Consider the following 72,089-nt stretch of genomic DNA (forward strand, 5'->3'; position numbering starts at 1 on the left):
GTGACAGTGTGAAAAATTAAATATACGAAAAAGGGTACAATTTTGCACAGCAGCACCGTTTAAAAGACCCTCATATCCTGCTGTGGAGGGCCTTTTCTTTTCTTTCTTTTTTTTTTCTCCCCCCCCCCCCCCCCCCCCCAGAAATACACAGCAATTACCAGCATTGTTACTGCCTTATACCCTCTGAGACTCTAAACTTGGTGTCTTTCTTTGAAGGGGGGGGGGGGGGGGGGGGTTAGTGTGGGAGTTTGGAGAGATGCCAGGGTGTCTTTACAACCTGTGCAGTGTAGGTCAGGCAAATCTAAATGAGGCACTCTAGACCACATGTTTGGTAGCAAAAGGGGTAGTGTTACTAATGCACCTTTAAATTTAAGGTGCATTAAACGCTAATGTGCCTATACATTTCTATGGGCGCGTTAGCATTTGTTTATACGCGTTAGAAATGCTAATGTGCCCATAGCATGCATACCTTAGTAAAGATAGGCAAAAGTCAGCTGGTAAATTGAGGGTACCATGAGCAATACAAACTGTTCTTTCTGGCACCTGAGGTCAGAGGTTATTTTCAGGTCAGACTCGGGCTAAATAGATGCTTTCCTTAGTACTGTTTTGTATAGTATTAATGTTTTGACTGTACTACTGCCGAGGCTTCTTCCTTAAGTATTGCATACTGTAGCAGAGAGTGGTGGACTTCACCCAGGATTTGTTTATGCTGATTTCATTATGAATAGTAACATCACTTCAGCTTTACTGTATCAAGACTCCCCAAAAAAAAATCATTACGCTGAGATACATGTTCATCCTCTGGGACTAGAGTTTCAGCCTCACCTCTGTAGCGTCATGCCTGTGAAAAGTGATACAGACTGAAGGAGGATTAATTTCCTGAGGTGCAGATTGTAGAGTTTGAGCAGTTGGATTCCCTTCACTGCCTTCCCCTTCCTCCAAGGACACTGGGATTTGAGCTGTCATATAGAGGGTATATAGGAGGCCTGTACCAATGTTGCTGACTGCTGTGTATTTGAAAATATATATAACCTGCACCAGCTACATTTCTGGGTGAGGAACAAACATTCATCTCAATAACAAAATGCAGAAAATCATAAAACTACTCATTCCCACCTTGCCTGGGATGGAAGACATTTTGTCAGTTGGAGTTTGCAAATCATTCTCCAACAAGATAAAAAGGAGATGATGCTTCTAATAGCAATGCATTATTACCAAGTAGGACATCTTGAGTGTTGAGAAGATCTTTACGCATCGAGACATGCAGAGACCAAGAATGTGGCAGAATGATGCACAAACTGGCCCAATGCCACCAGCTTGCTTAACAAGAATTTTCAAGCACATCTTGATAAGTTACCTGTATATTTTACACCCTATGAACTTAAAATGGCTTTCTTTGTCACAAGACCCAAGTATTTAAGAGCATCAGTAGTAGCTCAAGGTGTGTTACATTCAGCTACACTGGGTATTTCCCTGTCAGGCGCAAAGTTTGGAGAGTCAAGTGACTTGGCCAAGATCACACGAAGAGCAGCAGTGGGATTTGAACTGGCCACCTCTCGATGTCAAAGCTGGTGCTGTAACCACTAGGCCACTCCACTCCATATCCTCGTGTGTTTCTTACAGTTGAGTCTCTCTTTATCTAGATGAGATTTTCTTTCAAGTTAATGTCCTTGATGCTTAAGGATCTGCAGTTCTGGTGACAATTGTAAGAGACAGATCGTATCTAGCATAAAGTTAATTTACAGATCAGTTTCATTACCTGTCAAGGCAAGCAGAAAATTAACCCAATTAGAGACATTACTGCAAGAGTCTAACCATCTCCCTTAACTGCTTCTCTCAGGCTGGGCTGCAGCAAGCCTTTTTAAGCTGCCCAAGGTAGGAAAGGCAGAGATCCAAGCACCAGTGTAGTATCTTCACTTGATCAGTACCAGGTTACTGATTGTGATTAATTGCACTTGATCAGTAACCTGCTGTCTTGCACAGCAGCTGTGTGAATGCTGAGCTGCTTGGTACAAAACCTGACCTGAATTATCAGAAAAGGGTATAATCCACCACACTAGGCTTGCACTTTGATGTTTAACTGCATATGAGGTGGTGGTATAGCAGGGGTTGTCAGTCCGGTCCTCGTCACCAGTTAGGTTTTCAGGATACCCACAATGAATATGCAAAAAAGATTTGCATACCAAGGAGGCAATGTGTGCAAATTTATCTTGTGCATATTCATGAAAACCTGACTGGTGACATGTCCCGAGGACTGGGTTGACAACCTGAAAACCTGACTGGCTAAGAGCGTCACAAAGACTGGGTTGAGAATCCCTGTAGTATAGTAAACTTCTGCAACTGACTTTAAATCCCAGTTTAGCTCAAGGCCATCTCTCTTTAAATCCCATTGGTCAACTCTCTCTCTAAAATATTAAGTGGGAGTAGATCAACCACCCCTAAAAATTAAAGTAGCTTTGTATATGTGCCTGTCAGATGAGCCACTGTGATATTTTGTTATAGATGACTGTGGGATTATCAATGCTGCCTCCTGATGAAGCCTTGTCTTCATCTACTGGAAAGAAAAGTATTTGATTCTTTGTGTTTCACTGACAAAATTATTTTTTTGTGATTTGTCTTTTTACAATGCCATGATGGAAATTGATGTTGTTCATAGTCCCTTCATTTACATAATTTTTTAATAGTTGTGTGGTTATACATCTAGATCTCTCTCATACAAGTGGCAGTCAACCACCCTCAAGAATGGACTAGGAGACATATAGCATAAGAAGTGCCCAGTGTTGTATGGCATTTTGTCCTATTAATATAAATATCAAACTGATATTGGTGTGCTGAGGGCACGTGTAGTACTGCTAGGACACAGCGTATGTTATATATTCAGGGCTGACCTCAAGCAGGAGCAATAGGGGTGGCCACACAGGGCCCTGCGCTGATCTGAGTCAGCTTTGCAGATGGTTGCTGACCAAACAAGAATAGCAATACTGGGTCAGACCAATGGTCGGTGTAGCCCAGTATCCTGGCCAATCCAGGTCACAAGTACCTGGCAGAAACCCAAAGAGTAGAAACATTCCATGCTACCAATCCCAGGGCAAGCAGTGGCTTCCCCCATGTCCATGCCAATAACAGACTATGGACTTTTCCTCCAGAAACTTGTTCAAACCTTTTTTTAAACCCAGATAACGCTAAGTGCCGTTACTACATCCTCCTGCAAAGAGTTCCAGAACTTAACTATTTGGTTGAGTGAAAAAATTTCCTCCTATTTGTTTTGAAATCGAGTGCTCCCTAATCATTGTACTTTTTGCAAGAGTAAAAATCGATTCACTTCTACTTGTTCTACACCATTCAGGATTTTGTAGACCTCAGTCATATCTCTTCCAAGCTGAAGAGCCCTAACAGCTTTTCCTCATGGCAAGAGTTCCATCCCCTTTATCATTTTGGTTGCTCTTCTTTGAACTTTTTCAAATTCCACTATATCTTTGTTGAGATATGGTGACCAGAACTGAACACCATGCTGAAGGTGAGGTCACACTATGGAATGATAGAGAGGCATTATAATATTCTTAGTCTCATATTATTCCTAACACTGTGCATCACTTTGCATTTGCCCACATTAAATTTCATCTGTCATTCGGATGCCCAGTCTTCCATTTTCCTAAGATCTTCCTGCAATTTTTCACAGTCTGCATGTGTTTTAACAATCTTGGAGAGTTTTGTGTCATCTGGAAATGTAATCACATCATTCACTGTTCTGTTTTCCAGATCAATTAGAAATGTGATAAGCACCAGCCCCAGTACAGATCCCTCCCACCCCCTTGATAATCATGCTTCTCCCACTGCACCACAGGCCCTTAAATCTCCTCCCTCTTACTCCTCTTCACTCTTTTGTTTTAGGCTTCTCAAAGGGACCAGGCACCATTTTATTGCTGTTGCAGTCTGAAGTAACCCAGACTTCTAAGTTACTAAGATTACAATAGTAGTTAGTGATTAAAGAAGTCTGTCTAAATAAAGATCCTGACACCTTATTTGAAATCTTAAGTCCCAGGTGGGGTCCAACAAGTTTGTCCACTCGGGGTCCTGCAAGTGCCAAGGCCGGCCCTGGCTGTATTTAAGCTGTGGAGATAAGAATCAATAAAGTGAGACAGACACAGAAACTGTTCAGGTAGACTGGGGCCTGGTGTGATTTTTATTATTTTTGCCTCAGTTTTAATAGACCTTCACATGATCACAGAAGGGAAAGGTATATAAAAGTACAAAGAAAGCATAATTGTTTGTGCCATTACTGCTGGACATTTTATCTTGAAAAACACACACCATGATCTGTTCCAGTTTTTCAGGAAATTGTGAAACTGATCAGACATTGCATGTCTCAGAGGAACTGGGCAGCTACATTCGTGCTGTTAGCGCTTTTGAGATAGGATCCAATAATCTACTGACTGAAAAAGTAAGCTGCTTCTTCCTTTTCTTTCTCTATGGTATCCTCATCCTTCTCTATTCTCGGCTTAGTAGCAGGTGGATCAGAGCGAAATACCAACCTCCTTCCAGTCTGGAAACACAAGAAAGGTTATTGTAGAACCAACACAGAATGGTATATGTGTACCTGTGCAAAGCATGGCCACAGCTGTTGCTCTGTAATAGAGAGTAAAATGAGCAGAACAGCCTGTCCTGATAACACACAGCTGCCATGGGAGGAGGGGGGGGGGGGGGGGGGCTTGATATTTGACAGGGGGATTTTAAGCCATGCCCTACCCATGCACCAGATCTGCCCACTCTTATCTCCTGTCTCCACCTGATAGATCTCCACTGTGGCACCAACAAAGCCACCCTCCCCCTCAAGCAGTGGGAGATGCCTTAATAAAACCAAGTCCTGCTGCTGTGGGATCAGTCTCACATAAAGTGCTGTGAGATTTTACAGCTGTTTTGCAAGACTGGTCAGCAGCAGGACTTGAGGTCTTATTAATGCATCTCCTACTGCAGATGGAGGGGGGGAGGCTGCTTTGTGGGAGATCGGAAGATGAGCCACAATACAGGAGCCTTGGTGGGTCTGATACCATCTGAGACTTTGCAGTGGGATCCTGAGAGTGTGATGCCGCCCCATAGATGAGGGAGGAGAAGCAGAGTTTCTAGAGCCCAAAGACATTTTCAAGTGTTTGTTTTGTGATGTTTTAAGCAGGGAAGATTAAACTCTACACCTGAGCCCATCTTAAATTTTTTACAAGCCATATCAAATTCCAATATGGCTATCGGACCAAATTAAGAAACCACATATACTCCAACAAGTCTGATTGTAAAAAAACTTCAGCAGTGACCGTGCTTAACTATTGATCGAAGCTGCTGTCTAAAACCATCACCAGTCCAAAAAACCTCCTCCTTCCTTATTTATTCTTTATATTATTGTTCTTTGTATATCCCTTTAATTTTTTTCAACCGTTTTTCAATTTGTTAATAATGAAATTATGGTGATTTAATTTTATAATGCTGTAAACTGCTCAGCTAATACTTGACAGACCCTCCTCCATTTCAAAAGCTATTGCTTCTTCAGGAGCTGCCAGCAAATAAATATTGCTAAGTTTTCACCTTCATCTGTATTCCCTGAGCTTGATAAGAAATTGTTCTGAAATGAATGTTAAATTCCCAAAAGATATTTAATGACTAAGCTGAAAATTTTGCCCCGGTACCTTTGCTTTTTCTGAATCCCTGTCCCACAGATCTAGAAACACAGTGTGAGGGCAGATAAAAGATTAAGGCCATTTTTTATTTTCCCTTCCTCTTCCCCACAATCTCCCACTGTTATCTGTGAAAGGGATTGTGGTGGAGGGTTGGTTTGTTTATTTATTCCACATTTTCCCACGTATTTGCAAGCTCAATTTGGCTTACATAGTACCGTAATGGCGTCAGCCAGTTCCAGTATAAACAAATACAAGGTGATATTGTGGTAGAATGAGGTTCATGTATGGTAAATATATTGGGGAACATAGGAAGAGGAAGTTAGGTATGTCCATTATGGTCTTTGGTTAGCTATGGGCCCCAGTCATCTTTCTGACAGTCACTGATAGGAGAAGACCAGGCTGTCTTGTGTCTCACTCAGAAGCCAGGCAATGGGTGGGATGTCCTCCTCTCCCCTCCCCTCCCCCACTGCTATGATCACTGCCCTTCATGAGCCGAAGGGACTTGAGCCCGGGTTTCTGGACAGCAGTTGTGTACAGTCACCGTTTTCTTTGCATCCGCCTGGGCTCTTTCCATGGCACGACGCAGTCTCTCCTCTTGATGTATCTTTTGCTGTCTCATTTTCTCTTCCCTTAACCTGGTTATAAAATGAAATCACAAATGAAAAGAAGACTGTACCTTGTCTGAAAGTGCAGTTATTATTATTTTAAAGAACTTTTCACTTCACAAAAGCAGTTCAACATGACTCTTCCTTCCACTGCTGCACTGGCCTGGCTCTTAATGATTAAGATGTGGATTTCACTTTTTTTGTTGTAAATTCTGCTGTGAAACCTAGTGACTGACCCATATAGCTTCTATAATGTTTGCTATGTACAGCACATCTATCGATAACCAGTATATCACCATGCATTAATATCCTGCTGCTGCATAAAACTTTGTGAATTAGGAAAACCCTCAGCAATTTTTATCACCAATAATACTGCTTATCACTGGGATAAGCAGTATAAAATGTTTTGTACATTTTTGGGATCTTGCCGGGTATCTGTGACCTGGATTGGCCACTGTTGGAAACAGGATGCTGGGCTCGATGGACCTTTGGTCTTTCCTAGTATGGCAATACTTATGTACTAACAATACAGCCTTTAAAAGAGCTGTTACCAAACAGGTGAAACTCACTGTCATCTTTCATCGTGTTCTCCTTCTATATTCACCACCAAAATGTGCATCAATCAAAAATCCAAAACTTATAACTAACAAAAACATGCAGCATACCGGTATTTAAATTCAAGTTCAGTCTCCAAATTTAACGTTTCATAATTATTCTTATCTGGAGTCGATTGCAAGAGTCTGGTCCTGGAGGCTCAAATTTTCAATGATCAAGTTTATTCATTATTCAAACTATAAAGACCCCCCCCCCCCCCCCCCCCCCTCCTTTTAGGAAATTTAATTCCGGAGCCCTGACGTGGTCTGGCATTCAATGTCTGGGTATAACAATAGCAGCTGAATATCAGGCCCATTATTTTCACTTGTGTTACAGATGTAACAGAGAAGTTTGATTGTGATTTCATTACATAATGTACCTTCTACATATTAAAGAGAGTTTGAAACCAAAGTTTTGCAGGTGTCTCTCTTTGTAATTCTAGGATTAAACCACTGAAAAATCCTTACTTTCAAAATTAACCAACAGGGAACCTCAAAGCTCCTCATAGGGAAAATACTAGAAGTATTGTAGCATCCACTATTATAGTCAGGAGTACTCTATCATTGGTCCCAGTGAGGAGAAAAAAAAACACACGCAAAAACTCATATAAATGAGAAAAACGAGTGGCATAAAAGCTTTGTGTAATCAGCGATCACGATTGCCTTTTGGTGTTGAGGTCCTGTATGGATTCTATTTGGTGCCCTTCCTGAGGCAGCTTTCAACCGGGCAAAACAAGGCGCACTTGTTGAAGGGTGACACAGGATGGAGTCATGAATTTTCGCTGAAACAACCAGATTATCTCTCCGGGCAAAACTATCAACAGCCCACTTCCGCTGGCCACTACAGCCTAGAGTTAAGTACCATGAGACCATTAAATGATAATATTTTTTGATTCATGGTCTTTAATCTGTTTATTGAGGACTTTTTGTTCCTGAGTATATTATTCTTGGGCTGGGGTTGGAAGTTTTAAGTGGCACTGCAGGTTGGAGGCGTGATATAAGTTTGTGTACACGGAGGGATTTTTAAGCTATCATACGTTGATCTGTGTATAGCTTTTCCGGGTTTTTCCCGGTTTTTTAGTTTTGAGGGTAAGGTGTCTCACTTTGTTAATTAAGATTATTAGTGCAGGAGACGGAGAATTTTTATGCCACTCGTTTTTCTCTTTTATATATGAGTTTTTGCGTGTGTTTTTTTTTTCCTCTTTTTCTCCTCACTGGGACCACTGATAGTACTCTACTCCTGACTATAATAGTGGATGCTACAATACTTCTAGTATTTTCCCTATGAGGAGCTTTGAGGTTCCCTGTTGGTTAATTTTGAAAGTAAGGATTTTTCAGTGGTTTAATCCTAGAATTACAAAGAGAGACACCTGCAAAACTTTGGTTTCAAACTCTCTTTAATACATAGAATTTACATTGAATTACTTTGAATATCCCTGTTAAAATTACGTGGAGGGGCATAATCAAACGGAAACGCCTATCTCCATGGGTGTTTATCTCCGAGAACGGGTCCGTGAAGGGGCGGGCCGAACCGCATTTTCGAAAAAATGGACGTTTTTGAGTTGGGCATTTGTTTTATTTAGCGATAATGGAAACTAAAAACGCCCAGCTCAAAAACGTCCTAATCTAAGCCATTTGGTTGTGGGTGGGGCCACGATTCATAGTACACTCGCCCCCCCTGATATGCCAGGACACCAACTGGGCACCCTAGGTCAGTGCGGTGGACTTCAGAAAAAGCTCCCACATGCATAGCTCCCTTACCACGGGTGCTGAGCTCCCAACCCCCCTCCCTCAAAACCCACTACCCACAAATGTACAATACTACCATAGCTCTTAGGGGTGAAGGGGGCACCTACATGTGGGTACAGTGGGTTTGGAGGCCTCCCATTTACCAGCACAAGTGTTACAGGTAGGGGGGATGGGCCTGGGTCCACCTGGCTGAAGTGCACTGCGGTACCCACTAAAAGTGCTCCAGGGACCTGCATACATGCAGGTCTCTAGGACTTGTTACTGCTGTATAACATTGGCACACCAGTTTACACCTGAAGACTAATCTCTCCGAAAACGTCCTTTATTGGAATAAGCACGCTTACTCACAGTTAACTGCAGATCAGAGGTTGTGCCCCACCACTGGCAACGAGTCTCCCTGGTAGTGAGATTAGCAGGTCAGAGCTGGCAGAATGCTGTACAATGCCCTCTTTCAGCCACATTCAAGGTAAGAACTAAGTTCTCCAACGTGGCTAACACATGGAAGGAATCTAAAATTGGCTAACAAAAATGGCCACTACCTCATGGACTACCGGAAACACAACAGGGCATACTCTGACCCAGTAGGCAGGGGGAAAAGCACCATGGGAGAAGAGCCTACCACCTACCAACATCGTGAGACTGTAACACAAGCTAATGAAATCACGGAGCCCAATACCCTACACCCACCACAATGCAATGCTGTTGTGATCCTGTAGTGCACCCGAATGCTAAGTAGTAGTAGTAGTAGCCACATCTGACCCAGGGAAAGGCTGTGAGAGGATCGAACATATTCTGCTGTCATGGAGGTGGGTACGGCATTTGAGGGTGGCATACAGGCTGGAAAAAAAGTTAGTAAAGTGGGTTTGTTTTGGTGGGAGGGGGTTAGTGACCACTGGTGGAGTCCGAGGAGGTCATCCTCGATTCCCTCCAGTGGTCATCTGGTCAATTGGGGCACTTTTTTGGGACTTGTTCGTGAAAAAAAAGGGTCCAAAAAAAGTGACCCAAAATCGCGGTAAAAACACCTTTTTTTTTTTTTTTTTTATTATCAGCTAAAGACACCCATCTCTCCACGCCCCAGTCCCGCCTCCGACACGCCCCCGTCAACTTTATTCGTTTCCGCGAGGGAGGGAAGTTGGAAACGCCCAAAATCAGCTTTCGATTATACCGATTTGGGCGCCTTTGCCAAAAAAACGCCCATCTCCCGATTTGGGTCGCAATATAGGCGTTTTTCTCTTTCGATTATAAGCAGGATAATGTACCTACATTTTATACAGAATGACTCACAGAACCGCAGCTGAAGGGTTGGGTTCTTTTCTGCCACACACATTCTTACCTTACTCTTCGCTCTTTGTCCTTAAGTTTCTCTGCTACTTCTAACTTCTTTGACGGAATCGTCTCAATCTTATCCAACAGGTCTTCCATCTGGGTCTCAATGTACATCAGCATTTGCAGGGTGGTTAATTTGGCTTGGTCGTCCCCAAGGCAGGATTGATACACGTCTTTTACCTTTCTATGCAAAGCCTTCAACATACTGTCCTATAGAAAAGGGACAACTTATGAGCAGTTACATTAGTTTGGAGAAAGTCCTGTCATCATAAAATCCATGAAAGACACAGAAGCCTATGCTGACAGCTGTGACCATTTTCATTTTGTAATATTTGATGCATGGTTTTAAGCTGTTTCCAAAACGCACTTCACCCTCACCATCGCCCATGTGAAGTGCAGATGGTCACAAAACGGTTTAATTTGTAGATAAAAAGGAAGTGGAAATGGGGGTGGGGCCAGAGCCAGAAGTGAACTGTGGGGGCAGGGCTAGGGCCAGAAGATATGAAAGAGCGATATAAATACTTCCGTGATATAAATGCACAAGAGGCGAGTCTCCTTCAATTGAAAGGAAGGTCTGGAATGAGAGAACATAGAATGAAGGTGAAAGGGGGCAGACTCGGAAGTAACCTGACAAAATACTTCTTCACAGAAAGGGTGGTGAATTCATGGAACGGACACCCAGGGGAAGTGGTGAAGAAGAAAACTGTATCTGAATTCAAGAAAGCTTGGGACAAATATATAGGATCTCTAAGGGAGAGGGTGGGATAGTTAATGGCAGAGATGGGCAGACTGGATAGGCCATATAGTCTTTATCTGCCTTCATTTTTCTCTCTGTTTCTATGTTACTGTGCTTGTAATATATTTATTTCACTGACTATAACATTACTCTGTATTTGTTTCATCACCGGAGGTAGATACTGCCTCACGGTATTATGTAAGCCGCATTGAGCCTGCAAATAGGTGGGAAAATGTGGGGTACAAATGTAACAAATAAATAAATATTTGGAAAATTCATACATTTAATAAAAGAATATCAACAGTAACACAAATTTTCATCATTTTGGCCAAGTATCAGACTAATCAGTGTTTTTCTCAACATTTATACCAATCATAACCATAACTGGTTGGTGACTCAGCTGTTTGGAGAGGATAAAGTGGAACAGTGATGGGATCGGGGTGTAGAGCAGGGTATAATGGAGCAAGTTAAAATTCTTGGAGTAAGAGGCCACACCTAGGTCAGCAGTAAAGAACACTTTTGAACACAGAATGGCTCTGGTGCAGCTATACCAGCTGAATTTCCCCCCACCCCCACCCTATGACAGTAAGTACACTGAATATACTCCAGGAATTGGGTGCCAAAAAATATCTAAATAATAGAACATATTAAACAGAACACTATTGGCAGTATTCTTAAAAAGATATACAGGTATTTTAACACTTGGCTCCTAGCACCCCATCTTCCTTTTGGCCATGTGAATTGTGGTGTTCAGTGACGCTAACAGAAATTTGGGGATTAAAAATGATTTGCCTATCAATGTTTATGGTAGGTTGCCAAATAACCATGAGGCTTCAGATCTACTGTCCTTTATTTTATTCTTCTGCATTAGCTGTAACTTACGATACTTTGAAACCCTTTGCTCAGTGTGCAGAAGCTGCTAAGAAAGCAAATAGAATGTTAGGAATTATTAGGAAAGGAATGGAAAACAAAACTGAGGATGTTATAATGCCTTTGTATCAGTCCATGGTGCAACTGCACCTCGAATATTGTGTTCAATTCTGGTCACCGCATCTCAAAAAAAATATATAGTGGAGTTAGCAAAGGAACAGAGAAGGGCGATGAAAATAAAGAGGATGGGATGACTTCCCTATGAAGAAAGGCTGAAGCGTCTAGGGCTCTTCAGGTTGGAGAAAAAACGGCTGAGGGGAGATATGATAGAGGTCTATAAAATAATGAGTGGAGTGGAATGGGTAGATGTGAATCGCTTCTTTACTCTTTCCAAAAATACTAGGACTAGGGAACATGCAATGAAGCTACAAAGTAGTACATTTAAAATGAATTGGAGAAAATATTTCTTCACTCGATGTGTAATTACACTCTGGAATTTGTTGCTAGAGAATGTAGTAAAAGCAGTTAGCTTAGCGGGGTTTAAAAATAAAAAGTCCATAAGCCATTATTAAAGTAGATTTGGGAAAAATTCACTGCTTATTTCTAGGATAAATAAAATTTGGGATCTTGCCAGGTGCTTGTAACCTGGATTGGCCACTGTTGGAAACAGGTTTGATGGACAGTACTTATGTTCTTATAATGGAGCTGAGGACTAGGGAAGCCAGTGTTCAAATCCCACTGCCTCTCCTTGGACAAGACATTTAACCCTCCATTACCCCAGGTACAAACCGACTGTAAGCTGTCCAGAGACAGGTAAATACCTACTGTAACTGAATGTAACGTGCATTGAGCTGCAACTGAAAAAAGTGTGAGCTAAATCTGAATCCAAAATACACCACCAGGCATATCATGAAGTAATACAATACCCTACAAAATAATACAATTCTACCATAACATTACCAACTTCCAGGAGTTGTATCCTATGAAGGAAAAAGGTAGCACCTTAAACACTGCAGTGAACACTAGATTAATACACCTACTGTAAAACTAAATAAGCCAGATTAGTACAAATTGATCCTACAGCACTATTCACCCCCAGTGGAATACCTGGTCTCTTTCACAAATGCAGAACACAGACATAAGTAATGCCACACTGGGAAAAGCCCAAGGGTCCATCGAGCCCAGCATCCTGTCCACGACAGCAGCCAATCCAGGCCAAGGGCACCTGGCAAGCTTCCCAAACGTACAAACATTCTATACATGTTATTCCTGGAATTGTGGATTTTTCCCAAGTCCATTTAGTAGTGGTTTATGGACTTGTCCTTTAGGAAACCATCTAATCCCTTTTTAAACTCTGCAAAACCTAACCGCCTTCACCACGTTCTCCGGCAACGAATTCCAGAGTTTAATTATGCGTTGGGTGAAGAAACATTTTCTCCGATTTGATTTAAATTTACTTCACTGTAGTTTCATCGCATGCCCCCTAGTCCTAGTATTTTTGGAAAGCATGAACAGATGCTTCACATCCACCTGTTCCACTCCACTCATTATTTTATATACCTCTATCATGTCTCCCCTCAGCCGTCTCTTATCTAATTTGAAAAGCCCTAGCCTCCTTAGTCTTTCTTCATAGGGAAGTCGTCCCATCCCCGCTATCATTTTAGTCGCCCTTTGCTGCACCTTTTCCAATTCCACTATATCTTTCTTGAGATGCGGCGACCAGAATTGAACACAATACTCAAGGTGTGGTCGCACCATGGAGCGATATAACGGCATTATAACATCCTCACACCTGTTTTCCATACCTTTCCTAATAATACCCAACATTCTATTCACTTTCCAAGCCGCAGCAGCACACTGAACAGAAGGTTTCAGTGTATTATCAACGACGACACCCAGATCCCTTTCTTGGTCCGTAACTCCTAACGTGGAACCTTGCATGACGTAGCTATAATTTGGGTTCTTTTTTCCCCACATGCATCACCTTGCACTTGCTCACATTAAATGTCATCTGCCATCTAGCCGCCCAGTCTCCCAGTCTCGTAAGTCCTGCTGTAATTTTTCACAATCCTGTCGCGAGTTAACGACTTTGAATAACTTTGTTTCATCAGCAAATTTAATTACCTCGTTAGTTACTCCCATCTCTAAATCATTCACTAAGTAATGAATAAGTAAATAAAAACAGAAATGCATAAAAAGCCAGATGCTGAATACTGTACAAAGCCAGAGAAACAGGAACAATGATGCATGACCCCCTCCCCAATACTGTACAAAATATAATGAAGCAGATACAAATTTCAAAAACTAACATATTCCAAACACTATATTCAAAACTGAATAAACTAAAATTTGAAAATAAGGTGGTTATTTTTATTGCGTTCAAAGGCCAAAACTTCCTTCCTTGGGTCAGGTTACCATAACCGCAGTAAACTATCCCAATGTGAAGGTGGTTTTGGCCTCTAGTTAGAAGTTGTATTTAGTCCAACAAAAAGGCATCACTGCATTTTCTGTTCTTTTTATTTATTAACCTTTAAGGTGGATTAACACAGCAGCCACGTTATTTCATCCTAATTCTTTTTACCACCTTTGCTTGGCCGTTTAAATTTTCTCTGTTTGTTCTCCTCCACTACATCCATCTCCAACATTGTTATTTTCAGCTTGCTTTCATTTTTTTCTGCTTATCCATTCAGATTTTATTCATTCTTCTTATTATTTTTCAATCTCCCTCTTTTTAAATTGTCTACCTAAAGCTTTCCAACTCCTTCCCTCATCCTAGCCCTCCCATTCTCCTTCCCCAGTCTTTCACAACTTTCCTCCTCCCCCCCCCCCCCCCCCCCACTCCCCTGTGTATGTGAGCTCCTTGTGAACAGTTAACCCTCCATTGCCCCAGGTACAAAAATAGTACCTGCATAGAAACTACTTTGTTACCGCAGAAAGGTACTTTCATCAAATCCCATCTCCTGTCTCTCTCTGCCATCCAGTATCTCCTCTCTGTCTCTCTTTCCCACCACCCATCATTGCCCAATCTTTCTATTTCTCACCCTGGCATGCAGCATTACCTGTGTGTCTCTCTTACCCACTCACCAACCATTGAGCACTGCCCCGTCTTTCTATCTCCCCATGCAGCATTGCCCTGCCCCAGCCCGCCATGCCATCCAGCCTTGCTCCTGCCTCTGCCTCTTCCCAGCCCAGGCGGCTGAGGGGAGATACGATAGAGGTCTGTAAAATAATTAGTGGAGTTGAACGGGTAGAAGCATCTGTTTACGCTTTCCAAAAATACTAGGACTATGGGGCATGCGATGAAGCTACAACGTAGTAAATTTAAAACGAATCTGAGAAACATTTTCTTCACTCAACGTGTAATTAAACTCTGGAATTCGTTGCCAAAGAATGTGGTAAAGGCGGTTAGCTTAGCGGAGTTTAAAAAAGGTTTTGGCAGCTTCCTAAAGGAAAAGTCCATAGACCATTATTAAATGGACTTGGGGAAAATCCACTATTTCTGGGATAAGCAGTATAAAATGTTTTGTACTTTTTTGGGATCTTGCCACGTATTTGTGACCTGGATTGGCCACTGTTGGAAACAGGATGCTGGGCTTGATGGACCTTTGGTCTTTCCCAGTATGGCAATACTTATGTACTTATCCAGCATTACCTCTCTCTCTCTATCCCCCCACCCCACAACCATCCATTATTTACCTGTCTTTCTCCCCCTCCCAAACATGATTCCTCTGTCTCTCCCCCCACCCCTGCATTGCCTGAGCCTCTCTCCCATGCCCAGCCCAGCACTGCATCGGGCATTTTCTCTCTTGCGTTCTCTCTTACCCTGCTGTCCTTCATTCAGTATCTTTTGTCCCTTCCTGTCACCACCTCTGTCAGGCCCGCAGCAATTAAAAGCAAAGACGCGTGGGACCAGCTCTGTACATATGTTGCTGCTGCTTCCACTGCCGGTCTTACCTCTACTGTCCTCTAATGCAACTTCCTCTCTCAGAGGTGGATAGAGGCGGGACTGACAGCGCACACATACAGCCGGTCCCAACTACCGGCTCAGCAAGGTGGCAATGGGAGGGAAGAAAAGAAGCTAAATGATGGACAGTGGGTAAGAGTGAGAAGCAGGCTATTGTGGATTGAGGAGGAGGGGAGCTGAGAGAAAATACTTGGCAGGCGAGAAGATGGGGCAATGATGTCACTTCCTGAGGCTTAAGACATGCTGAACGCTGTTCCACCCTGTTCCAGCACAAATTAAGCCCAGGGTCACAGGAAAAACACAGCAGAAGTCACCTGGAGGATGTAGCCTTAAGCCAATAAGCAGTAAAAATGTAGTTTATTTGCAAAAGTTCAAAGACCTTTATTCATGGAAGTGCCTGCATCGGGGATCCACAGATTGTTAAAGAAAAACAGGGAAACGTAAGGCCGGCTTGATACAGAATTGTCTGGCAGTTCTGTCATGAATTGCACCGGCTCAAGCTGCTGAAAAGCTGGATTTCTGTGGATAAGGTTCTTCGATCTTTTGTGAATAACCTATATTATTGTTTCATGGTTGAAGATGATCTCCTTAAAGCCACCTCCTCTGTGTTTTTCCTGATTTGCTCCTTTTTTTGGAGAAGTGAATATGGTCAATCATTCCAAGCCAGCTAGTTTATCGACCCATTACCTGGTCCTCCTCCGATTTCTGTTCAAAAGAAAAGACTTGAGACTTGAGCTGTAGTTCAGCTGATTTTTCCTCCTCCGTAGCGATACATGCCTTCATGCAACTGGTAAGCTCACGCAGCTGCTTGATCTCTTTCTCCCTGGACCAGAGAGCAGACCTGTATCAGAACTCAGCAGCAGCCGCCAGACAGCTGTGAGCAAATCAATGCTCTGCACATCTGCCGGGGAAAGAAGCTACAATCCAGGATATAGGACTCTACTGAATGCTGGAAAATTTAGCTACTCTTTCAATGCATGTTTCAAGTCTACTATCAAAATTAATTGCATGTAAGCTGCCTCGACTGTGCTCGAAAGAGACATTATATCAAATGAACAACAAATGATAATCAGATTGGCTTTACTGTGCATTGAGTTCTTTCCTCTTTCATTCTGGCAACTGAACAAGGTTCATGTAGTTTATACAGAGTTTCCCCTGGAGCCGTCACCAGCGTGCAATACGTTTTGCCTCTGCATAGTGTTCCAGTGCACCAGCACCAGTGCAATACTGGCTACACTGTTGCAGGCTTTTGAGTAAAACTTACATTTTTTCTTTTGTGAAAACAAAGTTGTGTTTGATCTCTTCTAGGGACTCCTCTATGTCCTGAGAATTCTGGATCAATGAAAGGTTCTGTTCCTCCAGCTCGGTGAAAATTTTCAGCAGCTGCTTTGGATCAGTGAAATACAGAGCAGAGTCCTGGGGAAAGGACAGGTTACCTACAGTATGTCATATTTTTTTTGTTAGCTTGCGTTAATGCATTGGTAACTATTTTGTTACCATCCTTATATGGTACAGATTTTAGAACATACGTGGAAAGGGGTCTTCATGCATCCAAGTCAGAACATGTAGAATTTCCATAGTATTTTACAAGATGTGCAGGTCTGTGCACGTCTTTCTTCACATGCAATTTTGAAAAGATGCTCTCATGTATTTGTGTGTGTGTGTGACTGTATGGGGGGGGGGGGGGGGGGTTCCATGGTTCCCCCTCCCCCATGTGCAGCTTTTCACAATCACTGCTCTCGCATAGTCCCACACCCACCCTCCAACCAAAAATATTATTAAAATCAGCAATGTGTAAGCTAATACACGCAAACAAGCAAAATGATTTACTGTGTTTCTGCGGTAGCTTGTTCGCATGCACTAACCACGGGTTAAGGGCTTAAAGCCATTTAGTAAAAATGATTCAGTTATGCCAACAACAAACCAAAAAGGTGGAATTTTAACCAGTGTAAATTCATTCAATCATTGAATTCTTCATAAAATCTTTGGGAGTCATCTCACTTGTGTGGTCTAATGCCTGCTTCTTGATGGAGAAAGCAAATTTGCTTACCCTTGATGAGGGTTCTCAGTATACAGGATAAATCAGATCGATAACCCCACCTCAGTAACGCTTTCAGGGGCAGATGATCAGAGGTAAATGCTGGTGCTACAGACCATTAGCACTGGATTAGTACCTGCATCTACCTGCGCTTTATGATCAGCTGCCCGTAGCACCAGAATGAAAGAGTACGCTACAGATCAACGCAAGTAGCATGCTGGTGCCCCCATGATTAATGGTAGTGCACACTGAATAATGGCACTCTACAGCTCAAAATCCTACGCCAGCTTGGAAGGAAAAGAAGCAGGACAGCAGCCGGACAGCAGGATGCAGCTCTCCACCCGGGCTGTGTTTAACCAGGGTTCCAGTGGACCCCCCACACCCCAATCCTTATGGCCGTGGTGATTGTGACGCCCCAAGCCCCCCCCCCCAGACACCAACACAGGAGGACTGGAGGTCCAGTAGATCTCCATGCCCCCTAATACCCCCCCAACAGAAGAAAGTGCTGGAGGTGATGTAGCAGCAACCAAGTGCGATCCCCACTCTGAAACCCTGCTACTTTGACTGAAGGAGGGATGCAATCCTAGTCCCTAATCTGACGAGCACTGCCTCCAAAATGCCAGCTCCTGAACCTGGCCAGTGCATCCTGGGATCTGCTGGGCGTGGCTTCCATTCCATATAAGGGCTGAGTGTCGCTATTTTGGAGGGTGTGCTCATTGAAGGAGGGACTAGGATTGCATCCCTCCTCCATCCAAGATAGCAGGGGTTTAGGGCGGGGGATTGTAGTCAGTCACCGCCAGTCGCCGCTAGACCAGCAGGGTATAGGCTGGAGGTCTGGTGACCTCCAGCACTGTTCTGTACTGGGGGGGGGGGGGGGGGCTGAAGATCCACTGGACCTCCAGCCCCCCCCCCCCCCGTGTTGGTGTCTGGGGTGGGGGCTTAGACGGGTTGTGGTCACCGGAGGGTGTGGAGGGGTGTGGAATGTTTGACGGGTCCAGGCTTTTGTCAGCCCGGACCTGTCAAACAAGTGCAGGAGCGCTCAGGCACGATCCTCCCGCACTTCACCCCTATGATCAGAACTAACAGCTTGCTTAAATTTGCATGCTATTAGCTCTGATCATAGGGCTTCTGATCATCTGCCCATCAGTGCTCAAGATCGTTTGCTATGTGTTCTGAGAGAGCAGAGGAGCAGTAAATTCCATATTTGTTAAAAAGCCAGTGCTGTCTGCAAGATGTCACCCACTTGTGTCTGATTTATTCTGTTGTCTACAAAGAACCCCCAGTACAAACAAGGAACTCTGATTTTTGACTTAGCAGCAACTTGGTCAAACTATGGAAATGATCTTCTGAGCTCTTCTCTTTTTCATTAACAGTCTTAGGATCAAACTCTTGTTTAAATCATGAAATTCCATCCCCCTTCCTTTTTTTCTAATTATTTCATAATAATTTTAGCCCACCCCCAAAATGGTAAAATTGGCATTAAACATACAGGAAACCAAATGCCATCCTCTCCCCACCCATTTGAGAATCAGTGCCATGACTCGAAGCTACTGTTAACTGTATTATGACGTAATCATAGAAAAGTACTTTGGGAATACGTGCAACGGGTCCATATTTGATACCTCAGGCTTTGTGCATCCTCTTAAGGCACAGCACACAGCCCCTCTACTGAAACCTTTCCACACAATATGAAGAGATGCAATATTTCAAAAACCACCACCCCCACCCCAAAAACAAAAACTGCAGCTATTCCAAGTCCTTCATCTTTCCTGAGAGTTGAATGTGAAGTCTGTCTGCTAAAAGACAGCATAAGAAAAAAGGGAAATGTGTCTTAATCAATCAGTTACTAATTCACTGAAAAGGGAAAGGAAAGAGCAGGGGAACATTACCTCGTCCTCTTCCTGTAACACCTGCTGCACACTCTGCACTGGTACCAGATGCTGGGAAGCTTCACTCCTGTTATGATTTAAAGAAATACATGCATTGGTATACTGAGTGAAGAACACTGCCTACAAGACTGCCCTTCAGCCACTTCAGGAAGCAAAACCCCATGCCTCCAGTAGGGAAGAAGAGAGAACAGACCATATCCAGGCTTTGCTTTTATCATTAACAGGATCTGGATTATTGCTATAGGCATCACTGTCACATATTTGAAAAAAATGCACACATGATCAAAAGTGAACATTCCGGCTCATGCATTACAGAGGCAACTTTACAACGTGTTTTTAGCACATATGTGTAACGATACCATCTTATTTCCTTTTCTGTGTTTTATTTTATTCTATTTCTGTTGATTACCTTTAAAAGTGGACTACCACATCTCTCTAGCACATATGTGGAAATATACCCATAAGACGGCTCTTATGAAATAGCACCTGGCATAAAAGCAAGCATGACGGCATGAATATGCAAACCTTTACTGCAGACATTGCTGAGGGAGTGGTCTGGGTGGAGATGGGAATTGTACATGTTGATTGTAATGCCCTCTCAGAAGTGTACCTGGGTTTGGAGGGGGGCACGACCTAACAGGAGTCCCCAGGACAGCTCAGATGGTCTCTTATGGCCTATATATGGCACCATGTGCCTCCAGCTAGGTTAAGAGGGTTTTTATGGGTAGGCTAGCACCAACCCCCAAGTCTTCTCTCTGACATAATTTTCCAGCTTCCACATAGGCGAGAAGCATTAGAAAGAGAGCTTGGGTTGGCGTGAATCGCTGCCCAATACTGCCACCGCTACCAACTGCAGCCGCCGACTGCTACAGGAGAAAAGGTGAGGGAAAAACAGACAAGCTAAATTCCAGTTTGTGTACCTAGATACCCTGGGAAAGTTAATGGAACCTGCATACTAAATCTACTTTAACTTGGCCACACATTGTTAACTGTCTCAATTATAGTGAGTCCTTGGATTTGATGTGTGTTTCTTGTGGCAGTTTCCTAACTTTCATCACAAATTTTAATCAGATTATTACATAGAGGGGCATTTTCGAACGGGGACGACCATCTCTAAGGGTGCCCAACTCTAAGGACGGTGCCGCGAAGGGGCGGGGCAACGCATATTATCAAAACAAGATGGACGTCTATCTTTCGTTTCGATAATACGGTCGGGGACGCCCAAATCTTGACATTTAGGTCGACCTTAGAGATGGTCGTCCTCGGTTTTCGGCGATAATGGAAACCAAAGATGTCTATCTAAAAAATGTCCAAATCCAAGCCCGTTGGTCATGGTAGGAGCCAGCATTTGTAGTGCACTGGTCCCACTCACATGCCAGGACACCAACTGGGCACCCTAGGGGGCACTGCAGTGGACTTCAGAAATTGCTCCCAGGTGCATAGCTCCCTTACCTTGGGTGCTGACCCCCCCCCCCCACCCCACCCCACCCCAGGTCCACCTGCCTGAAGTACACTGCACCCACCACAACTGCTCTAGGTACCTGTATACTACTGCGATGGACCCGAGTATGGCATTTGAGACTGGCATAGAGGCTGGCAAAAAAAAGTATTTTTAAACTTGTTTTTTATGGTGGGAGGGGGTTAGTGACCACTGGGGGAGTAAGGGGAGGTCATCCCCGATTCCCTCCGGTGGTCATCTGGTCAGTTGGGGCACCTGTTTGAGGCTTGGTCGTGAAAAAAAATGGACCAAGTAAAGTCAGCCAAGTGCTCATCAGGGACGCCCTTCTTTTTTCTATTCTCGGCCGAGGACGACCATCTCCTAATCATGCCCCAGTCCCGCCTTCGCTACCCTGCCGACACGCCCCCGTGAACTTTGGTCATCCCCGCGACGGAGAGCAGTCGAGGGTGTCAAAAAAATCAGCTTTCAATTATGCCGATTTGGACGACCTTGCGAGAAGGACACCCATCTCCCAATTTGTGTCGAAAGATGGGCGTCCTTCTCTTTCGAAAATAAGCATGATAGTGAAACTTGTGTGACATTCGGATTGTGTCCATCTAGTATGATCTCATTACTTTGCCATTACAGGGATTGTTATAAGTGTGGGCCAGGTGGAAGTCTATTATAAAGGAGTTTAGGCCTACAGATCAGATGCAGTGAAGGGATGTGATCACCACCAGCAGAGTGTGTGTGTGTTGGTGGGGGGTGGAGGGGTTGCTTTTAAAATTGTTGTTTTTGAATGCATGTTATCTGTGGCTAATTTCATTATCTTTGAAATATATTGTTGACCTTTTGCCAACTTCTGTCTTCAAAAAAAATATTCAACTATAAAGGTAACACAGTGATTAAAAATGTAATTATTGAACTTTAAAAACAATCTTAATACTTGTTTGGAGTGGAGGAGTAGCCAGTGGTTAGGGTGGCAGGCTTTGAGCCTGGTGAACTGGGTTCAATTCCCACTACAGCTCCTTCAGACTCTGGGCAAGTCAGTTAACCCTCCATTGCCCCGACAACAAAAACAAGTACTTGTATATAATATGTAAACCACTTTGATTGTAACCATAGAAAGGCAGTTTATCATCCCATCCCTTTCCTTTAAATTATTTAAATATATATCCTTAAAAAACTGATGGTGTGCCTTGACAATTTTTGCACGTTCAAAAGCTTCACTCCTCTTCTATCTTCTCAGTCTGTCAACCATGTTCTCTCCCCGCATTCCCTCCTTTGCCAAAAAAACAAGCAGAAATAATTCTAACTTGACATGCTAATGAGTCCTTCTGAAAATCAGAACTCTTATCAATTCTGCAGCCCTTCCCAAAGTGTCCACTTCTATTCAGAATTATGTCTGCTCTTCCATTCCAGCTCAATCTCTCATTAATGGTCACTTGCTACCAATCGTAAAGATCTTAGGTGTTACCTTTGACCACAAATTTTAACTTTAAAACTCAAAACTGACTACTGACTCAGTAGTACACTCTTCCTTCTCTTTACACAGAATTCAAACTCTTAAATTCTTACTCTCCCATTCCCTAATTTGGGTCATCGGTTACTTCTCATTTGGATTACAGCAACACTCTGCATTGCAGCCCAACTTTTCTGCTTAAATGTCTTCAACTCATTCAATCCACAGTTGAACTTCTTTATAAAGCACGTTTCAATCATGTTCCTCCACTTCTCATCTCTGAACACTGCCTTCAGATTCTGCACATATTACATTTAAGATTCTCACCACAGTTTACAAAGGTCTCACTCTCGGTGCTTGATTATAACTCTAATTCTTTGCTCATCTCAACGGGCTCTTCTGTCTCTTCTTCCACCTTCCCATCTCGATCTTGATGTTTCTCGTGACACCAGCTTCTGCTATGCTGGACCAAAACTCAAATTCTTTGCCATTAGAGCTCAGACTTGAACCATCCTTTGTGAAGTTTAAAAAAACAAATGAAAACCTGGCTTTTTCACCTCACTCCTAAATCGCCCCCTCCCTTTCCTCCACCTGCTCTTCACCTCATGCTTATTCCCTTCCTATCCCTTCTTCTCCAGCCTGCCTATCCTTCCTAGAATTTCTTCATCTTTTACAATTTTGTTGTCAACTGCTTAGCCTCTGGAACATCAAACCTCTGTAAATAACATAATAACATAGTAACCTAGTAGATGACGGCAGAAAAAGACCTGCACGGTCCATCCAGTCTGCCCAACAATATAACTCATATGTGCTACTTTTTGTGTATACCTTACCTTGATCTGTATCTGTCTTTCTCAGGGCACAGACCGTAGAAGTCTGCCCAGCACTAGCCCCGCCTCCCAACCACCAGCCCCGCCTCCCACCACCGGCTCTGCCATCCAATCTCGGCTAAGCTCCTGAGGATCCATTCCTTCTAAACAGGATTCCTTTATGTTTATCCCACACGTGTTTGAATTCCGTTACCATTTTCATCTCCACCACCTCCCGCGGGAGGGCATTCCAAGCATCCACCACTCTCTCCGTGAAAAAATACTTCCTGACATTTTTCTTGAGTCTGCCCCCCTTCGATCTCATTTCATGTCCTCTAGTTCTACTGCCTTCCCATCTCCGGAAAAGGTTCGTTTGCGGATTAATACCTTTCAAATATTTGAACGTCTGTATCATATCACCCCTGTTTCTCCTTCCCTCCAGGCAGGGGCGTATCTGGACTCCGGCGGTAGGGGGGGCCAGAGCCAGAGGGAGGGGGCACATTTTAGCCCCCCCCCCCCGCCGCCGAGCCCCCACCGCCACCAATGACTCTCTCCACCCCCCTCCCGCCGCCAACCCTCCCCCGCTGCCGTTCTTACTTTTGCTGGCGGGGGACCCCAACCCCCGCCAGCCGAGGTCTGCTTCCACCTGCCGCTGCCGTAAAAACTTCTTCTTCAGCCGGCGGGGGACCCCAAACCCCCGCCAGCCGCCCCGCGGTGTTTAAAATTCATCTTCGGCCTCCGTGGCCGTGCTGCTGTGATAGGCGCTGTTGAAATCCACTTCGGAGTCTGACGTCGTTGTACGTTGTACGTGCTGCGACGTCAGACTCCGAAGTGGATTTCAACAGCGCCTATCACAGCAGCACGGCCACGGAGGCCGAAGATGAATTTTAAACACCGCGGGGCGGCTGGCGGGGGTTTGGGGTCCCCCGCCGGCTGAAGAAGAAGTTTTTACGGCAGCAGCAGGTGGAAGCAGACCTCGGCTGGCGGGGGTTGGGGTCCCCCGCCAGCAAAAGTAAGAACGGCAGTGGGGGAGGGTTGATGGCGGTAGGGGGGCCCAGGCCCCTGAGGCCCCACGCAGATACGCCCCTGCCTCCAGGGTATACATGTTCAGGTCCATGGGTGTAGTTTGGGGGGGGCGAGCCCCCCAAACACAGGGCCAGAGAGCCGGCACAACGCTGCTCCCTCCCTCCCGAGTCCTCGTGTGCCCGTCTCTCCTGTCCGCGTGGGCACTCACTGACCTGAAGTCTGCCTTCTCCGTCTCCCTCCTGCAGCACCGGCGATTCAGTCAGCCTTCTGGCAGCGTCGGGGCCTCTCTCGCCTCATGTGCATCCCGCCTACTGTATTGCAACTTCCTGTTTTCGCTCCGGAGGCTGGGAGGGGCGGAGCTTGGACCAGTGGGCGGAGCAATGGATAACTTAAAGGCGGGACTGGAGGAGTTAGAGGGGTGATTTGGGGGGGGGGGTGTTGATGGGGTAGGTTCGTAGAAGAGTTCAGAATCAAGGCTGAAGAAGGTACTCTGAGGTAGGGGAACTGTTATAGGAAGTGGGTTTCTGGAGCCCGGAGGTAATTTTAAATAAGGACCAGCACTTTTTAGTTTGATTTAGGAGTTACCAAGCTGGGGAAATGGTGGAAGTCAGCCAAGGGGAGGACTGGGAGATCCCATGTCTCACTCATTAGGAATGTGTCTAGGGCTCAATTTGTAGACAAGGGGAATTGTAGAAGTGGAGGAGGGGCAGGTGGACAGGCCAGTGGTAGGAGCAACAGGAAAAGAGGGTTGAATTAGGAATCAGGGTGTCTGTTCTGTGCCCTAGGATAATCCTTTCTTCCCTACAAGCTGGTTGGAAGGGGGGTGGGGGCTGGAACACAATGCCCCTGCTCCTCTGGAGTCTGAAAAGAAGTGAAGGAAGGAACTGTGTACCAGGCTCCCCCAAGCCACCATTATAAGAGGCAAGTCTCAGTGCAGAAAAAGCCAAGTTTTCCCACCTGTGGGGGAGCAGCCTAGTAGTTAGACCACCAGGTTGACAACCAAAAAAGCCTGGTTCAAATCTCACTGCTGCTCCTTGTGGTCTTGGGTAAGTAGCTTAACCTTCCTTTGTCTCAGGTGAAAATAACTGCTGAGATAATTGGTGTGTGTGTGCACTATATGCTATTCTATAAAACTGACCTGGCATAAGCAAGTGTACAGGTGCCTTTATCAAACAGGTGCCCAATTGTGGTGCCCAGTTATCCCTCTTAGATTATAAACCCTGCAGTGACAGGGAAATAGCTAGTGTACATGACTATAGCTCACCTTGAATTATTACTGAAAAAAGCATGAGGTAATATCCAAATAATATCCCCCCAAAAAAGCCAGCTCTTGCTCCCTTCCTTCCTTCCTCCATATTAGCATAATTTGCATATACATATATGCAAATGAATATGCTAATATGCCCCGCCCCTTCCTTTGCCCCCCCAAATGAAACAGTCAAAATACACCTATGTTCAGGTCAGCAAGTCTCTCCTCATATGTCTTGTAATGCAAATCCCATACCATTCTCGTAGCTTTTCTTTGCACCGCTTCAATTCTTTTTACATCCTTAGCAAGATACGGCCTCCAAAGTTGAACGCAATACTTCAGGTGGGGCCTCACCAACGACTTATACAGGGGCATCAACACCCCCCCTTTCTTCTGCTGGTCACACCTCTCTCTATACAGCCTAGCAACCTTCTAGCTACGGCCACCGCCTTGTCACACTGTTTCGTCGCCTTCAGATCCTCAGATACTATCTCCCCAAGATCCCTCTCCCCATCTGTACCTATCAGACTCTCACCGCCTAACACATAGGTCTCCCGCAGATTTCTACTCCCTAAGTGCATCACTTTGCATTTCTTTGCATTGAATTTTAATTGCCAAACCTTAGACCATTCTTCTAGCTTCCTCGGATTCTTTTTCATGTTTTCCACTCCCTCCCGGGTGTCCACTCTGTTACAGATCTTAGTATCATCCGCAAATAGGCAAACTTTACCTTCTAACCCTTCGGCAATGTCACTCACAAATATAATGAACAGAATTGGCCCCAGCACCAATCCTTGAGGCACTCCACTACTCACCTTTCCCTCATCCAAGCGAATTCCATTAACCACCACCTTCTGGCGTCTGTCCGTCATCCAGTTCCTAATCCAGTTCACCACTTCGGGTCCTATCTTCAGCCCATCCAGTTTATTTAAGAGCCTCCTGTGGGGAACCGTGTCAAAAGCTTTGCTGAAATCTAAGTAGATTACATCTATAGCTCGTCCCTGATTCAATTCTCCGGTCACCCAATCAAAGAACTCAATGAGATTCGTTTGGCACGATTTCCCTTTGGTAAAACCATTTTGTCTCGGATCTTGCAACTTATTGGCTTCTAGGAAATTCACTATCCTTTCCTTCGGCATCACTTCCATTACTTTTCCAATAACCGAAGTGAGGCTTACCGGCCTGTAGTTTCCAACTTCTTCCCTATCACAACTTTTGTGAAGAGGGATCACATCCGCCGTTCTCCAATCCCTCAGAACCTCTCCCATCTGCAAGGATTTATAAAAAGTGAATTAACAAACGGTCTCAGTGTTTCTAGCGGGCTCCATGAAGTCATTTAAGCCTCTCAGCTGGTGCAAAAGCAACATGAAGACTGTTTAGCTTTCAAAATCTGTACCTTGGTCCATAAAATTATCTATGGCGAAGCCCCGGGATACATGACAGACCTCATAGACCTCTCAACCAGAAACGCAGTCAGATCTACACGAACATTCTTAAATCTCCACTACCCAAATTGCAAAGGACTCAAATATAAATCAAGCTATGCATCCAGCTTCTCCTACATACTACTACTACTACTACTACTACTTAACATTTCTAGAGCGCTACTAGGGTTAAGCAGCGCTGTACAATTTAACAAAGAGAGACAGTCCCTGCTCAAAGACCTTACAATCTAATAGACAAGTGAACGACCGTTGTAAGCTCTTTGAGCAGGGTCCGATAGGGGCAGTCAAATTGGGGCAGTCTGGATTCACTGAACGGTAAGGATTAGGTGCCGAACGCAGCATTGAAGAGGTGGGCTTTAAGCAAAGACTTGAAGACGGGCAGGGAGGGGGCTTGGCGTAAGGGCTCAGGAAGGTTGTTCCAAGCACAGGTTGAGGCGAGGCAGAATGAGCGGAGCCTGGAGTTAGCGGTGGTGGAGAAGGATACTGAGAGGAGGGATTTATCCTGTGAACGGAGGTTACGGGCGGGAACGTAAGGGGAGGTGAGGGTAGAAAGATAGTGAGGGGCAGCAGACTGAGTGCATTTGTAGGTAAGAAGGAGAAGCTTGAATTGAATGCGGTATCTGATCGGAAGCCAGTGAAGTGACTTGAGGAGAGGGGTGATATGAGTATATCGGTTCTAGCGGAATATGAGACGTGCAGCAGAGTTCTGAACAGATTGAAGGGGGGATAGATGGCTAAGTGGGAGGCCGGTGAGGAGTAAGTTGCAATAGTCCAGGCGAGAGGTAATGAGAGCATGGACGAGAGTTCGGGTGGTGTGTTCAGAGAGGAAAGGGCGAATTTTGCTGATGTTAAAGAGGAAGAAGCGACAGGTCTTGGCTATCTGCTGGATATGCGCATAAGTGCAGAATTGTGGAATGCATTACCAAAAGCTGTGAAAACAACATATGACCATCCTAATTTCTAGAAATCACTAAAGACCTACCTGTTCGAAAAGGCGTACCCCTCTGACCCAACTTAAGTGCCTGAACCCCTGCAACACAACGTAACCAAACCTCGTAACAAACACTATATATATCTGTCTTTCTCTACTATTCCTAATTGCGTCTGTAACTATGAACCTGTTAGACTATAACATCACTATGTATTTGTTTCTCAACCGGAGTTGGCAAACGCCTTCACGGTACTATGTAAGCCCCATTGAGCCTGCAAATAGGTGGGAAAATGTGGGATACAAATGTAACAAATAAAAATAAATAAATAAATAAATAAATAAAAAACCATGTGAATTATCATTGTATAATTGGACATGTGTGGAAGTTCTGGGAGCACCTAGACCAGCTCTCCTTAAAATAGGTGTATCTTGGACATTTCCATACATAAATAGCGGCTTTCTAAAATCGCCATTTCCAAGTGCAAATACTACTAAGTACCACGTGGAAATAATGCGCAAAGCTTCTCAAATGAGCTGCTTTGTCACTTACATTTTTTTGCCAGGTGCAATTTTGGAAGTGCTTCGTTTTGTGGAGCTGGAAGCGGAGTCCCATCGATGCAAGTGCTGACTTGAACTCCTGCTATCTGCTGTTGGAACGGATAATGATGCAGTTATCATGCCAGACTGTACTTATGGAAATACACATTTGAGGGGAAATTATATATATTGCACCTTAAAACCATGCGGTTAGCATGATTCTATAAACTACGCCTAAAGTTAGGCCTAGTTTATAGAATATGCTCACATGCCATTCTTGTGACTATAATTTAGGTACCTAAAGACAGGCCTAACTTAGACGCAGATCGGGTGTATTCTGTAATAGTGCACATAGGTTTTTGAAACGCCCGCAACCCACCCATTCCACACCCAAGCCAAGGCCCCTTTTTGATTTTGTGCATTAAAATTTACATGCACTGTGTTATAGACTATGCCTAGAAAGTTGTGCGCGTGAATTCTAATTAAAGCCAATTAGTGCTGCTAATTGGTTAAGTACCAATTATCAGCACTGATTGGCTTGTTAATCGATTAAGTTGTGCTCGCAATTCGGCTGTGCGGCCAATTAATGCGCACAACTTAATGCGCCATATACAGAATTTGGGGGTTACAGTGTGCAAACCTTATGGGGGACAGTTAAAGCGATGGGCGAAGTTTCACTAGTCCTACTTCTCCCTCTGACTTGCCTTGTGACTATGTAAAATGCATTACTATTGCCTGAGGTAGCTACTTGGCTTGTAAAACGGAAGATAAGGGCGCAAGATGCTTCCTGGTTGATCTCTGGCTCTCTCCCCATGGCTTTTATCCCATTTCTGGCAAGCCTGAAAGCAGTTACATTCAGGTACAAAAGGCAATTTGTCTGCCCCTGGAGGGCTCACAATCAGAGTTTCTACCTGAGGCAATAGAGGGTTAAGTGACTTGCCCAAGATCACAAGGAGCAGTAGTGGATTTGAACCAGGCTCCCCTGGTTCTCAGTCCACTTTTAAGCACTTGGCTACTCCTCCCCTCCAGGCCTTCTTGAAGACTGGAAGACTGTTCATATAATCATCACCACATCTGTGAAGAAAACTTTTCTGATGTCTCTCCTGCGTCTTATGTCATAAGAGAGTTAACATATAAAGAAACTAACACCGATTAAGGCACAAGCAGTCTAGGTGGTTCACCAGAAAGTATGATGTGGGGGAGGTGCATAAAAGGACTTTCTGCTGGTGTATATACGTCACTGAGGGCTGCCCCCCCCCCCCCCCCCCCCCTGTATCATGCCTTGACGGCATTTTCACAGTGAATGGTGAGTCTACAAACAGTCCTGTTTTATCTGGGCAATAGAAAACCAGAGGATACAAATTTCTATCCTGATCCTACAGAGGGGCTTTGGAGTCAGAAAAACCACTGCGAGCAACTCTTCCCCTCAGCTGAGCAAATCAGTTGTCTCCCTCATTATAGATACTATACTGAATTGTACAGAGGTTTGAAGTATCCTGTATCTCTGAATGTTGATTTCACAACAAAATCAATATCTGTATCTATTCCAGCTAAATACAATGATTTTTTTTTAAAGATTTCTTACATCTCCCTGTAACAGAGGATGACTTGGTAAGTTTTGCTTCTAAATTATTCTTCTCTTTCCCAGAAGATTGGCTGGACTTGGCTTCCTTTGGCTTCTTCCTGTGTTTTTCTTGCCACTCTGGTGGCGACAGTTTGAAGAGGAATTCTTGCAACATCATGTACTCGTTCAGAATTTCTTCATGCTTGGCTATGTCACTGTGGAGGTTGAGAAAGAGGTTAAAGCGTAAGAACATAAGAATAGCCATACTGGGTCAGAGCAATTGTCCATCTAGTCCAGTATCCTGCTTCCAACAGTGGCCAATCCAGATCACAAGTACCTGGCAGAAACCCAAATACTGCCAACATTCCATGCGGAATCCCAAAGGGTAGCAACATTCCATGCGGAATCCCAAAGAGTAGCAACATTCCATGCCACCAATCCCGGGGCAAACAGTAGCTCTCCCCATGTCTGTCTCAGCAGCAGACTATGGACTTTTCCTCCAGGAACTTGTCCAACCCTTTTTAAAATTTTGTGGGCTAAGCATCGCATTGCTTGTGCAAATTTATAGAATGAAGGGTAAGGGCTGTCATTAGCTGCAATGAGATCTCTGGGATTAGGAGTGAAATCACCTGCGTTAACGGTAGTAGTAGTAACACACATTAGTAACTATCTCCCTAAAATATTCAGCTCTCCCAACACTCTGAGCTGAAAAGCATAACATCTAATAAAAAACAGAATGAACTGAGGCTATTTCCATGATTTGGAATGATCTGTAGCTGCTCCGAATATTGAATAGAAGTGTCCTTCACATTTCTGAGGCAGTGGAAAAGCAACACTGGGCTGCTGTGCTCTCTATCAGTCATTTGAAGCTAAGTGACATTATGATAAGTTTTGAAAGGATTTAGTTTGGGATTTCAACACTATTAAAGCTTGTGTGTGACTGTGACACCATATTGAAACAAGGAAGGTTTTTAGCAAGTTATTGACAATACGTTAAATTACAGGGGCGTAGCCAGACAACAGATTTTGGGTGGGCCTAGGCAAGAAATGGGTGGGCACCAAGTGTTCTTCCCAGCCTCCACCAGAAAAATATCTGAGCTGGCGGGAAAACGCTTCTTTCCACCTTGGCAGTCTGCAGTAGGCATGCGCTGAAAACTGAGTATGCACAGGTGCCAGTATCGTGGAGAGCAGCATTTTAATTACTTTCAGGGGGATGTCTTCAGCTGCCAGAGCTTGGGATCCCCACCAGCTACCGCTAAACGTGTGCTACTGTTGGATGGGCCCACCCAGGCCCACCTGTGGCTACGCCACTAGGTTAAAAAACATATAGACCTGGGTATATCTGAGACTTTTCACTTACAGTTATACATTATAATTTTTTGGGGGGGGAATAAGGGGTTTTGCAAAATTGAGCAAAACACCAAACTCAAACTTAGTGAAGTTTACTTTTTGGAGTGTCTTCTACTTCACTCCTCTTTTGGGTGTTTTGGGCACATTTCTCAGCAGAGGAACCCATTCGTTCTCTTTACCTTTTGATGTTCATCACTTGGGCTGACAGTTTCTTTATTTCTGCCATTTTATCCATCTTCCGTTTAGTTTCTTTATCAGCACTAGAGGGGAAAATTCACAGTTGACTGACACCTTGTCACCTCTCAAATCAGATTAAACCATCTTCAAAGAAATAAGCATTTCCCCCCTCTCTCCCCCAAACATATCTTGAAAAATGAAATGAACTTTCACTGGGTCACAGCTGCCAGTTTTCCACTTCAAATCCTTGACTTTTAGCAACTCCATATATGATGGTGTAACCTCACCGTTAGTCTTCAGACAAAATGAACTTTCATATTTGTGTATATAGAAAATGGCTACATCAAATTTGGAGCATTTCCCACTGACGATAAAAGGCTCTTTAGGCTCTTAAATTTGTGCCCTATTTTCAGCCAAACAGCATCTGCCCGATATTCAGACCGTGGGAAATAGCCGGGCTGTCTCCCGGAGATTCAATGCCGGGCCGCTTCCGGTGACCGGCATTCAATATCCGGTTTAACTTTGGCTGGTCTGACTTTAACTGGCCACACTGATATTCAGCACTGCCCGGTTAAAGTCAGACTGGCCAAAGTTATTCTACCTATTGTGGCGGCCAAATATGGCCGCCAAACTTGGCGGCTAACAGTGGATAGCCGGTTATATACTGCAATATAACCGGCGATATTCAGTGACAGATAGCCGCCATTTTTTCTTCAATATCTGGTGGCATGACTTTTCCACTGAAAATTCATCTTACTTTAGGAGCTGAATAAGTTATGCTTCTAAATGTAAGCCCTGCCATTCGTTGGCCTACAATTATGAGCTTAGTGCTAAGCTCCAAACTTCTTCCCCCCCCTAAATCCACCCCTGTTTCCACCCACTTTTTAATGCTTCTAATTTAAGGATTTATCCCCAGATTCTATATAGGGCACGGCAAGTAGCGCGTGTTCAACTGTCCGCACGGCCAATTTATGCGTACTACTCAATTCAGTAACAAATCAATTAGTCATGATAATTGGCTGATAACAACCAGTTATCTCTAATTGTCAATAATTGGAATTTACACACACTTCTTGTTAGATGTATTCTAAAAAGAGACGAACGTAAATTCTAACGTGAGTAGCTGAAAAACGGACACAGCCATGGGAAGAGTGTGGGCGTGTCAGGGGAATCACTCAAATTTATGTATGTTGTTATAGAATTCGGAGGAACGTGCCTACATTTAGGAGCGGGTATTTACACCTGGTTTTCAGTGGCATAAATAGCTGTGCCTGAATGCAGTCGCATTCCCCAGTCCTATGCGCTATTCTATACACGCGCCTAACTTTCGGCATGTTATATAGAATAGCGCAGCGAACAAACAGTGGATCCAAAAAGAACTCCTCTCTCAAATGGTGTTCTTGAACAATGTCTTTATTCAAATCAATAAAAACGACCCGACACGAGTCGTGTTTCAGCCTTAACGGCCTGCGTCAGGGATCTAGTGATTTTTGATACAAAAACTCTTTGCTAGACCAATTGTCTTTCAGTCAGTTTTCTATGATCTGAAATATCACGTACGGCGTTGAGAGTACCGCAACTCGCAGCCTTTCTTCTGTCAAACAGTCGCATTCCCCAATCCTATGTGCTATTCTAGACACACGCCTAACTTTCGGCATGTTATATAGAATAGCGCCACACGCTTCTTTCGGACGCGACTAGAGTTTAGTTACTGTTTACAGAATCCAGCCCTAAGTGACTTTTTCAACATGAATTCAGGCACTGAGTCTTAGTAAATTTTCAGAATACTGCAAATTATGCATTCTCTGGCTGTATTTAGGGACCGAATGTAACTGTGAGTGTGTGAATGTTAGTCGTGCCGATGAGGAATTACAGTGATATAAAACAGGCTCCCACCGTGCATCCCTGGGGGCCTAAATGCAGTAATTACACAACTAGGTGCAATTTGAGGTGTATCAGATGTAAATATTCATACCTATAATTTTCCGTACTTGCATACTTGTGCATATGGACACCTACTGGAAAAGTATGCACCGTCACTTCAAATCCCACACTTTTAAGCCAGTTGGTAACCTGGACACTGCATCAATGACCTTATGACCAGAATGCTAAGGGGTAACTTTAAAACAATCCAGAAACGTAGGAACTTTGAAGTTAGAGAGATGAAATATTTTGACACTCACCAGACCTATCACATCACAAACTCTAAAATGATACTGCCTTGTCACCTTCTGGTTACCCATCCGCCTCTTCCTGTTTATTTTATGTATTTATTTTACTTAGCTTAATATACCGCTATATGCCAGAATATGGGTACAGAATGGTTTACAATAAAACAAGCAAGCTGAAGAGAAAAAAAAGGAAAAGAGAGACAAAGAATAGAAAGGAAACTAAGGAAGAGATACAGGAAAACTAAGAACAGGAGGGGAATGCTGAGGGAAAAAAAGGTGAGTTTTCAGAGCTGATTTAAAGTTAGCATAGGAGGGATTAAAGTAAAACTCTGATGAAGGACTAGTTTAGTTTGTTTTAAAGGAATACATGTTAAGCTTGGAACTGGGTACACCTATAGAAGGAGACGTATTCTTTTTGAAGTCTCATCAATAAAAATGTTGCAACATAAACAGAGGAGGAAGGAGGGTGGGTTAGGGGGGAAGGGAGAAATTGTTAAAAGATTGATGACTGACTTTATCATTGTATTTTTACTCTGAAGTTTGATGGGGGCATTTATGTTTTGCCAGATATTGGATGTAGTTATCTTTTGTCAATCGTTAATAAAAATGTTGAAACATAAAGTTAGCATAGGAGGATTCTGAACGAAGGGATGGAGCGAGGGCTTTCCATAATTTTGGACCAGTGTAGCTCAGAGCAGATGCAAGTGTGGATTCTAGCCTGATGACAGAAATGTGGGGCGGGGGGGGGGGGGGGAGGGAGTTGGAGCAGGCAGGCTGTTGTGAAATGTAGGGAATGAATGGATGTATAGGGGATGAGGAGACAGAGAGAGATAATCTGCAGCAGTAACAGTGTGGGATTTGAATACTAAAATTAAGATTTTATACTGAATACAAAATGAGAGAGGGAGCCAGTGATCACGACAGAGGAGTAATATAGTCGAAAGGAGTAATATGTTTCTCACCTCTCCTGCAACCCCTCCCTTCCCCTCAAGAGTGTCACTGGAATGCTTTTCATATCTCACTCAAATATTTTTTATATTGTCATCTTTTGTTTATAACTCTGCCTTCAAAAGCTTGCCAAAAAATGTATTAAGTTACTCCAATAAAAACATATCACCTTATTTTCCTCTCTTTGTTTTACTTCTATTTAATACCTTTAAACTGGATTAACTTTACAAGAGGCCATTTCTGTGCAGGAATCGGCTTTATAAATTATTTCCCATGTGTCAACCTCTAATATGTTACCATTTCATGTCTTACATTTTTATGGCTTCCACTGAACATCTATCATTCTCTTTCAAGAACTCGTCGAACATGGCTGCGTCTTCTTCAAGAAACTGCTCTGCCTTTTCCAGCTTCGTCTCTTCTCTAACTGCTATTGTTTCCATCTTCTGAATCTCATTTCGTTTCACGAACAGCGCGTACTGAAACACATCACCCATTTCAAAGAGGGCCAGTTAACAGCCAACCCTATCAATGCAGTGATACTTTCCTGATCTGCTGAAACAGATGTTCCTAATTCTCAGCTGGATACAGTACTACTTCCCTGGATTCCCTCTGTCAGACGGGTCGGGAAGGTTTACATGCACAAATACTGAAATCAGTTATCATACAATAGCAGCCAAAGTCAGACACATCTCTGTGTATTAACTATTTTAAAAATATTTTTGGGAGGGGGCATACCATGGGTAACTTGTGCTAATCATTAACTGCTTAACAAAGGAGAGATTTGCACCTCCTAAGAAGGAGATGCTAAGTGCTTCTGACAATATTATCACATGACCTGCTAAAAAAGGGGGAAATGCCCTAAAAAGGGAAGCATTGCATTTGCAGGTAGCATGCAGGAAATTTTAGTAAAAGGGCCTCATAATTTGTTTTCATACTTAGTACTGACTTTTTCTGTGGAGCTGGAGAGATTTTCAGATTATTTATTTATTTAGATTTTGCTCACACCTTTTTCAGTAGTAGCTCAAGGTGAGTTACATTCAGGTACTCTGGATATTTCTCTGTCCCAGGAGGGCTCACAATCTAAGTTTGTACCTGAGGCAATGGAGGGTTAAGTGACTTGCCCAAGATCACAAGGAGCAGCAGTGGGATTTGAACCGGCCACTTCTGGATTTCAAGACCAGTGCTCTAACCACTAGGCCTTCTCCACCACCGCCAACTCCAGGCTCCACCCTTTCTGCCTCGCCTCACCCCACGCCTGGAACAAGCCCACCTCTTCAATGTCGCCTTCGGCACCTAACCACTATACATTCAGGAAATCTAGACTGCCCCAACTTGACATTTCGTCCTTTAGACGAAGCTCCTTCTTTATTAAACTGTACAGCGCTGCGTAACCCTAGTAGCGCTCTAGAAATGTTAAGTAGTAGTAGTAGTAGTAACATAGTTAAATTTAAAAGAAGCATCCTTAGCTTTTGAAATGCTGACAATCTGATTTCAGGATTCTGAAGTGCCATCCTTCAAAAGCCCTGATATAAAAAATTTCACACAGTTTGGTTAAAACAGTTCAAAAGTATCAGAGTTACATTCCCCACTGTCAGATCAGACCTTTCTTTGTAGCTGGACAATTAAAGCCCCGTTCAACATAAGGGCTGAATGTGGGGAAAGGGCCATCCAGGTTGAGGCGTTCATTTCCCTGGTATTTTGCAAAAGGCTCTACCAAATGTGAAGCCTTTCATAACATACGTAGGATGCTGGCAAACACCCATGATTCTGTGGTGAGATTCGAAGTCTACATTGTCTAACTCATCCACAAACTGCTTTTATGAGTTATTTCAGTGCCTCTCCTAATTGGTAAGAAATGTCATTTAAAGGAAGAGAGAGTTAGTTACCTGAAGATAAAACATTTCCCTTTTTTTCTTGGTATATTCAAGCAGGGTTTCCGCAGCAGGGTGATCTGTAAAGAATGAAGACAAACAAGGAAATACTAGCAGAGCAAGACAGAACACCTGTCTGACTTTGAACATTTACAGAGCTGCCAAGCAGCCCAGATCCAGGGGGAGACGTTTTGGCCAGGATTCCTTCTGAACACAAACCTAATTCCACCCATTCAAACTGCTGCTGCTAAACCCATAATGCATCAGGAAATCCAAATCAGACTTAAAAATTTCCCTCCTGGAACTGGGCAATTTGGCATCCCTACACATAACCTTCACACAGAACTATTTTCAACCCAGTTTCTGCCATGCCTCAGAACTTGAATCCTGCTCCTCTGCCCACAGAAAGACACAACCAACCACAAAGCTAAAGATACAGCAGCAGCTGAACTCCTTATGCACATAGTACCTGCCTACACAATCCACTCAAAGCACCAAGAAATTCCCTCCCCCAACACACACACAATCGCACACCTGTTCAGGTGCTGCCTAAGCACCAAGGAATCCACTACCCCTCAAAAGCCAACATGGCTCTTACTGTGGCAGGGCTTCTGGGGGCAGAGTAGTGGGATTCCTTACTCTTGGTGTTCAGGCAACACTTTCATTGGGCAGCATTGTGTGGACAGGCAGTATGGCTGCTGCCGTTTGTCTTCAGCACTGTGATTGGTTATGTCTTTGCTCTCTTTTTTTTTTAAGTCTCCTTAGCGCTTCTGCGTGTGTTTGGAAAGTTGTAGAGATGGCTTTAATTTTGCTTTACTTTTCATCGATTGCTATGCATAAAGTCTTGGGGGGGCAGGAGGAAATGATCAAAGAATATCTGCAGGGGGCTGAGAGGGGTTCTGTTAATCCTGCAGTAGTTTCTGAAGTGGATGGGGAGGTTTTGAGAGAAGTGAGTTTTGTGATCATTGGTATACAGAAAATAAAAAAATGCCTCTTTCACTGCACGGTGTATCTGCACCTGGAATATTATGAGCAATTCTGGTCTTCATACCTCAAAAAAGATATAGCAAAATTAGAAAAGGTACAGTTAAGGGGATGGAATAACAGTCATAATTAGAAACTAGCTGTTGTTATTGAATTATGTCACTTGAAATCAGAACCACCTGCTTGTGACATCACAATATATTTCAGAATGGATTGTGATGTCACAAAAGAGAAGCTTACGAGATCAGAGGAGGCTGAACAGCTCTCTAATGGATGAGATACAGCTTATTTTTACAAGGATGTGCCTGCACATAAGCAAGAAACAGGACAAAATTCTCTTAAAATATTTCCCAGAATTCTGTCTAGATACAGTGGATTTCCCAAGACGTCACTGACTTCTTTTGCAATCCATGATTCTGTAAGAACTGTGCATCTCGTTTCCCACCTTTTGTGACTGCCAGTTTCCATGCTGCACTGTCTGGGCTTTCCATGTCTCTACTTGTCTCTTCTTCCCTTTGGCTCTCATTGTCTCCTTTTTGAATTTCCTTGCGAACTTCTTTGCGAATTCCATCTAGCTTTGCTTTTATCTGGCACTTTGTCATCTTCTCATGGATTTTTAATGCCTTCTGTACTTCCAGATCCTGCAGAAATGGACATGCTTTATCATTGAGGAAATTCAGCACTCTTACAAATACAACATCAACAGGACTGGACACTCGAGGGAAAAGCAGTTAAAGCAGAGGGAGTGGGTCCCCCTGGCACTGCCCTGCCAATATGCCTTAATCATGCAGGAAAATTTCTCACAGAGAGTGATTTAGGTTTCATACTAACTCAACCCTTTCCATTTTTATTGAGATTGGCTTTGTTTAGTGGACATTCATCCCCAGATTCTATGTAGTGCTCTTAGAGATCCACACCCAAATCCAGGCATATTCTATAACAGCTTGTGTAACGCAATTGGCTTAACAAACTAATCAGCATTAATAACAGCACTTAACCAGCAATAATAATAAGCTCTTATTTGTAATAATTAGAACTTTTGCACACAACTCGCTAAGCGTAATCTGTAATGAACTGCGCCTAAATTCTAATGTGCGCAGTTCAAAAGGGGCAGGGCTATGGGCGGGGAAATGGGTGTTTTGTGGGCGTTGCTGAAAGCTCGATTTCTCAGGGATCAAACTGCGGGATAACACTCCAGAAAAATCAGAGAAACGTGGCCGCAATTCAAATACCTTATTTATCCACAAATCCTGCCACCCAGGAGGGTTGCCAAGGTACCAAAGCCCTGAACAGTCATCACCACAGAATCCGTAACAGGCAGCAGAACAAGGCCAAATGCAATGACGTTTACTCTGCAGTTTCTGAAGTGCTGTCGTCCAATTTAACCCTAACCACTGCCGATCTGAGCTCCTGCTTTATTGAGTGATGAGCAAGCTTAGACCTATAGAGGCCGACAATGAGTCAGGCTACCCTTAATGAATATGCATGAGATAGATCTGCATACAATCGAGGAAGTAGGCATGCAAATCTCTCTTACGCATATTCATTAGGGATATCTTAAAAACCTGTACTACTGGTGCATAGTTATAGAATATGGCCCATTGCGCATAAATCTACGTACAAGGATTTACGCCATGTTTTCGCTGGTGTAAATGGAGGCATGTAGTTTTAGGCACTGGGATAGTGTATTCTATAAACCGTGCCTAAATCTAGGCTCCGCTTATAGAATACGCTTAGACAGAAATGTTTTTTGCGTGGATTTTTTAGGCGCCTTATATAGAATCTGGCCCTTAATGACAGGACTCAGGACCCTGACTCTCACTCATCAGCTGGTGATGCTTCCTAGTCACGACCAACCAGCTATGGTCAAGTCTAAGCCCTAGACTTCAATGTAAAAAGTCTGTGCCAGTTCCCTAAGGATCAAAGCCAGACCAAAGGGAAAAAAATACCTCCGAATGTGACAATGTCAAAAACAAGGAGAATGTTCTGCTGAAGGGCCGGCTGCTGATCAGGAAAATTTCACAGGGGAGATAACAGGAAAAGGCCAATGTCTGTAGTGAGGTCAGAGGTATAAAATGAAAGGTCAGCCTACTACTACTACTACAATTTAGCATTTTTATAGCGCTACAAAGCGTACGCAGCACTGCACAAACATAGAAGAAAGACAGTCCCTGCTCAAAGAGCTTACAATCTAATAGACAAAAAAATAAAGCAAGCAAATCAATTAATGTGTGGAGGAAAGAGGAGAGGAGGGTAGGTGGAGACGAGTGGTTACAAGTCAAAAGCAATGTTACAGAGGTGGGCTTTCAATCTAGATTTAAAGATAGTCAAGGATGGGGCAAGACGTAGGGGCTCAGTAAGTCTATTCCAGGCGTAGGGTGCAGCGAGACAGAAGGAGCAAAGTCTGGAGTTGGCAGTAGTGGAGAAGGGAACAGATTTATCCATGGAACGGAGTGCACGGGAAGGGGTGTAGGGAAGGACGAGTGTGGAGAGATACTGGGGAGCAGCAGAGTGAGTACATTTATAGGTTAGTAGAAGAAGTTTGAACAGGATACGAAAACAGATAGGGAGCCAGTGAAGCGACCTGAGGAGAGGGGTAGTATGAGTAAAGCAACCCTGGCGGAAGATGAGACGGGCAGCAGAGTTTTGAACCGACTGGAGAGGGGAGAGGTGACTAAGTGGGAGGCCAACAAGAAGCAGATTGCAGTAGTCTAAACGAGAGGTGACAAGGGTGTGGATGAGGGTTCTGGTAGATTGCTTGGAAAGAAAGGGGCGGATTTTACAGATGTTGTAAAGAAAGAAACGACAGGTCTTGGCGATCTGCTGGATATGAGTAGAGAAGGAGAGAGAGGAGTCAAAGATGACCCTAAGGTAATGAGCTGAAGAGACAGGGAGAATGAGAGAGCCATCAACAGAAATAGAAAACGGGGGGAGCGGGGAGGTGGGTTTGGGGGGAAAAATGAGAAGCTCGGTTTTGGTCATGTTTAATTTCAGGTGGCGTTGAGACATCCAGACAGCAATGTCAGACAAGCACGCTGAAACCTTGGTTTGGATGCAAGGTAAGATATCAGGGGTAGAAAGGTAGATTTGGGAGTCATCAGCACAGAGATGGTAGAAAAAGCCATGGGATGAGATTAATGAACCAAGGGAAGAAGTGTAGATAGAAAAGAGGAGGGGACCAAGAACAGAACCCTGAGGTACGCCGACAGGCAGAGGGATAGAAGTAGAAGAGGATCCACCAGAGTGAACACTGAAGGTGCGGAGGGAGAGGTAGGAAGAGAACCAGGAAAGGACAGAGCCCTGGAATCCAAGTGAGGACAGGGTATCGAGGAGTATGCTGTGATCGACAGTGTCAAAAGCGGCGGAAAGATCAAGAAGAATGAGGATGGAATAGAGACCTTTGGATTTAGCCAGTAATAGGTCATTGGAGACTTTAGTAAGCGCCGTTTCGGTTGGATGGAGAGGGCGAAAACCAGATTGTAGTGGGTCAAGAATAGCATGTGAGGAGAGAAAATCAAGGCAGCGATGGTGAACAGTGCGCTCAAGTAATTTGGAGAGAAAAGGGAGGAAGGAGATGGGTCAGTAATTAGAGGGACAGGTAGGGTCGAGTGAAGGCTTCTTAAGGAGAGGTGTGACCACAGCATGTTTAAAGGCAGTAGGGACAGTCGCAGTGGAAAGTGAGAGGTTGAGAATGTGACAGATAAAAGGAATAAGAGCAGGAGAGATGGCATTAAGAAGGTGGGTGGGAATGGGATCAGAGGAACAGGTGGTACATTTTGAGGAAGAAAGGAGAAGTGTAGTTTCCTCAATAGTAGCCTGAGAAACTTCACAGTAAGAGATGGGAGGTGCAGGGATGGGTCACTGACCTAGTCAGTGACACTCTGCCATTTTTCATCCTCCCTAAAACATTGGGTCCACACCTACTTCTGAGGGAGAGGGGGAAAGGGAAAGGGGATGGGACTTGATATACCGCCTTTCTGTGGTTACAATCAAAGCAGTTTACATATTATACAGAAGGAAAGGGGACGAGATTTGATATTCTGAAAGCACTTTGCATATTATATACAGGGTAAGGGACAGGAGATGGGATTTGATATTTATTTATTTTATGCATTCTTGTATCCTACTATTATCCAAAAAAATTTTTGATTCAAAGTGGCTTACAATTTACATTTTGGTGGCATTACAATAGTGTTGTACAATGTGGAGAGGGCATCTATATTTCGTGTGGTTATTCATAGAGCTTTTGAAGAGACAGATTTGAAGTGGAAAAGGTACTGGTAGCTTTTGTGTTCAGTTGTAGAGTTTTGGTGATGTTTATTCGTATAGTTTTTCAAGCGGTAGATTTGAAAGGAGGGTGGTGATATCTTTGTGATTAGCTGTAGAATTGTTTTAAGAGGTAAGTTTTCATTTCTTTTCTGAACTGGAGCAGATTTGTGATGCCTCTTATGGTTTTTGGTATCGAGTTCCAACATTTGGAACTCAGGTAACTAAATCCTGCTGTGTAGTTTTGTAGATGGTGTTTTTGCTGTTGGGTAGATGTAGGAGTAGGTAGTTTCTGTTTTCTGGATTGGTATTTCTTGAGGACAGTTCAATCATGTTAAGCATATATTAGGGTGCTGTTCCAAATAATATCTTGAAGATTAGGATGCTGCTCGCTTTCAATATAATGAAAGTGGTTTACATATTGTATACAGGGAAAAGGAAAACGGATGGGATTTGATATTCTGCCTTTCTGTGGTTACAATCAAAGCAGTTTACATATTATATGTTATTATAAGTTATTCAAAGTCGTTAACTCGCGACAGGATTGTGAAAAATTACAGAAGGACCTTACGAGACTGGGAGACTGGGCGGCTAAATGGCAGATGACGTTTAATGTGAGCAAGTGCAAGGTGATGCATGTGGGGAAAAAAGAACCCGAATTATAGCTACGTCATGCAAGGTTCCACATTAGGAGTTACGGACCAAGAAAGGGATCTGGGTGTTGTCGTTGATAATACACTGAAACCTTCTGCTCAGTGTGCTGGTGCGGCTAGGAAAGCGAATAGAATGTTGGGTATTATTAGGAAAGGTATGGAAAACAGGTGTGAGGATGTTATAATGCCGTTGTATCGCTCTATGGTGCGAACGCACCTTGAGTATTGTGTTCAATTCTGGTTGCCGTATCTCAAGAAAGATATAGTAGAATTGGAAAAGGTGCAGCGAAGGGCGACTAAAATGATAGCGGGGATGGGACAACTTCCCTATGAAGAAAGGCTAAGAAGGCTAGGGCTTTTCAGCTTGGAGAAGAGACGGCTGAGGGGAGACATGATAGAGGGATATAAAATAATGAGTGAAGTGGAACAGGTGGATGTGAAGCGTCTGTTCATGCCTTCCAAAAATACTAGGACTAGGGGGCATGCGATGAAACTACAGTGTAGCAAATTTAAAGCAAATCGGAGAAAAGTTTATAAACCACTACTAAATGGACTTGGGAAAAATCCACAATTCCAGGAATAACATGCATAGAATGTTTGTACGTTTGGGAAGCTTGCCAGGTGCCTTTGGCCTGGATTGGCCGCTGTCGTGGACAGGATGCTGGGCTTGATGGACCCTTGGTATTTTCCCAGTGTGGCATTACTTATGTACTTATTATATACAGGTACTTTATTTTGTACCTGGGGCAATGGAGGATTAAGGGCCTCTTACTAAACTGCACTAGTGATTCCCACACGGCAAATGCGGCACAGCCGATTCTGGGCTGTGGTGCATTTGCCGTACCAGGAATCACTAGCGCGGTTTAGTAAAAGCGGCCATAGGTGACTTTTCCAGAGTCAGAAGGAGCTGCAGTGGGAATCGAACCTGGTTCACAAGACACTCCTCCTCCACTTTGCATTTCAGGCTGGATGGTAAATTTTTGAGTCATTTTGGGGGACCAGTAGGGATAAACATCAACTCTCCCACTGAGGTGCACTGGTCCAAATGACCAATTAAAGAAAACGTCATAATCTTCTGTGTAAGGGAAATTAAGAGCCCCTCCCCCTCTCTCTCTTTCAGAAGGGAGTACAACAGCCCCACAATCATAGTAGGAACCTATTGTTCGGTTTATGAGCTTCAAATATGGTCAGGGAACAGACAAGTGACATGAAATGAAAAAATAAATCTTAATTCTACACTGAAAACAGAACCATGAAATCCTCCCATATAATGTTACATGATTGTTTTCGTATATCTAACACATACAGCCTGCCTCTTTTCTCTTTCATGATCTCGGAGTACAAAGAAGTCGACATCGGGGGGCATCAAGAAGGGGTTTTTCGCCATCTGCTGATCAGCATCTTCTACTTGAACTGCAAAACAGAGAGAAGCCAGAGCGAGCATTTGTGTAGGACTGACGATCAGGTCCTAGGATGATGCTGGATCATCTGCCTCTACCTTCCATAGTTTTGTCTTTCTCTCAAAGCTCTGGGCTCTGTCATTTATTATATGTAGTACAAGCTTCTTCTCTAGAATCTACATAGCAAAAATACTAACATTTGGAAAATGCTTATAACAGACACGTTAACGAGTCTTCTCATTAATTCTAATTTTATGGCACTCAAAATTCGACATCTTATCTGTATCTGTCATGCATTTAACACACGCTAAATCTATTTCCTCTGTGTCAGCTACAGATTCTAGGAACAGCTACAACAAAGGCTCTGCATTTGCTGCGCAATAATTGGGACAATAATCGGATGGTTGTTTGAAATGTAACATTGTATTATACACATTCTGGAAAGTTCTAGCTGTTTGTGAACAGTTTCTGAATCTGGCAACTTTGCATGATAATATCTTTTAAGGGATAGGTAATGTTGCAGTGAATTAAAAAAATCTTGTGAAGTAAATAAAATGTTCTTAAGCTGCACCTCTTGTCACTCTTATGCCCACAATAAACCAACCTGTTTTATAATGCCGGTGGCTGCCGTTGAGGGTACCTGGATCTTTATTCCAGCAGAAGCTATGGAAGAAGCCCAGGTAGCCGGGATGTCATCCGTCGATTGAGCACTGTCCTGTTTATAGCTTACATCGCATCTCAAATGAGAAAGCCATGCAGCACAATGACATCTCTGGATAACCGTTCTATTGGGCCAGGGAAGGTGACCATAACTGGCAAATACCCCGGTTTTCCCTGGGCCCTGTTCAGTGACTAGCAACCTGCCTTCACTAAAGAGGAAAACATGACTCAATCAAACCTGAACCTCTAAAGCTCTTCCTAACCTCAAACCCACAATGTTCTAATGGAGCCTAAAGTTTCCAAAACATATTCTCCCGGCCCTGCCTTTCTCAGAGTCTAGCAGAATCTTCGGCACTCTCATTTCATCACACAAACTCCAGAAACCATCAGGAAGTCGTGAAGAACGATTTGATCTGTACTTTACCAGGCTTTTTCAACCTCCAAACCTGACAAATGCTACAATTTCTTCTCCATTTTCCTTGTTCTTTATGTAAATCACTTTCTCTGGCACCACAAAGTATTCAGACCTGAAAACACCTGCTCAGAAAAGTCAACATACCTGACACCAAAGATCTGGTTTCCACTCCAGATTTTGCAGAGTTCGATATGGACCTTGCCTTAGTCCCTGGATTAATTAGTAAATAAATGAACAATTACAGAAAGTGCAGCAAAAAGCAACAGCAGAAAACAATGCAAAGAAATCAGACATCTCAAAGAATCTAAAGCCAAAGGGTGAGCAGAGACCTTAGCACGACTTTATGACAGTTCTGTACAACTACCAGACTCACTCCTGCCATTAGTACACATCCACTGCAATCATCTTCTCATGCATATATTACTGTGGGTTTACAAAAAGGCATTTTCTTGCTGAAAGCTCGATGAGTTCTCAGGGATCAAACTGCGGGACAACACTCCAGAAAAATCAGAGAAAAGTGGCCGCAATTCAAATACCTTATTTATCCACAAATCCTGCCACCCAGGAGGGTTGCCAAGGTACCAAAGGCCTGAACAGTCATCACCACAGAATCCATAACAGGCAAGCAGAACAAGGCCAAATGCAATGACGTTTACTCTGCAGTTTCTGAAGTGCTGTTGTCCAATTTAACCCTAACCACTGTCGATCTGAGCTCCTGCTTTATTGAGTGATGAGCAAGCTAAGACCTAAAGAGGCCGACAATGAGTCAGGCTACCCTTAATGAATATGCATGAGATAGATCTGCATACAATAGAGGAAGTAGGCATGCAAATCTCTCTTATGCATATTCATTAGGGATATCGTGAAAACCTATGCTCCTGGTGCCCCTTGAGCATTGTGGGTGAAGAACAATTTAGGATTTGGAAGGCATCCTACAGAGCCTGAAATAAATAACATTTGCTTTATTAGAAGTTATATTTAAAAAATACATCAGATTTCAGCGTGAGACCTGATACACTAAAACGTTTTTCTCGTTTCAGGGGTAACTTTATAATCATTTTCTGTGTGTTTACATGCTTAAACACTAAAAGATCTCCATGGGGGCATTTCCAGTTCTGAGAGCTGCTTTACACAGGCAAGCAGATGTCTAGGTCACTTTTATAAACTAATAAACACAGAGTTCAAATAATCACAGGTCATTCAATGCAACATTCATCTCACAATAGACCAGTGAAAAAAGCTGATATCATGATGGCTAACTAGTCCACTACAAAATATGCCAAAAGATTACTGAAAAACGGTTCCAAATAGCTCAGACGAACACAAATGATAAATTTAAACAAACACACCTGAATCTGGAACCATTTTTTGGATTGGTGTTTTGCGGTCCTTTTTTGGAAATATGGCTGCTGGCTGGGAACCAACCCAATCTGTATGTAACTTTTTGGGTGTTTTTGTTTAGATCTATCATTTTTGTTTGCCTGAGCTATTTGGGACAGCTTTGGATTTACCTTTATAAACTAGACATGAAACAACCACCATTTAGACATTTCACATATGCATCCTGTTATGAATTTATCCCCCAGGTGTTTGTGGAAAAGTGATTAGTACACAGGTCCCATTATGGTGTTTTTTAAACTAAATCCAGATTTTAATATGCAACAATTATATTAAAAACCTCACAATCCATTCAAGGCTTCCTTACTGGGAATAAGCTCCAATGCAGAATTTCCATGGGATACATTGGAATGCGTCACTGATTCTGACATTTTGCAGAGGTTCTGTTCGGCTTTGTCTTGTCCTAACCCTGGAGAAGGAGTTTCTTCTGCCCACCAAGACTGCACTGCCTGAAACTGTCATGTAATAAAACCATGAGAACAGCAATTTTTGCAATGTAACACGTGCTGAGTTTTTCTTCACAATGTTTTTTTAACATTTCCAGCTAAGAAATAAGGCATAGTTTAGATTTCAATACATTTGAAGATTTCAACCAGCAGAGCTCATTTCTAAGTAAAATACAATAGTTCAAATGGAAATACATGACATAAAGGATTTTTGTGTTAAGAAAACAAACGTCATTCCCTATAAACCACTTTTGCTTTCCTTAGATTGCTCTGATCATAGAAAACGTCTTCCAGAATTCATACCCTTCCGTGTACTTGTGACACAAAATTCTTGTTCCAGAATCCTGCTCTGTGATTAATTGTTAAGATGTGTACATTGACTACTGCAAAGACAGAAAACATTCTAACTGCAAATGAACAGAAGAGTGGACCCTCCTTCTTTCAGCAGGTGGATGACAGCTCATTCTACCCCACTTTCAAAGATGTGCCACCATACTAACTGCACGTCCCACCGTCCCCTGGCATAGTCCTGGAAATCAGATACAGTAATACCTTGGTTTTCGTTGACTTCGGTTATCGTCGATTTCGGTTTTCATCGATTTTTTCTGCAAAAAATTTGTCTCGGATTTCGTTGGCGTGCCCACGAGTGACCTCGCTGCTAATTTTGCAAAAACAAAGGGACTTATTCAGAGATTAAGGACATCTTCTCCATGTGGAGTAAGGTTCAGGGGTTTGTGGAGAAAAATCACCCAGACAAAGCTGTTGCAGGCTGTGTCTGCAACTTGTTTAATGATGTCTTGCCCCATTTTGGGCAAATCTGAAAGAGGCAGCAGAAACAGACCTCTTTGGACAGCTTTCTTGTGCGACATGGGTGACTCTGAAGCTGGTCCTAGGGCCAAAAGACCAAGAAGGGAAGTGACCCCAGATAGTGCCCTTATGGAGGGGGATCCCCCTTCCAAACAATAATATCTGCACCTCTCTCTCCCCTCCTCGCCGTCTTCCAAACTACTACTACTACTACTACTACTACTACTACTACTACTATTTAACATTTCTAAAGCGCTACTAGGGTTACGCAGCGCTGTACAGTTTAACATAGAAGCACAGTCCCTGCTCAAGGAGCTTACAATCTAAAGGACAAATGTACTGTCAGTCAAATAGGGGCAATCAAATTGGGGAAGTCTAGATTTCCTGAATAGGTATAAAGATTAGGTGCCGAAGGCTACATTGAAGAGGTGGGATTTGAGCAAGGATTTGAAGATGGGTAGGGAGGGGGCTTGGCGTAAGGGCTCAGGAAGTTATTCCAAGCATAGGTGAGGTGAGGCAGAAAGGGCGGAGTCTGGAGTTGGCAGTGGTGGAGAAGGGTACTGAGAGGAGGGATTTGTCCTGTGAGCGGAGGTTTCGGGTGGGAGAGTAGAGAGGTAATGAGGGGCTGCAGACTGAGTGCATTTGTAGGTTAGAAGGAGAAGCTTGAACTGTATGCGGTACCTGATCGGAAGCCAGTGAAGTGACTTGAGGAGAGGGGTGATATGGGCATATCGGTCCAGGCGGAATATAAGACGTGCCGCAGAGTTCTGAATAGATTGAAGGGGGGATAGATGGTTAAGTGGGAGGCCAGTGAGGAGTAGAAGAGTCTTCAGAAAGGTAAATGCCATGTTAAATGTTCATTTATTCTTTACATTAGTCTTATATATTCATTTTATATTAATTTCTTATTGTTTTTAGTATTAAACACTATATTTATTCTCTATAAAATGTGTTTTTCATATGTATTTTGGAGTATCTAGAATGAATTAATTAGACTTACATTGATTTATATGGAAATAATTGCCTCGGTTTTCATCGGTTTTGGATTTCGCCGATTGTTTTTGGACGGATTATCGACAAAAAACGAGGTATCACTGTATAACCAACAAGATCTAATATAATAAAACGCACCGTGAACGTTCTAATGAGGACAACGTTCTGTGAAGCCATCTGACGTCACTGAAGCTGTAGGGTTCGTGGATTCGTGGTGTGAAGCCTCCCTTCAAGCCAGCCAGCCAGCCGTCTCTGCCCCGCCCTCGCGACAAAACAAACAAATCCGGAAGCGAAACGTCAGGGAAGGAGGCGGCGCTCCCGACGTCTAGCCTTCCCTTCGCTGTGTTCCGCCTTCAAAATAAGGCGGAACACAGCGAAGGGAAAGCTACACGTCGGGAGCGCCGCCTCCTTCCCTGACGCTTCGCTGCCGTAAACGCCACGGAGGTAAATTGAAAAAGAAGAAAAAAAAACCCAAAACGATGCATGGATGCGAAGGGGGGGGGGACATGGATGCGAAGGGGGGGAGGAGAAGAGGGCGGGCCAGGCTGGGACATGGGATAGAGAGGAGCATGGATGCGAGGGGGGGGGGGGGTCATGGAAGGGAGAGAGGGGACTTGCTGGAAAAGGATGAATGGAGGCGGCAGGGGACAGAGGAGCATGGATGGGTATGGATTAGGAGGGCAGGGCACAGGGAGAGAGGGGAATTACTGGAAAGGGATGAATGGAGGGGGCAGGGGACAGAGGAGCATGGATGGGCATGGATTGGAAGGGCAGGACTCAGGGAGAGGGGAATTGCTGGATAGGGATGAATGGAGGGGGCAGGGGACAGAGGAGCATGGATGGGCATGGATTGGAAGGGCAGGACTCAGGGAGAGGGGAATTGCTGGATAGGGATGAATGGAGGGGACAGATGGGCATGGATGGATATGGATTGCAGGGCAGGCCTCAGGGAGAGAGGGGAATTGCTGGATAGGGATGAATGGAGGGGCCAGGTGACAGAGGAGCATGGATGGGCATGGATTGGAAGGGCAGGACTCAGGGAGAGGGGAATTGCTGGATAGGGATGAATGGAGGGGACAGATGGGCATGGATGGATATGGATTGCAGGGCAGGCCTCAGGCAGAGAGGGGAATTACTGGAAAGGGATGAATGGAGGGGGCAGGGGACAGAGGAGCATGGATGGGCATGGATTGGAAGGGCAGGACTCAGGGAGAGGGGAATTGCTGGATAGGGATGAATAGAGGAGACAGATGGGCATGGATGGATATGGATTGCAGGGCAGGCCTCAGGGAGAGAGGGCAATTGCTGGAAAGGGATGAATGGAGGGGGCAGGGGACAGAGGAGCATGGATGGGCATGGATTGGAAGGGCAGGACTCAGGGAGAGGGGAATTGCTGGATAGGGATGAATGGAGGGGACAGATGGGCATGGATGGATATGGATTGCAGGGCAGGCCTCAGGGAGAGAGGGGAATTGCTGGATAGGGATGAATGGAGGGGCCAGGTGACAGAGGAGCATGGATGGGCATGGATTGGAAGGGCAGGACTCAGGGAGAGGGGAATTGCTGGATAGGGATGAATGGAGGGGACAGATGGGCATGGATGGATATGGATTGCAGGGCAGGCCTCAGGCAGAGGGGAATTACTGGAAAGGGATGAATGGAGGGGGCAGGGGACAGAGGAGCATGGATGGGCATGGATTGGAAGGGCAGGACTCAGGGAGAGGGGAATTGCTGGATAGGGATGAATAGAGGAGACAGATGGGCATGGATGGATATGGATTGCAGGGCAGGCCTCAGGGAGAGAGGGCAATTGCTGGATAGGGATGAATGGAGGGGCCAGGTGACAAAGGAGCATGGATGGGCATGGATTGGAAGGGCAGGACTCAGGCAGAGAGGGAAAATGCTGGATAGGGATGAATGGAGGGGGCAGGTGACAGAGAAACATGGATGGCCATGGATTGGGAGGGCAGGGCTCAGGGAGAGAGGGGAATTGCTGGAAAGGGATGAATGGAGGGGGCAGGGGACAGAGGAGCATGGATGGGCATTGATTGGGAGGGCAGGGCTCAGGGAGAGAGGGGAATTGCTGGAAAAGGATGAATGGAGGGGCCAGGGGACAGATGGCCATGGATTGGGAGGGCACGGCTCACACTCTCTCTCTGATATACAATGTCTTTCTGACTCTCACTCTCACACACTCTGTCTCACACTGTATCACATTCACTCTCTATGTGCCACACAGTCACTCACACACTCGCTTGGTCTCATACACTCACTCAAACAGAGAATCTGTGTCTCACACACACTCTCTCTCTCGCCCACACACACACACTCTCTCTCACACTGTGTCTCACATACACACTTGCACACACTCTCATTCTCACACACACACTCTCTCACAAACACACTCACACCCAGACTCACTCTCTCTCACACACACTCACACTTTCACTCTGACTCTCAAACAGTCACTCTCACATACACTCTCCCAAACATACACACTCCGAGGAAAACCTTGCTAGCGCCCGTTTCATTTGTGTCAGAAACGGGCCTTTTTTACTAGTATTTATCATAACATCCATGTCAAAGCACAGCTTAGGAAAACCTTTCTACAGTCTAATGAATTCTTTTCCATGGAAGAATGAGTTCACTAAACATGAAATTCAGTGTGTTCATGGAGAAAGCTTGTAACAGAGACTACCCAGAAGACCTGTAGCCTGGAAACCTTTTTTTCCATCCTTATGGAATTTGATGCCTTTTGATTTAGCTCTGGAACAGCACTGTGCCAGGGAACAGAGAGACTGCACAGGATGCAAATATGGAAGGCTGCAGGAATTGCAGCCCTCAACCATCTCATTGGTGGTGGCAAAGTGGGCAAGGTGGATGCCAATGGGTGAGTTGCAGATGTGTGACTATTCCCTGGTCAGGAATCATCTTAAGATGACATTAAAGTTTTGGTTATTCACTCTCACTTTCTCCAAATTCAGCCCTAGAACCCCTGCCTTGACCAGCTATAGGTGCATCAGTACTGCAATTCCAGACAGAACAGGAAAGACACTGTTTACTATTTATACACCTTTGTTTCTAGAAAAGAAACAAAAGTTTAACAAAAATTAAATAGTAAACAGCAAGAATAGATAAAGCTAAATTGTTTACTGTACCCCCATATAACAATGTGAAAAATATTTACAGCCTACTTCTATAAAAAGTGCAAAAAATTGCACAAATGTGGGCGTGTGCCCAATTTGCGTGCAAAATTTAACTGAACAAGCTAATTAGCACCAATAATTGGCTTAATAATTGGCACCTATTATAATGAATTAAAATGCACATGCATAAATTTTACATGCAAGTTAAAAGAAGGGCGCAAGGAAATGGGAAGGTCATGGGCGAACCAGCGGCGTTCCTTTTGGTTACGCATGTAATTATAGAGTAAGGTGGGATCCACAAATTTAGGTGTGAGCATTTGCACATTTCCACTGGTGTAAATGGCCACACTTCTGCGGTTCTCGGGTAAAAGTGCTATTCCATAAACTGCGTATAAGTACAGTTTATAGAATAGCATTAAGAGGGGTTTTTCCACCCTGCTTTGTTAGGCACCATAGATAGAATTCTCCTTAAAGTGCTGAGAGATGACACTTGAACATTAACATTTTGAAGGTGAACCTTTAGCTGGCAGCAAATGCGCTGGAGAAGCCTTTGCATCCCTGTGCAAAAGAGCAAAATGCAAGCAGCCCTCATCTTGCACCACCGCACGAGGCTGCTCAGCTTCAGATCTGGCGATTGCCCAAGAGGAAAAGCATTGCAAACCTGGCGCACACGTCTTGCACCGGAGTAACGCGCCGGTCACTCGTCGCCGCTGCACCCACCTCTCGCGGCCGCCCGAAGAATCTCCGCAGCCGGCGCGCGCTCCCTGCCTTTTACATGTTTTACGTTGCCAAGGAAACGAGTCCCGGGCGTCGCCGCAGCAACCTGACGTCATAAAGAGCTGCGCTGCAGGCTCGCAGTTCTGGGCGCGCAGCGAAGGCGACCGGGACCCGTGAACGATGAGGCCAAGTCAAGAATTTCGTTGCTAGATTTGGCAACGTTTTCGAGCCGGTGCAGATTTTGGAAATGTGAAGTAGACATGCAGAAAATGCATGCATTTTAATTGCTTTAGGTAATAATAAACGTAGCGACAACTCAACATCTCCCCCGGGTTTCTGTTTTGTCTTTTTTTTTTTTTAACTCTCCCGCCCCTTTGGGCTTCTTAATGACGACCATTTCCCCTCACCAATCCCATGTGGGAAAGAATTTGGGGCCGTAAGACTGGGTAGGATTCAACCAATGAGCAGGCGCTGGGGGGGGGGGGGGGGGGGGGGGGGGGGACGGTGTGGAGCCCTGGGAAGTGAGACGTAGTGGGGGCTCAATCTCTCTGTGTCAGGTGTTCAGCGCTGCGTGCGTCTGGTAGTGCTATACAAATAATAAAATAATAATAGAAAGTCTACCTTCTATACTTACATACCTAACTCCTTTCTTTCCCCCCTTAATCTTTGTACATCACTAATTGTATCTGATATCCTGGAATGACAATGCCATAAAGCCACATTGAGCCTGCAAATAGGTGGGAAAATGTGGGATACAAATAAAATAAATAAATAAAAAATAAATCTAAGCGGGAAAGGGAAACTTTAGGTGTGATCTTGGAACTTGCTTTTAACCAGGTTGGGTTGGGGCGAGGTGGGGGGGGGGGGGTCACCTTTTCTGTTGGAGGAGGAGACAAATCAAAGCTTACAGTGCTTGCAACGTTTGATTTAGATTAGCTGTAGCCAGTCTGACACTCACATAGCATATTAAGTACATAAGTAATGCCACACTGGGAAAAGACCAAGGGTCCATTGAGCCCAGCATCCTGTCCACGACAGCGGCCAATGCAGGCCAAGGGCACCTGGCGAGCTTCCCATATAGTTTAGCAGTTACTAATAATCCTATGCAATAGTGCAAATGTATTACAGTGAGCTCATTAGTATTAAACTGAGCATTCTGTGCGATGCACAGAAAGGAGTGCCTACTTCTCTAAATTTTCTGGCAAGTCTGGAGATGTCGTTGCATGAAGGCAACATCTCATTGGAGTAGTCTGCACCCCTCGCTGTAATGTCACAATACTGGTGGGGCAGGATGGCAGTCTCTATCGTTGCCAGGGCATGAGTGTTAAATTCCATTCAGCTGACACACTGTGTGCTAAGTTCAAATAATGAGAATTTTTGACAGTACACATCAATTCCTTTTTTTATGATTATATTTGATATGGGTTGTCCGCTTTTCTAGGATTTATCATGCTCTGTAACTGGCAGCTGGGATATCTCTTTGGCATTGTGGACAGGAGTCTAGACATTGACATTTTTCTGTCATCATCTACTATGTTCCTGTGTTCTGAGGGTCCTAATAGGTATTTTATGTCAGAATTGCAAAGTAAAGGTGACAGAGATGCCTATTTACCCAGCTCTAGGCTGGAAACTCTTTGGTCAGTAATGTTTTTAAACTTAAATCCCAAAGCAGTGTGGGATTTGTGTGATCCTGCCTATTGAAATAAATGCTGCAAGTCCCACAATGCACCAGGATGGGGTAGTCAGAAATCCAGGACTGCCCAAAAGCTCCAGACTGGAACTAGGTAACTCTGAGGTGAGCCACTCTTAAATGAAACAATGTGAAGGAGCACATTCATAATGATCTCTTTCTATGCTAAAGAGGAAAGATGTATTTATTTTAAGCACTTGATATGACACAAGTGATCCCCTCAGGCAACTGTACAGTTTACAATTGGTACTTTGCACTGTCCCTAATGGACTCTCAGTCTAAGTTATATATTGTACCTGGGGCAATGGAGGGCTAAGTGACTTGCCCAAGGTCACACAGAGCTGCAGAGGGAATTGAACCTTTTTCCCCAAGATCTCAACCCACTGCTGACTGTCAGCAGCAGAAATCAAACCCAGTCCCCCAAATCTGCAACCTGCTGCGCTAACCATTAGGCCACTTCTCCACTCAAATGATTTTATTTCATTTTATTAAACTACAAATATCCAGATATTGAAATCTAGTTCTATGTGGCTTACAGAAGTTAAACAGGCAGTAGTTACATAGCATTAAGAGTAAAATCAGATTGGATAAGGTTGAAAGTTAGCAACAACAATCAATCTGCATCATCTGTCGTCCATTTGCAAATATTTCTAAAACAACATTTACAATTTGGTTTGAAAATCTATCATGTGGTCTTTTGCCTCATATAAATTTAATCCTTTTGCAAATGTTTCTGAAACAGCAGAGTTTTCAGTTTAGATCGGAATCTCTCATAAAACCTTTTGCATCAAGTATCTTTAGGTAGAGCATTCCACCATTTGGTTGCATTGTATCGAAAATCAGTATCATGCATTGATGGGTTGAATGTGCCAAAAATCTCCTCAGATGTAGCCATTGACAGGATTTTCTTTTACAGAAAACAATTAACACCATATACAATTTGACAGAAGCTCTCCAAAATGATGTCTTCATCATGACTTGTGATTCCAAGTGCAGCCTCCAGGTGGAGGAATCCACCAGACCCAGGAGTTGATTGGAGAGCTTAATCTGCCTTCATTACTGAATCCAGCCACTAGATGTCTGCAAAAGCTAATGCCAATCATCTTGAGGTGACAGCTTCAGTGGGACTGCTAAAATTCTAACCAAATGTGCATGCAAGTTACAAGAAATAATGGTTATCAACTTATTTTAGAAGGTATGAATGCACATCTGTAACTTAGACAGTAACTGTAACTGCATTAAAAGAAGTAACATCTAATATGAAACAAACCTATTGTAAAACAGTAAGCTGAAGATCCTTACACAGAATACCTCACTTTGGACACACACAGAAAGCAGACAGACCCTTACCCAATACAGAATAACGGATGGAAAATTAGAAATAGACATGTTCAGACATCAACTGAAATAGAAAGCCTGTGAAGCCACACTCTGCATTTATAAATATGTTATGTTAAATAGCACTGGACTCAGCAAAGATCCCTGTGGCTCCACTGTCCACCCTCCTTCATTGAGAGAAATGACCATTTAACTCTACCCTCTGTTTTCATCAATTCCTAATCCACACCAGAACCTTGCCTCATATCCATGACTCTTTAATTTTCTCAGGAATCTCTCATGAGCAGCTTTATCAAAAGCTTTCTGAAAATCTAGATACACTACATCAACCGGCTCACCTTTATCTATGTGTTTATTCACGCCTTCAAAGAAATGAAGCAAATTGGTAAGGCAAAACTTCCCTTGTCTGAAACCATGCTGACGCTGTCCCATTAAACCATGTTTGTCTATGTGTCCAGTAATTTTATTCTTTATAATAGTTTCCACTATTTTGCCCAGCACCGACATCAGGCTTACCGGTCTATAATTTTCCGGATCACCCCTGGAAACCTTTTTAAAAATCGGCATCACATTGGCCACCCTCCAATCTTCAGGTAGTACGGACGATTTTAAAGACAGGTTACGTATTATTAACAGCAGATCAGCATTTTCATGATTGAGTTCTATGAGTACCTTGGATGTATGCCTTCTGGTCCAGGTGATTTACTACTCTTTAATTTGTCAATTTGGCTCTGTACATCTTCCAGATTCACCAAGATTTCTTTCAGTTCCTCCGCATCATCCCCCTTGAAAACCATTTCTGGTACAGGCAGATCTCTTACATCTTCTTCCGTAAAGACCGAAGCAAAGAATTCATTCAGTTTCTCCGCTATGGCCTTGTCCTCCTTGAGCACCCCTTTTGCTCCTTTGTGATCTAATGGTCCCATAGATTCCCTTGCAGGCTTTTTTTTTTTTTTTAATTCTTTATTTATGATTTTAACATTCATTATATTAGTATGAGTGATAATACACAAATCGGGCTTTCTGCTTATGATGTACCTGAAAAAGTTGTTACTGTGAGTTTTAGCCTCTGCGGCAAGTTTGTCTTCATATTCTCTTTTAGCCTTCTTTACTAATGCTTTGCATCTGACTTGCCAGTGCTTATGTTGCTTCTTATTTTTGTCAATTGGGTCCTTTTTCTATTCTTTCAAGGACAATCTTTTGGCTGTAATAGTCTCTTTTACTTCACCTTTTAACCTTGCTGGCTGTCGTCTTCTCTTCTTTCCACCTTTGCAAATACATGGAATGCATCTGGTCTGGGCTTCTAAGATGGTATTTTTGAATAACATCCATGCCTGTTTTAGTGTCCTAACCTTAGAAGCCGATCCTTTTAGCTTCTTTTTAACCATTTTCCTGCACTGTGCATTAAGACCAGAATGCTAGAGGGAAGAGGTGCTGATAGTGTTCTTTGCAACCTAACCTGAAGGTGCCTACTGAAAAGAGAACCCCAATTTGCTACTGGAGAAAGGCTTTTCCCTACTTATACTAGTGTGGGTAGATACAGTCATCAATAATGCTTTTCCTTATAAAAAATATATCTTTCCACAGAGTCTGTGAAATGGAAAGCACTTAAAAAAAATAAAACTGGCGCAAACTCTTTGAAAACCGAAGATTTCACTAATTCTCTTTGCAAATGTATTTTAGGCACACATAAACGGAGAGCAAACTAACCTCAGCATGTAGCAGAGCTGTGGGGGGATATGGCACAAGTCATCTGCCCAGACACCCTGGCGCTCTGAGCTGGCATCAGGTTTACTGTGGAAAGAGCACCCTTGTTTGGCGCATTGCTCGCTGAGTGTTGCAGAGGAGTATATAAAGACCTCATCAGCATGCATTTGCAAGCTGTTTGAACTGTGAGCCAGCAAGCTTGTTCATTCATGTGCTCATCGGCTCTCAGCAGGGGTGGACTGACAGTGATCTGGGCCCCCAGGCAGTAAAGGTCATTGGGCCCCCCTGGCCGCTGCCCGCCGTCACCCCACACCGTGCGCTGTACGCTGCCCCTCCCCCAAACTACAGCCCTTCTACTGCACAGCTGCCACCCCCTCCTGCACATTACAGTCCCCTGAGCCTCAGTGTGCCCTTCCCAGTTTTATCTGGAAGGCCCTGGTGGTCTAGTGGCTTCCTCGAGGGGCAGAAAAGAGCCCCACTCTTTCCTGCCCACTACCTCTATTCTGCCCAGCGCTGCTCTATTTTCAAAACGGGTGCTGAGACTTCTGATAGTCTTGCGGGTCTCGACACTCTCACGTGACTGCCGCAGGGAGTCTCAACAGCTATTTTTAAAACATGGCGGCGTCGGGCAGAATAGTGGCAGTGGGCAGGGAAGAGTGGGGTTCTTTCCTGCCCCCGCAGAGGCCACTAGACTACCTGGACCCTTCAAGGTGGGTCCGGGGAGGGCCCACTGAGGCTCAGGGACTGTAGTGTATGGTGGCGGTGGGGGTGAGACCCTCAGTCACTGCCCGGTTGCCCAAAATGAACCTTGAGCTTGCCCAAAATGGTCAGTCAACCCCTGGCTCTCAGCAAATGTGGGTGCTAATCTGACATTAATGGCCTCTATTGTCCGCATTTGCTTCTGAGCATCAGGGCCTATAGCATTTAGGAACCATGTTTATAGAATAACACCTTAAGTTGCGCATAAATACAAATTACTGCCAATTAAAAGCACTAAAGGCTATAATTCATACTCAAGGCCAACTGGCCACCTAATGTAACAATTATGTTATGAACTAGATTCTATATATCACACCTAAAAATTTGGCACTAAAAAAAATGCGCCTAGGCATATTCTATAAAGTACTCATAAATGTAAGTGCGGTTTATAGAATACATCCAGCACCTGTCCACCTGACTAAATGTAGTCATGTAAATGCCGTCACCTAAATTAGGCGCGGACCAGGTATATTCTATAACAAATCGCGTAGTTTTTAGGAATGCCCATGGCCACGCCCCTTTTCCAACTATGCGCCTTAGAATTTACAAGCATCACCTTACAGAATACGCTTAGACAAGTGTGCACGTAAATTCTAATTAATGCCAATTAATGTCAATCGTTGCTTATTAATTGACAATTATCAGCGCTGACTGGCTTCTTAGCTAATTAAGTTGCACGCACAAATCCAGAAAACACCCAGAATTGTGGACGCAACTTAAGTCACATGATATAGAATCCGGGGATACGCGTATGACTGGCACTGTTTTATAACTTACTAGCCCACGTTTGTTCGCTAGTTTTCACTTTGCACATAAGGCTTTAGAGTGTGCAGGTGACTCTGCTCCATCTTGTTGGCGCAATACTTGCATGCGTGTTATTTTATTTATTTATACATTTTTACCCCACATTAGCCCGAGAGTCACTCAGGTTCAATGTGGCTTACATAACAAACAATTAAATTAATGATACATATTAAAAATTACATAAACAGATTATAAAGTACAATAAATAAATAATAAATAAATTATATATATATTTATATATATATATATATATATATATATATATATATTCAATAAAAGAATAAACAAGGTGAAAGGAGCTATCATCATACAGTAACAGTCCTCGCTGCCTCCAGGTCAAATCCAAAGGCTTGGGTATTTCTGCTCCTGGCTAATAATTCCATTTTCTTTGGGTTTTTTTTCTCTGCAGATCAAACTTGAAAGTAGTTTACTTATATATGTACCCTTTTTTTTGTGGGTTTCACTTTGTTGCTTCTTCACAAGTTTTGTCAATACATCTTTACTTCACAAAACAACAAAAAGACGTCTTTGAATTTATTCTGGTCAGTGCTGTCTTCAGTGTTAACAGAAAATTCAGGCTTCAAATGCACAATCTGTGGCAGGAAGATGGAACTACCCAACAGACACTAAGTATATATCCTCTGGCTGAGCCCTAACATAATGTGGAGAATAGCTATCTGGCAGAATGTCACTGAGGGCTCAGAGGAGCGAGTGGTAGAAACTAGCATCCTCACTTTGATATTCCCTTGTCTCTTGTTTGTCCTGTTTGTCTGTCCTAATTGGATTGTGGGCTCTGTCGAGCGGGGACTGTCTTCATGTTCGGGTGTACAGCGCTGCGTGCGTCTAGTGGCGCTATGGAAATAAGTAGTAGTAGTAGTATATGGAGGCTCTTAAATAAACTGGAGGGGCTGAAGATAGGACCTGAAGTGGTGAACTGGATTAGGAACTGGTTGACGGACAGATGCCAGAGGGTGGTGGTGAATGGAATTCGCTCGGAGGAGGGAAAGGAGAGTAGTGGAGTGCCTCAGGGATCGGTGCTGGGGCCAATTCTGTTCAATATATTTGTGAGTGACATTGCCGAAGGGTTAGAAGGTAAAGTTTGCCTATTTGCGGATGATACTAAGATCTGTAACAAAGTGGACACCCGGGAGGGAGTGGAAAACATGAAAAAGGATCTGAGGAAGCTAGAAGAATGGTCTAAGGTTTGGCAATTAAAATTCAATGTGAAGAAATGCAAAGTGATGCACTTAGGGAATAGAAATCCACGGGAGACGTATGTGTTAGGCGGGGAGAGTCTGATAGGTACGGGCGGAGAGAGGGATCTTGGGGTGATAGTATCTGAGGATTTGAAGGCGACGAAACAGTGTGACAAGGCGGTGGCCGTAGCTAGAAGGTTGTTAGGCTGTATAGAGAGAGGTGTGACCAGCAGAAGAAAGGGGGTGTTGATGCCCCTGTATAAGTCGTTGGTGAGGCCCCACCTGGAGTATTGTGTTCAGTTCTGGAGGCCGTAGCTTGTTAAGGATGTAAAAAGGATTGAAGCGGTGCAAAGAAAAGCTACGAGAATGGTATGGGATTTGCGTTTCAAGACGTATGAGGAGAGACTTGCTGACCTGAACATGTATACTCTAGAGGAAAGGAGAAACAGGGGTGATATGATACAGACGTTCAAATATTTGAAAGGTATTAATCTGCAAACGAACCTTTTCCGGAGATGCGAAGGCAGTAGAACGAGAGGACATGAAATGAGATTGAAGGGGGGCAGACTCAAGAAAAATGTCAGGAAATATTTTTTCACAGAGAGAGTAGTGGATGCTTGGAATGCCCTCCCGCGGGAGGTGGTGGAAACGGTAACGGAATTCAAACATGCGTGGAATAAACATAAAGGAATCCTGTTCAGAAGGAATGGATCCTAAGGAGCTTAGCGGAGATTGAATGGCAGAGCCGGTGGCGGGAGGTGGAGATGGTGCTGGGCAGACTTATACGGTCTGTGCCAGAGCCGGTGGTGGGAGGTGGGACTGGTGGTTGGGAGGCGGGGATAGTGCTGGGCAGACTTATAAGGTCTGTGCCAGAACCGGTGGTGGGAGGCGGGGGTGGTGGTTGGGAGGCGGGGATAATGCTGGGCAGACTTATATGGTCTGTGCCCGGAAAAGGACAGGTACAAATCAAGGTAAGGTATACACAAAAAGTAGCACATGTGAGTTTATCTTGTTGGGCAGACTGGATGGACCGTGCAGATCTTTTTCTGCCGTCATCTACTATATGTTACTATGTTACTATTAGGGCTAGATAGGATTAGGAGGGAAAGAAGAAGGGAAATTAATTGTACGAGTGGATAATGTTCAAATAGAATTCTTTGTTTTCTGACAGGCTAAATTGAAAAAAATGAGTTTTCAGTAGGTTTCTGGAGGACAGGTAATCATCTGTGCTTTTAATTGTTTTTGGTAGAGAATTCCAAATTTTAGTACCTTGATATGAATTTTTTATAGATTACATTCCTACAAATAGGGACATGCAGAATGAGACATTCTCTGGATGACGATACGGCATTACGTGGGGGTAATTCAATGAGATTGTTCATATATGATGGAGCAGAACCATATAGAATTTGGTGAATAAAAACACAGAAGTTGAAAGATGTTCCATCTTTTATTTGTAACCAGTGTAGGTTATATAGAAGAGGAGTTACTTTGGTGAAGTGAGGTGATCTACATATGAGACAGGGAGCAGTATTTTGAGCAGTTTGTCATTTTTTGATAAGGCCGCCTTTAATTCCTGCATAAATGGAGTTACAGTAGTCAAATTTTGTTAGTATTAGGGATTAAACCAAAGTACGAAAGACTGATTTAGTGAAAAAGGGTCTTAATCTCTTTAGTTTCCAAAGTGAATGAAAGACACTTGAGACCACCTTAGAAGAGTTTCAAGGGTAAGGAATTGATCAATCATGATTCCTAATATTTTCATTGATGAGTCAAGGGGATAAATGATGTTCTCTAATGTAAAGTTTTTAAGATTTATAGGGTGGTGAGGATTAGTTACTATTAGAAACTTAGTTTTTTTCAGTATTGAGTTCAGCCACACAGTTTTATAATGCCGGCTTCTGTATGTAGAAAACACTTTGTACAGTCAGCCCCTGAATGTATTTCTTTAGCAGCATTGGACAGAATGTTTGATCAATAAAGTCATTTGAATTGAAATCTGAGCCTATTTCAACAACAACATCACATTATCAAGCAATACAAAGGGTTTGTGCTGAAAAGGACATTATTTGAAGTGATTATCTCTGCCTGGTGCACCTTTAACAGTGATTAGATTGACTTAGTAACACTTGGTGGAGGAGTAGCCTAGTGGTTAGTGCAGTGGACTTTGATCCTGGGGAACTGAGTTTGATTCCCACTGCAGCTCCTTGTGACTCTGGGCAAGTCATTTAACCCTCCATTGCCCCTGGTACAAAATAAGTACCTGAATATATGTAAACTGCTTTGAATGTAGTTGCAAAATACCACAGAAAGGCGGTATATCAAGTCCCAGTTCCCTTTCCCTATTTGAGATTCTACATGGAATGTTGCTATTACACTAGCAACATTCGATGTAGAAGCCTGCCCTTGCAGATCAGCAACACGGCCATGCAGGCTTCTGTTTCTGTGAGTCTGACGTCACGTGCAGGACGTCAGACTCACAGAAACAGAAGCCTGCATGGCCGTGTTGCTGATCTGGAAGGGCAGGCTTCTACATCGAATGTTGCTAGTGGAGGAGCAGCCTAGTGGCTAGTGCAGTGGACTCTGATTCTGGGGAACTGGGTTCAATTCCCACTGCAACTCCTTGTGACTCTGGGCAAGTCACTTAACCCTCCATTGCCCCTGGTACAAATAAGTACCTGAATATACTATTTGAATATACTATGTAATTGTAAACCGCTTTGAATGTAGTTGAAAAACCTCAGAAAGGCGGTATATCATGTCCCATTTCCCTTTCCCCCTTATGACATCACAATATCAGAAGTGAGCCAAGTATCGGGCAATCAAGCCATTGTGACATCACTGATGAGGTTTGCTCTTATTGGTGGAATGAGTTGAGGAGTAGCCTAGTGGTTAGTGCAGTGGAATTTGACCCTGGGGAACTGAGTTTGATTCCCACTGCAGCTCCTTGTGACTCTGGGCAAGTCACTTAACCCTCCATTGCCCCTGGTACAAAATAAGTACCTGAATATATGTAAAACACTTTGAATGTAGTTGCAAAAACCTCAGAAAGGCGGTATATCAAGTCCCCTTTCCCTTTCCCCTTCCCTGCTGAGAAACATGTATTACTGTAATTGGCACTATATTAAATTTGTTGATTGTCCAAACACCAACTAAGGTAGCGGGTAAATAGTTTCCTCCTAGAGTAAGGGGCAAAATGTTCAAAATGGAGAGCTCACCTACATACTGAATTAAACCTGCTAGGACAGTGCTAAAGGGTTGCCCAGGAGTTATGCCCCTGACCAGGGCCGGTCTTAGCAAGTGCGGGGCCCTATGCAGACCAATTTGGTGGGGCCCCATCCTAGCCCCACCCACTCTAGCTCCGCCCCCACCTTAGCCCCACCCCATTGAAAAGATTATTCCATTTTTAGAAAATTTTTTATTTATGAAATTTCAAATAAAGACAAATGAAGCTAAACTTGTACAAAAAAAACTGATTGTAATAATAAGCACAATGCTATCATGAACCCCCCCTCCAGAAATTATTCAGTTGAAGTCCACTACAATTAGTAGTTCCAATTCTCATAACAAAGGAGAATAAAGGACAAATATTAAGAAAAGATCCAGTATTTTCAAATTCCCCTATTACTCTGTAACCCATCAAACCAGAGAGGCAAGTAGCCAAAAAAGATGTAAGTAAGTGCAAGTATTATGTGATATACCTACCAACTGACTTTTTGGGAGGGCTTTTTGCCCATGAATATGAAGGATACTAGATTTATCAAGAAGAGCTGTAGCCTGGATAGCTGTTCTGCATATATTATGAACAACATGAACGGGACTATGGTTTCCAGATTAACAGCATGGCTACACAACTGTTTAACTAACGGAGTTTTCCCATCACATTACTATTATTGTTTTAACTCCTACTCCTAAAAACCCCAAGGAAAATTTGCTAATTATTGTCCAATTGCATCTATTCCCTTATTGGTGAAAATAATGGCAGGGTATATTGTTAAATTGCTTGATCTGGAAAAATTATAGTACAGAAAATAGTTGCACAGGGTAAATCTTTATTAAGTCTAGGTCAAAATGCGATTGTTATACAATGCAATCTATCCCTTGCGTTCAATTTAGTCGACCACAGGATTTTATTATTTAGGTTAAATGAATTAGGTATCACTGTCTGGTAGCATATTATCTTGATTCCATGGTTTTCTTATCCACCTTATAGAGAAGCTAATAATCACCATGCCTGGCTTGCCTTTGAATGGCAGTGCAGGAGGCAGTGGCACAAACTTGCTCCAGCTGACCAGCTTCACTTCACTTTATTTTATTTTAAGTCGACTTGCACCAGGCACCAGCAATGGCGATGGCTCACCTCTGACCAGGCTCCAGCTTTTCCCTTCCCACTCAGTGAATCCCGCCCGCCCTCGCGGAAACAGGAAATACCTCATCAGAAGGAAGGCGGGACATTGAGCGGGAAGTGAAAAGCTGGGGTGAGCCGTCGCTGCAACTCTGACTGTCGGGGGCCGGGGCCGTCGCTGCAAGCCTGCAACTGTCAGTTGGGGGCCGGGCCGTCGCTACTACTGTCTGTCGGGGCCGTCGCTGCAACTGTCGGGGTCCGGGGAGGCGGGAGCTGACGGTAGGCTCAGTGGTGGGTGGGCACCGGACCGGTGGCGGAAGCGGAGCGACTGAGCGGGATCAAATCATGATGTGGTCCGAGCGGGGGTCGGTCGGAGAGGCAGAGTTGAGGCGCGCCGCACGGGGCCCGCTTAAGCACGGGGCCCTATGCGGTCGCCTCTGCCTAAGACCGGCCCTGCCCCTGACCTGTCCCAATTTGCTGTAGCAAAGGGATTCAAGCATGAGAGAAGGAAAGACAAGGCAAGTTTCATTCAGGTACAGGACCTTATTTTCCTGTTCCTTAAGGGCTCCCAACCTAACTTTGTACCTGAGGCAATGGAGGGTTAAGGGACTTGCCCATGGTCACAAGGAGCCACAGTGGGGTTTGAACTGGCTCAACCCATTAGGCTACTCCTCGCTCCCTAAGAGGGTGGAAAACTGGCTTCATTCTGGTAAAATGAGGCTTCTTTTCAGTAAATGATAATGCTCATATTTAAACCATGTAGCACGTTGTTTTGCAGACAAAAGACAAACGTGTTTCCAGATGTTTCAGGCATGAAGAAGACATTTTCTTCAACTGAAATCCCAGGTGCTAGCAGGAGGGCTTTACAAGATGTGTGTCCTGTGATCTGCTACAATTGGAGAATTTCCTAACAGAGAAACAGGATCTTTTGCTGGTGGGTTGCTTTGTTTTTGCTGATGGATTGAGAGATTAAAACTGAAAACTTTCTTTAAATTAGTTTTCTGTATTGTCTTTTCTTCTCTCTGTAATGGGGTGGGGTGGGGCGGGGCTATTTCATCATAACATTGCTCTTTGTTTTGTTGCAGGAATTGATGCATGAATTTATGATACTTCAGGAGTCAGACAGCACACCAGTATGAGAGAGAAATCTTCTTTATTTGCCAGCAAACAAAGTAGAACATCAGCATTAAGTCTCTTCTTCTCTTTCTCAGCTCTCTTTGTCTCTCTCTCAGCTCTCTGTGTCTTTCTCTCAGCTCTCTGTGTCTTTCTCTCAGCTGCTTCTCTTCTTATGCTGTCTTCTCCTTCTTCTGTCTGTTCCTTCTGTCCTTCTCTTTCTTCTGAGCTCCTTCTGACGTAAACTGCTTCTTCTCCCACTTAAATACAGTTCTATCTAGCCTAGCCTAGCCCCCTTACTCTCCAATTGGTTAAGGAATAGATTGATTACCTTGCCTCAACCAATCAGCTCCATACAAATATCAGTTACATAGGTTCCAGACATCCTAAACTGACCTGTGACCTGGGGCCCCTTACACCAGACATTTGGGCTCCAGTCTCTTACATGTTATTATGATTGATTTCTCATATTCCTAGTACTAACTGCTAACTAAACTCTGGCATTCATTAAAGGGGTCAAGGGCCAATCTTACTTAATAGCATACATATCGGGTTATTACTTTCAAGACCATTTCTACATTTTACCTATAATTAATCAAGGAGAAGAGAGCTGACTAGTCCTGACCTCTTTTCACCTATCAGCTTATACATTGAACCAGCCAGAACTGCAGATAAGTCAAAACACATGTTTGACCTCTTCACTGCAGTCTTTGCTTAGAAAGTCAGACAAAGAATTGAACAAATATTCTACATAGAAATTACAGAATAAAACATATTCTAAAATAAGCATCCTTATAAAACATATTCTAAATATCAAGAACTTCTAAATTCTAATCTATTGCCTCTCTCTAAACAGTATTTCTGCCTAATCTTTAAACTACAGCATGTCTGGCTCATTCCTTTGTTCATTCATAATAATATCCCCTCAAGATTTAATAGTATACAGATGTGCCAGCTAGCATTGGCAATTCACAAAGGACAGAGTTTCATTTCTCACTGACCTTTCTAACCTTTAGCTTGGCCAAGCTAGATCTAAACCATCTGGCATTCCTTCACTTTAGTTGCAAGGTAGAAAATTGAACTTTTTAAACACCAGACCTTTAATATCATTTCTTTGTCCACTGCCTCATTCCCCCCTTTGAGACTAAAATCAGCAGAGATAAGTCTCACTACTCAAACTCTGGAGATTATAGTGATCCTAACTAGGAATAGACTTATGAACCACCATTACCCTACTTGTTAAGGTCCGACGGCATACTGCCGAAGCACATGAGGCCAGGAAACAAAACAACAACCCTGCTAAAACTAAGACTATTAGGGAAATAAACAAGGGACGTATCCAGGAGGTCAATGACCACCACCAGGAGGTAAGGTCTAATCCTCCTCGGTAATCCTCCACATTGAGGCTGGCCAACTGTAGGACTTTATCCATAGCATGCCTAACTACATGCGTCCTATTTATGACAATGGTACAGCACTCTGAAGAATTTAGCACTGTGCAGAGGCCACCCTGGGCTGCAAAGAGATAGTCAAGACCCATACGGTTATACCGAGAAACTATACTTAATTCATTAATTTGATCCTGCAATGCATTGACTACCACATTCAGCTCATGAACTAGAACATGAAGTAGGGATTGAAGTCTCCGGGTAGCCATACCTAGTTCAGTAATACCCGCTACCGGGCCCCCAATTGGAATCCAGGCCGTGGCAGAAAGGGCTACAAGTCTCTTTTTAGTCAGATGATAAGTAGAATTGATATACTGGAGGGCTAATTCAATCGCCTCATCCTCTGTGGCAACGGAGGAGGGTAAGGACAAGGCCTCTCGCTTAGAGCGGTGCGGGGATGGTGGTTTGAGAAGAGGAATAACTTTAGGAAAATAATTCAAGGTTACCAATACACAAAAATCATATGTGGGGGGAAGAATCATGTGGAGGACATTATCACAGAGCCAGTAATGACCAAGGAGAGGGCGACGAAAGTTCCCAATAAATGTAGGCACAGGATGGAGATTAGGATGCCCATAATGCGAGCCCCTATCCCAGGGGGAACGAAGAAGAAATGGAGACTTTGTACACCATAGGTGCCAATCCCCAATTGTAACAGACCGCTCATATGATGCAACCCCTTCATACCCCGGGGACTTATGAAAGTAGAAAATAGGATGGGACACTATAGTCTTCTCAGTAGTATAGTTAGGAGCCAGATAATCACCTTGGTCATAATCTGCAGGTATGGTAGTAGGGCACATAGGAGTACCTGGAGAAACTACCCACACAGATTCCTCCTTCTCTGGGAGAACATTAGTATAGTTACAGGGAATGGGAAGAACAGTTGAGATGTCTCTTGTTAAACAAAACACTCCAGAAGCTGGATAGGGAGACGTAAAAACTGGCCTTAGAGAAGAGTCAGAGGGGGAAGTAGCATTATAAAAGGACCACCAAGTATAATCCTGGCTCCAAGGGCCTGAACTCGAAAAGTAGGGAGGTATAAGAGCTGGGAGCTGCACAGGGACAGGAACAGCTGGGACATCTGTAGTATAAGGAGAAAATCGGGAACACACAATACAAGGGGAAGTAATCTTTGCCTGGCTAATTAGTTCCTGGACTGAGTGTAACCAAAGGTTGGAACGAGTTGGGGTTTTAGGAACAAGGAGGCAAGGAGTAGAAAACAACAAAAGCATCCAAACTACTAACATTTTCTTTCTTCCTAATCTAAAACAAATACAGCAAACTAATTAAGCAATAATATTTCAACAGTCTGTGCTAATCACAGATTACTCTAATATAGTGTTCTCAGCCTTTGAGTTCTTATACCAGTTGGGATAGACCCTCAACTGACAAGGATCAAGCTCTCATATTCCAAGAAAGCCAGAATCTAGGCAAGAAAGAGTCTCAGTGTGAAGCCGAAGTTCAGCAGCTCCTGCAGTATGCAGTTGACCCTTCTTTTCAGCTAGTAGATTCTTTGGTTCGGGTCAAGCGCAACTTCAATGGCTCCGCTGGATCACTTTCTGCTCTCCACTGTCTAGGCTCCGTCTGATCCGTGCTGGGCTCAGTCTGATCAGCAGACTTAATTCGAGACCAATGGACCCATGGAGTTATCCCTGCGACCTTCACAGCTGTAGGGGTAGAAAGCAAAACAGTAAAAGGTCCTTTCCATCGGGGCCCCAAAGGCTGGAGCCTCCAGTCTTTCACCCAAACTCTATCCCCTGGCAGGAAGGAATGTACCTGAGCCTGGAAGGGGACAGGGTTTATTTCTCTCACATAAGACTGAAGCTCAGAAATTATCTTGCCCAAGAGGGCTACCTGCTCCTGCACCTGGGCAGACCCTAAAATCCCTATGTCTCCCTTAATTCCCTGCAAAATGGCTGGGGGCTTCCCATACACAATTTCAAAGGGAGAGAGGGCTGTTCCTTTAGTTGGAGTGCATCGGAGGCGGAAGAGGGCTAGTGGCAGTGCCTGTGGCCATTTCAGTTGGGTTTCCTGACAAATCTTTGCTAGGCTATTTTTCAAGGTTCTGTTTGCCCGCTCAACCTGCCCTGAACTCTGGGGACGATAAGCACAATGCAATTTCCAGGTAATGCGCAATGCGCGGGACAGGGCCTGAAGTGTGGCTTCAACAAAGGCGGGACCATTATCTGAACCTATGGCAAGGGGCAGTCCATACCTGGGGATGACATCTCTAAGGAGGGCTCGAGCTACTTCTGTGGCTTTCTCAGTGACTGTAGGATATGCTTCCACCCACCCAGAAAAGGTACAGACCATGACCAAGAGGTATCGGAGCCTACCGCTCCTGGGCATTTCTGTGAAGTCTATAACTAAAGACTCAAAGGGTGTTAGTCCCCTAGACTGAACTCCTGGTGGAATACGGGGTCCCTGACGAGCATTATTCTGGGCACAAAGAGTACATCGGGCAGAGGCAGTGGCAACCAGACTATCCAATCCTTCCAGCACCACTACTCGACTGAGTAGGCGGGCTAGTGCTGTTTTCCCTAAGTGTGATAGGTCATGAGCTTGAGACACTACAGGCCAAGCTAGGTGGCGTGGCACCAGAACTCTGGTATCAGGGAGATGTAACCAGCCATCAGGTCTCCTTACTGCACCTTCCTCTTGAGCCCATTTCTCTTCCATTTGGGTATACATAGGCGTCCATTCTTGCAGTCGAATTTGGAACAGGGGAGTCACAGTACTTGCTGGGGGTCCTCGAGCAGCTTCCTTGGCCACCCGATCAGCATGGCGGTTCCCTCGGGCCACTGGAGTATCTATCCTTTGGTGTCCCCTGCAATGAATAACAGCTACCTTCTTAGGGGCCCAAACAGCCTCTAGCAGCTGAAGTATTTCAGGTCCATACTTAACAGGTTGGCCTGCAGCATTTATGAGTCCCTTTTCCTTATACAAAGCTCCATGAGCGTGTAAAGTTGTGAAGGCATACTTGGAATCAGTATAAATGTTGGTTACCAGTCCTGCTGCTAGCTCCAGAGCTCGTATGAGGGCCACAAGTTCTGCTTTCTGGGCTGAAGTTCCTTGGAGCAGGGCTCTTGCTTCTATCACCTTGTCTTCTGTCACCACAGCATAGCCTGCCAATCGCTTGGAGTTCTCCACATAACTGCTTCCATCTGTGAAATAAATTACATCTGGGTCCCTCCACGGAACATCTTTAAGATCTGGTCGACTGGAGTACACTTCATCCATGGTTTGGATACAATCATGATCCGGTGGTCCCTCAGATGCTGGCAAAAGAGTGGCGGGATTGAATGTAGCCACTGTTTCCAGGTGTATCCGTGGATTCTCACATAAGCTAGCTTGGTACTTAACCATACGGTTATTTGTAAACCAGTGGTTGCCCTTATACTCCATGAGGGTAAGAACTGCGTGGGGGACTTTAACAACCAGTTCTTGCCCCAAGGTCAGCTTGTCAGCTTCCTGGACCAGTAAGGCTGTTGCTGCAATGGCCCTCATGCAGGCTGGCCATCCTTTAGCCACTCCATCCAGCTGTTTAGACAGGTATGCAACAGGCCTCTGCCAGGATCCCATCATCTGGGTCAGCACACCCAGAGCAACCCCCTGTCGCTCATGGACATACAGTGAGAAAGGTTTCTCCACATCAGGAAGGCCTAACGCAGGGGCTTGGAGTAGGGCTTTCTTTATGGCAATGAAGGATTGTTGAGCTGTAGGTCCCCATTCAAATGGTTCCTTTTCACCCCCCTTTGTGGCTTGGTAAAGGGGTTTCGCCATCAATGCAAAATTTGGAATCCAAATTCTGCAGAATCCAGCTGCTCCCAGAAACTCCCTAACTTCCCTTCTGGACTTGGGTTGAGGAATTGCAGCAACTGCTTGCTTCCTACTGACATCCAGTCTCCGACTTCCCTGGGAAATACAAAAACCCAGATACTTCACTTCTGACTGACAAAGTTGGGCCTTTGAGCGTGAGACCTTATAGCCTGCATCCAAGAGTAGCTCCAGCAATTCTCTGGTAGCCTCAAAACACTCTTCCTGAGTCACCGCTGCAATCAGAAGGTCATCTACATACTGGAGTAAAACTCGCCTGGAAGGCTCAGATTTAAAAGTCTTAAGGTCTTGTCCTAGGGCTGTCCCAAAAATAGTGGGGGAATTCTTGAACCCCTGTGGCAGGCGGGTCCATGTATACTGAAGCTTCCTTCCTGTTACTGGGTTTTCCCATTGAAAGGCGAAAAGCAGTTGACTGGCGGGGGCCACCCGAATACAAAAGAAGGCATCTTTTAGATCTAGTGTCGTGAAATGGGTAGCTCCAGAAGGTATCAATCCTAGCAGGGCATATGGGTTAGGCACTACAGGGTGTAATGAGATAGTGGATTTGTTGACCACTCGTAAGTCTTGGACTGGCCGGTAGTCCTCAGTCCCTGGCTTCTGAACTGGCAATAGTGGCGTATTCCATGGAGACTGACAAGGACGAATAATTCCATGGGATAACAGACGATTCAGGTGTGCTTGGATCCCTTCCAGAGCCTTTCGGGGAATTGGGTATTGGCGAAGATGGATTGGCCGGGCACTTGGAAGTAAATCTACATGGACAGGAGGAATATTTCGGGCCAACCCTGGGGGATTATCTTCTGCCCATACCCCTCTGACCTGAAAGCTATCTGCCAGGGGTAGGTCAACTTGGCCCTGCGACTGATGCAGCCGCCATTCTTCTTCAAGGGGGCAGCAGAAACTCAATATACCCTTAGGGCTGGATATCGGGGGCCGAAAGGAGACTGAAGTCTGGCCATCAGAGTCAAAGGAAATTTGTGCCCTAAGCTTGGACAGCAGGTCTCGACCTAACAAAGGGATTGGACAGTCTGGCATATACAGGAATTCATGAGTGACTGTGTGTGAGCCTAATTGGCATCTACGGGTTGTCAGGAAGGGCCTCCGGTTCTGCACCCCCGTGGCTCCCACCACTCGGACAGTTTTTCCAGACACAGGCGCTAATCGCTCCGTCACAACAGAATGTTCAGCTCCTGTATCAATCATGAATGGAATTGAGCAGCTCCCTATAGTTAACTTGACCATAGGTTCCTGGGAGCCCAGTTTGTAGGAACCCGGTCTGTCCTATTCGTCCCATTCTGCCATCTCGGCTATCCCGATGATGTCAGATTCAGCAGGCTCATATCTTCCCTCTCGAACTCGGCCTCGGCTTCCTCGATCTCCTGGTCCCCTTCTCAGTCCCTGGCGCCTCTGGGGGCATTCATCTTTCCAGTGCCCTCTTTCCTTACAGTAGGCACACTGATCCCTCTCCAATCTTGGTCTGGGATTCTCCCCCCTTGGCCGGGATTGATTGAAGGAATCTCGGGGCCTGGCTGGTGGTCCGGGGTCCCACT

General features: G+C 44.1%; 1 protein-coding gene across 5 annotated transcripts; it reads right to left on the reverse strand.

Annotated features, from left to right (window-relative positions):
- Positions 1–4,180: 4,180 nt before the first annotated feature.
- On the reverse strand, positions 4,181–52,343 carry CFAP100 (cilia and flagella associated protein 100). Of its 5 annotated transcripts, none has more exons than XM_030207686.1 (16): positions 52,303–52,343; positions 46,498–46,639; positions 44,937–45,002; positions 43,624–43,730; positions 37,844–38,039; positions 36,430–36,494; positions 34,856–35,019; positions 31,427–31,507; positions 29,919–30,112; positions 28,347–28,443; positions 19,437–19,503; positions 16,774–16,925; positions 16,197–16,332; positions 9,947–10,149; positions 6,208–6,301; positions 4,181–4,543 (listed from the first exon to the last, which is right to left on the reverse strand). In XM_030207686.1, the coding sequence occupies exons 2-16, from the start codon at positions 46,559–46,561 to the stop codon at positions 4,427–4,429; spliced, it is 1,803 nt and encodes a 600-aa protein (XP_030063546.1). In that variant the 5' UTR covers positions 46,562–46,639; positions 52,303–52,343; the 3' UTR covers positions 4,181–4,426. The 5 variants fall into 5 exon arrangements, with proteins under 5 accessions (XP_030063546.1, XP_030063544.1, XP_030063545.1 ...); XM_030207684.1 differs by having other exon boundaries at positions 46,498–46,645; positions 52,244–52,324; XM_030207685.1 differs by having other exon boundaries at positions 52,244–52,310.
- Between the last annotated feature and the right edge of the window lie 19,746 nt (positions 52,344–72,089).

Source organism: Microcaecilia unicolor, chromosome 6 (assembly GCF_901765095.1).
Source record: "Microcaecilia unicolor chromosome 6, aMicUni1.1, whole genome shotgun sequence".
NCBI lineage: Eukaryota > Metazoa > Chordata > Amphibia > Gymnophiona > Siphonopidae > Microcaecilia > Microcaecilia unicolor.

Excerpts from the sequence above, each read along its gene's own strand:
- CFAP100 (XM_030207686.1), bottom strand. The coding sequence starts at position 46,561 with ATGTCAGAATCAGTGACGCATTCCAATGTATCCCATGGAAATTCTGCA. Across the intron at positions 45,003-46,497 it reads TGCATTGGAGCTTATTCCCA|GGACTAAGGCAAGGTCCATA; the intron begins GTAAGGAAGCCT and ends TAATTAATCCAG. Across the intron at positions 10,150-16,196 it reads AGAAATCGGAGGAGGACCAG|GACAGTATGTTGAAGGCTTT; the intron begins GTAATGGGTCGA and ends CCTTTTCTATAG.